General features: G+C 44.5%; 1 long non-coding RNA gene across 2 annotated transcripts; it reads left to right on the top strand.

Annotated features, from left to right (window-relative positions):
* Positions 1-23,737: 23,737 nt before the first annotated feature.
* LOC147416516 (uncharacterized) lies at positions 23,738-67,767 on the top strand. Of its 2 annotated transcripts, none has more exons than XR_015187507.1 (2): positions 23,738-24,732; positions 63,407-67,767. It is a non-coding gene; the product is annotated as an uncharacterized LOC147416516 (long non-coding RNA). The 2 variants fall into 2 exon arrangements; XR_015187506.1 differs by lacking the exon at positions 23,738-24,732 and adding an exon at positions 24,740-24,888.
* The last annotated feature ends 4,322 nt before the right edge of the window (positions 67,768-72,089 follow it).

Here is a 72,089-nt window from a genome sequence, read left to right as displayed (position 1 = left end):
ATAAGGATGTTTAACTTTGTCTCTATTTTCCAAAGTGGCCAACATGTTGAAGTCCATGAATGCTTTGTCAAAGCCCCATCAGCCAACATACCATTGAAAAGATCTTAAAAAGTAGTTTCTAAATCCAAAAGCTCCGACAGATTTGGATTTGATTTTGTAGAAGTTATGGCCTCCCCATTGAAGCTAAGATGTGGGAGAGATTCCATTTATAAGATAGAGTTGTCACATCAAAAAATAAAATCTTCTAGAATATGAAGAATGTAATGGTATGCTATATATCAATGGATATATCTCAATGAGTACATTCCATTACCAAAAGGTCTGACAAGTTTTGATTTCATTTGTAAAATTTTTATGGTGCATCCATTTTAGATGAGAGAAAGTTAAAATCCTTATAGGGCCCCTTTGAGGGTCCAAATTTTCTCTAATGTGCTTTTTGTTGGAGCAAAGCAAATGATCAAACAATGGAAGATTATCAATTATCACAAACAAGCATCCTAAAGACCACCACCACACCCTAATATAATCCAAGTATTGGATTCATGCTCACTAAAGATGATATGCCGGTGAACCCTCAAGATCAACAACTGACTACAATGAATGAGCAGTGCCAGGGTATTCACTAGAAAACTACCCATTTCACAAATGTATGAAGGATATATGGCTAGAGATGCAGGCTCTCTTAACAAAGATAAAAAATGCTAGACCAAAGGTTGATGATTCTTCTAGAGAATAATGTGTCCAACAGAGAGGTCCCAAAACCAGAATGAGTCTCCGAGAACAAGAAATTGAACTGAAGAGTCTATTCCATCTGATTTGCATTCTAAGGAAAATGATACAACAAGAGAACCAGATAGTCATGAACTACATTGTAGTAGTACCTAATTTGTCGGTGCTTATGTATGACCTACCTACTATGAAGAATGATGATCTTCCTAGGTTTTACCAAGCCTTATAGCCCAAATACAATGAATCTGATGATCAACAAAGGTACATCAAAATAGTAGATCAAATAAGAGACTAGTGTGAGGAGACCAAGGCTCTATGGGTAGCCTAGAAAAACATGTTGAGTGAGATAGAACAAAAGACAACATTATCAAAACAAAAATTTGAAGTAAATCAACTTCAAAGGAATGATGATGCAATGATAGAGACAGATCCTCATGCTAATAAAGTATACCAATGAGCTGCTCCAACTTTTAGTAGAAGCATCGAAGGTTCCTGAGAGATTATCAACCAACAAAGTAAGGTATGAACCCCAATTTAAAGAGATGGTTGAGATGCTGTTTGAATCTCGGATCAAGACCAACCAACCAGATCTAGCTGGTCAAATTCACACTGTAATGATATGTCATAAGCTGGCCAGATCTAGACTTACTAGAGAAAAGAAGACACTTTATGATCCTAGTATTCAGAACAAGAGACCATTTATCGACTCATATAGAAGGAGAACACCAACTCCAATTCTCAAGGAGGAGATCAACCTGCAACACTTCAAATTCCCCCTTAAATAATTTAGAAGATGACTCTAAAGAAACCTCTAGATAAGCGAAAGCGCAAATGTTGACATTAGTGTGCTATCTAGAATTTTGGAAATACACCGAAAGGGGAGAAAAAAATAGATGGTGGGAACTAGCCTTATATAAACACCTATACCTATTTGGGTCTAGCTTTTACCGATAGTAATTGTTGTAGTAACTATATCAATGCACGGTCCATCAAAACCCAGTACGAGCACCTATAAATAGAACCTGCTACTCTCATTTTTGTTACCATATACATGTGGTAGTGATCTGTGTGAACACACTAGGACCGTCGGGGCATTTTTTCCCTCTTTAGGAGGTTTTTTCCCTCGAGCATTGTATGCACGCCCATCACTCTAGGGCTATCAATCTTCCCAAACGCACACTAAGTAACACACACTCTATTGTGTGCCTTGATCTTCCTTCGTCTTCTCCAAGCTGTGTGCGTTTCTCTGCAACCCTAATTTCAACAATTGGTATCAGAGCAGGTTACGTCCTCCTAGGCTTAGTCGCCAGCTGCTCCAGCACACGCCTGCTCACTTTCTCCGATTACAGTGAGGTTTGGCGAGCGTTCGCAAGTTGACAAATGTTTTGGGTGAGCTCGTAGAGTACAGTCTGCTCAGATTTCTGATCCGGGCTCATTTCAGCCTCGGTTTCCCCTACAGGCAAGTCTGCACATGCAATTTTGTCATTTTGTGCAAAATTTCTGTCAGTGTCGTTTTCTACATAACAGGTGCCTTACACTCTTCTACAGTTTGTGCTATATACCACGTGTTGTTCCCGCTTTTTTCCTCCTCTTTTTGGGCAGTTTTCACATCAGGTGGAGCATTTACGATGGCTGACAACAACACAGATGTGTTAAAGATGTTTGCTGCTGAGGACAGGTTCGATGGGAACAATTACCCTATGTGGACTTACATGATGCAACATGTTCTTGTGTCAAAGGGCGTCTGGAATATTGTGCAGGGCATTGGTGTACGTCCTGGTTCTAAGGATGCAGGCGATGTTGAGGATGTTGCAGGTCTTGCTGCAAGGATTGCTGCTATTAGAGTTTGTTTGCCTACTACAGAACAATCTTGTTGGGATGTAAAGGATGCACAAGCTCATGCATTGATTGCGTTGTCTGTGAAGCGCACCATTTTTCCTCACATTCGTTCAGCAAAATCTGCAAAACAAGCTTGGGATATTCTAACGGGTCTTTATGCAAGCCGCAATGAGGCTAAAATTGCTTTGCTGCGTAAAGAGCTGGAGTCGAAGATTATGCATGAGGAAGATGATATGGACACTTTTCTTGCTGGAGTCAAGGATATCAATGAGCAACTTATTTCTGCAGATGAAGTCGTTTCTGGCAGTTCCCTTGTGCAGACTGTTCTTGATGCCTTACCAGATTCTTACCAGAATTTTGTTAGTACTTGGAGACTGATGACCCAAGGAAATCCTGAAGTTGTCAAGTTTGATGCATTATGTACATTGCTATTGCAAGAGTCACTTTCCAAAAAAAACAGGACTAGGCAGCGTGCAGTTGAACAAGCTTTTATTGCTTCTCAAAGAAAGGGTGGTAACAGCAATGCAGCCACTTCTTATGGTTCTGCTCCGAGTGGCAAAACTTATGTTCCTAATGCGTCTGCTGGCAACAATTCGTCTGGAAATTCTGGTGATAAGGGCAAAAAGAAGATGCATTGCCATTATTGTAAAGCTAATGATCACTTGATCAAGCAGTGTCCTAAGTTGAAGGCTAAAGAGGCTAAGAAGAAAGAGGGTGGTTCCACTGCAAATGTTGGTTCCACTACAAATGCAGCCATTGTTGAGTCTTCTGTAAAAGGAGACTAATGTTGATGCAGAATGGACTTTTAGCGGAGAGTGCACTTACAATCCTGCTGTCCATGATGCATGCTTGTCAGTTTGCTGCAGATTCACATGTGTGGTATTTTGATAGTGGTGCTACAAAGCACATTACCTCACATCGTGAATTGTTCACCTCTCTCGAGTCTGCCCTCATGGGAATTCAATCACTTGTACCAACAATGCCTCTTATCCGGTTCAGGGATTTGGAAAGATTGTGCTTACTACTGCAAATGGCAGTTCCTTCACACTTGTTGATGCACTTTATGTACTTGGGATCAAGAAGAATCTCTTGTTTGTATCCGCACTTGCTAGAATTTGACTTGTAGTCAAATTTGTGGATGACAGATGTACAGTTCATGATCTCAGTTTTGGTGATGAAATTGTTGCATCTAGCCTTTTGTGCTGTGGGCTGTATAAGCTCACTTTGTATGACAAGTGTGGACAGCATTTTGCAAATGTTGTTGCAGATTCAAGGGCTATTTCAAATGCAAAACTTTGGCATGCACATTTTCGTCATCTAAATTTTGCCAGTTTTCTACATTTGCAAAAATCTAATATGGTTGCTTCTTTGCCGCCTCTTGAAGCACCTGTCAAACATGTTTATGAAGGCTGTATTTTGGGTAAGATGCAGCGTTCTAAGTTTCCAAAGGATGGTTCAGTTTGGGCCACATGCAGGTTGCAGCTTGTGCATAGTGATGTTTGTGGGCCCATGCAAACTCCGTCCTTGGGCAATTACCTTTACTTTGTGACTTGCATTGATGATTTCTCCAGGAATGCATGGGTATTTCCACTTAAAGTGAAGTCCGAAGTTTTTATGTATTTCAAACAATTTCTGGCTATGGCTAAAAATGTCTTGAAATGTACTATGGGTACCCTCCGTTCCGATCGAGGGGGGGAGTATATGTCTCATGAATTCAATGCATTTCTGGCTAGTCGTGGGATAAAACACCAATGTACAGTGCCTTATACACCTCAGCAAAATGGTGTTTGTAAATGTGCAAGAGGACAAGAGGACAAAGTGTGCAAATGTAACAAGTATTTGTATGGGTTGAAGCAATCTCTTCGTGCTTGGTATGAGAAAGCTGACACTCATTTGGTCAAACAAGGCTTTCGTAACAATCCAACAGAAAGCACATTGTATGTAAAGCGTGAGGGTGATGTACTTCTCATTGTGGTTCTTTATGTCGATGATTTGCTGATCATTGGACCAAATGAGAGACATATTGATGAATTTAAGGCTGATTTAAATTCTACTTTCAAGATGAAAGATTTGGGGTTGTTGCATCATTACTTGGGTATACAGTTTAAGCAGGGTGATGGTGGTATTGCCTTGTGTCAGAAAAGTTACATAGAGACATTGCTATGTAAGTTTGGACTTGAGGATTGCAAACCTATTGCCACTCCCATGGAAACAAGTTTGAAGTTGAGTCTACATGATGCTGGCGATCCTGCTGATGTCACTCTTTATCAAACTGCTGTTGGTTGCCTCATTTATGTATGCAACACGAGTCTGGATATTCAGTTTGCAGTCTCACAGGTCAGCAGATTTATGCATAGCCCAGGGTCTAAGCATTGGCAGGCTGTCAAGAGGATTTTTTGCTACCTTAGTGGCACTTTACATCTTGGCTTGTTTTATCCCAAGGGGGGATCATTGCAACCAGACTTACATGCTTTTTCAGACTCAGATTGGGCTGGTTGTTTTGACACGCGAGTGTCCACAAGTGGTTTTTGTTTCATGCTTGGTAGTTCATGTATATCATGGTTGGTAGTTCATGTATATCATGGTTGAGCAAGAAGCAACCTATTGTGGCCACTTCGAGTTGTGAGGCTGAGTACAAGGCAGTCTTCACAGCTACGGTTGAGTGTGTATGGATCAGATGCCTTATGGCTGATTTGGGTGTTGAAGAGGACACTGCCAATAGTATCTACACTAACAGTCACAGCGCATTGGCAGTTGCGAGGAACCTAGTTTTTCATGCTCGCACAAAGCACATTGAGGTGCATTACCACTATGTCAGGGAGAGGCTCTCAGAAGGAGAGATCACCTTGGCTTATGTGCCAACACAGGACAACCTTGCAGATCTTTTCACAAAGGCATTGTCTCATGAGAAGCTTGAAGCTTTCTGCAAAGCTTTGGGCTTACTCCCCTTTGTGGGCTGATCATGTCCTCAGGGCATGGCACTTCCCTTTACTCATGTGCCAGCTCTCGTTCACCGCATCACTCCTGGGGGGGATTTGTTACCATATACATGTGGTAGTGATGTGTGTGAACACACTAGGACCGTCGGGGCATTTTTTCCCTCTTTAGGAGGTTTTTCCCCCCGAGCATTGTATATACGCCCATCACTCTAGGGCTATCAATCTTTCCAAATGCACACTAAGTAACACACACTCTATTGTGTGTCTTGAGCTTCCTTCGTCTTCTCCAAGCTATGTGCGTTTCTCTGCAACCCTAATTTTTCCCCTGAGCATTGTATATACGCCCATCACTCTAGGGCTATCAATCTTTCCAAATACACACTAAGTAACACACACTCTATTGTGTGCCTTGAGCTTCCTTCATCTTCTCCAAGCTGTGTGTGTTTCTTTGCAACCCTAATTCCAACAATTTTGGGGTCATTGATTGTTGCCACTCCATTAGGCTGTTTTGAGTCTTTGTAATTCTCGAGCCATTGCTCCTTTTGTCATCAATATCTATTGTAATCAGTTTGTATCTCTATTTCAAATAAATATATCAGCTCTAGTACTTTTTGTTCGATATTTGACTTTGTCACCTTTTAGTCAAGTTTATGTTTGTTTTCCTATCTTCATTTAAAGTCTGAATCTGTTATCTCTCTCTATTTGAACTGATATTTGGCTTTGAATGTCCAACCTAGAATAGCTCTCAGACGTGACCAGCTCATTACATGCATCTCATCATTATTGCAAATGATATCCTTGACAATCTCAAAGGCGTTGGCTTCCATGCATTGCATATCATGAGTCACTGAACTCCTGCCACCTCCAACAATAGTAGGCAACAAAAGGAGAGAAGTTGTTCATAGGAAGAATACAATCAATAAAAGAGAAATAATATTTGTGTCCTTCAAAACCATAAACTTCACCCGGACACCATAGCCTTGCAATTGAACAAAAAGCCACATGACTTCATCTTTCAAGTGTAATGATCTCATGTGAAGAGATACTCAATTACCTAGTGATTCTTTGCCCTTCCCATGTTGAGGAACATACCATGCAATAAGTCTAGTCCAAGGAAAGATCTCTAGCACTAGAAGCTTGTCAAGAACTTGTTGAAAATATCATGCAATCAATGTACTACAAGAGATAACATTCCAAGTTGGTCAAACAATTCTCTATGCTTTCAACATGTTGAGAAAAATCAACTTGTTTTATCCAAGAAGCCCCAACTAACAATCTTGTTATGAATTTTCTTGGCACTGGCATGTTCTTCAATAATGCCACATGCCTTTCATGCAAAATCATATGTGATTTCATTCATAAAGAAAGCATCACATTGCATTCAATCGAATAGCCCAATCTTGCACTTCATACCCTATCTAGGTGGATATATCTTGAAGACATCATTACAATATCGTGACGACAAAAAATGATAAGAGATAATTGCAATGTCAAGTATAAGGACCATCTAAGGTTGATGATGCTTGGATTGCTATAGATCTCTCTCTCTCTCTCTCTCTCTCTCTCTCTCTCTCTCTCTCTCTCTCTCTCTCTCTCTCTCTCTGGTGTGGTAGATTGTTACCCCAATTCCCTTTTTCAATTCAAGATTGTCAAATACATTTTGAGGCCTCTTAGGATTATCTAGTCTCTATTGTACTAGAAGGCCAAAGGATTACCATTGGAATAGTTTGAGGTTCTATTACGTAAGCCTAGGCCTAAAGTCAAAGAAGAGGGAAGGGATGGAAAGGGTGATCAACCTGAATTTTTGATGTAGAAACAATTGTGTGGCCCACTAGATAGCTTCTAGCAATGGAAGTGGTGATGCAAGGTTTTCTTGCCAGCCGAGGGACCTTCTCTACCTTGCTAGCTGACCAACATCACTCATTGGGCTAAGGTTAAATATTGGCTAGCTTGACTGTGTGTAGGTGGAGTTGATTGGCTAGGCACATTTTTGGGGGCAACGGGTGAAACACAAGCTGCAACACCGTTATGCTAATTGATAAGGCTCATCTCGCTTAAAGTCTATGCTCATTTTACATGACATAATTGGACATGTCTCTTGGGTGTGTGTGTGTGTGTGTGTGTGTGTCTGTGTGTGTGTGTGTGTCTGTGTGTGTGTGTGTGTGCGTGCGCACGCACGTGCGCATGCTAATAAGAAGAGGAGATTGGTATAACCTTTCTATCACCCAAGTGTGGTAGATTGGTTGTGCCATTTCCCTCTTGAATAATAGGTCTTGAGTTCAACTCTCCTCGTCGGATAGTTCTTTAAGGTCTCTTGGGATAGTTTCCTATGACGTTAAAATTCTCTTCTTCTTCTCCTTCTTCTTCTTCATCTTCGTCTCTCTCTCTCTCTCTCTCTCTCTCTCTCTCTCTCTCTCTCTCTCACACACACACACACACACACACACACACACACACACACACACACACACACGGTGAGAGAGAGAGACAAAAAGAGAGAGAGAGAGAGAGAGAGTGCAACATTTTCAATAGCTTGCCATAGCTATTTGTTGGAGTTGGTGTTGGTCCTAGCCTCTGCCACTTGCGTGCTACCATTGTTTATAGTGGTTGTGAGTAGCACTCAGCTCTAATTGATCTCGTTAGTTTGGATAATTGTTTTACCACACTGCCTTGAAACTTGTCTCCTAAGACATGTTCATTGTTCAATTAGCCAACTTTTCCTGTGACCTCGTCTTCATGGGGTGGCCGGCTATAGTTGAAGCTTCGCCACCTACCTCACCCCAATATCCCATAGAAGCTTGTCCATTTCCTTCATCCATCTAACCTACTGTTGCTTGCTCCACAATGGACTTTTCCTAGATGAAAGGAATCTTTCTGACTTCACTGCAAGCTGCACCTTGTACTCTCTCTCATCACTATGAACTTTGATCACTTACCGCCTTTGAAAACAAAGGTTCATTCCTATGAATGATATTTTTAAGATGCTAAAATATTGAATGCTACTTAATTTGGTCCAATTGAAAGTCAAGCATCACTGCCAGAAAGGCAAGAACCTCCAACTCTTATGATATTTATGTGTGTGTGTGTGTGTGTGTGTGTGTGTGTGTGTGTGTGTGTGTGTGAGAGAGAGAGAGAGAGAGAGAGAGAGAGAGAAAGACCCCTTGATTGCAGCTAGCTAGCTCGAAGGTGGAGGAGTAAGCAGTGTATATAGATTGTCAAAGGCAACCTTATAGAGAAGAATTTGGGGATCTTCAAGCCATCGGATGGTTCACCTATACTAAATTGACTATATAGTGTTCATAGGGAACTTCAGAGACCTTGCCGGTCAAGCTAGTGAGATAATAAAATGACCCTCTTTCTTTAAGAAACTTCCAGGATGATTTAACAAACCCCTCTCTCTTATGAATTTTTCTTTAAAATGTACATGTCCAAATAAAACACGTCTTGTTCATGTATACAACAATTCAGTATATGTAGCAGGAGAGTAGAGCCTTCATGGTGCCTTCACCACCTATAAGGGCCTCTTTTTTGAAACCGGTTGCAGATATTGGTGGCGAATGTGTTGCTGGTAAAAACCCCTCTGAGCTAACCACATGGCATGGGTTTTCTTGTTGGAATGTCAACACAAGTATCACCCATTTTGCTTTGCAGTACTATGCAACGCCATGTCAGAGTGCACCTACCAAATGTGCATGGTAAAGATTCCAGAGATTGCCAAGTGCTAGGTGCTTGGAACTGCATACACAGAGTGCACGGGCGAGTTCACCATACTCAGTTTAGTTTCACTTGCCATGAGATTAGTCCGTCACGAGTCTAACGTAATCATTCCTCCATAGAAACCAATGCTTAGAAAAGTTCTCTGCTACCTGCATTTGACAAAAACAATATAGAACTATTTGATGGTTTTCAATTGTTCAAGGACACAACCATGGATGACAGCCCTTCTTGCAAAATATGATGCAACAATAGTGGGTGAGGAAAACCATGGCAAGACTGCTATTGTGGATGACTCTAGCAAGCTTCAAACCACAATTAGGAAGGTGAAAAAGAACAATGTTGTAGCGTTCCATTTTGTTGGGCCAACTTTCTATTGTTTTACCCTAAATCTTGTTGTGATCCTAGAATCGAAAACTGCAGATAGCATGAAGGACCCCGAGGCTAAACCAATAGTGGTTAAGGAGAACCATGGCAAGGCTACCATTGTGGATGACTCCAGCAAGCTCTTTACTTTGGAGCAAATGTGGATGATATTGCATGCCATAATCAGGAAAAGAAGGCTCAATTTAAAACTAGAAAGCTTTTTGGATGGTTACCCAAACTTTGTTGGCACCGTCTTTCTATAGAAAGGGAGTGTAAATACGACGGAATTTCAGCTCATGTACAACGGAGCACCCTTCCAATTTTTGGAAGGTATGTTTTATTTTTCTCCTCTTTAATCTATAGTCTTTCTTCGTTTCCTGCGCTCTCACATGTCCTCTACTTCTCTCTCTCTCTCTCTCTCTCTCTCTCTCTCTCTCTCTCTCTCTCGGAGTGAAAGGCAATGCCATCGTCTATCTCCATATGCCTTGTTCAAATATGAAGTGAGTTGAGGCAAAGGGAGGTATGAAATAGTAAAAATCAATGGTGTAAGCATCTATATTATAATAAATGAAGGAGGGATTTCGGGGCCCCCTTGCCACAAGGTGCAATTTGCTTGCTCCGACCAGTGTGGCCTGCAAACTTGGCAACACAAGTGCTGAGCGAGAGAAAGAGATACACTGTGTACATAGAGAGAGAGAGAGAGAGAGAGAGAGAGAGAGAGAGAGAGAGAGACGGTCGTCAAATTTGTTTCCTCTGAACCCAGCGCTCAGCGAGAGAAAGAACCGCCAGCATGCTGAAAACAGCTTTCCTAGCCAAGATAGCATCCCTCATTTTTCACAAGGCACAGGTGCAACAGAGTTCTGGTTTCAAGAGCCAGCTGATAAACTCATTCTTCCTGTGATTGCAACAGCCAAAACTAACAAGAAGGAGCATACAAGTTGAAGAGGAAGGAGCGAACAAAAGAAGTTTCGGATTTGGAAGCGAGCAATCTTATACAATGCGATCAAAGGGAGGGAAACGTGCTGATCAGAGCAATATGATGGCGAGAGAACGCGGGAGGAACGTGCAGAGAAGTGAACGAAGGACTGGCATAACATGGAAAAGCGAGCTGCCATGGGCGAAGGCTGCGAATGCAGAAGATCAAGAGCTGCGACAATGGAAAGCAAGCAGAAAATGAAAAGTGACCGGAGGAGTGCAGCAAGCTCTCCGCCGGAGCACTCACCTTCAAATTGTTCGCACCTTAGGGGATGCCTTTAAAAATTAAGAAAAGGCGGCACGCCTATGCAAAGAGAGAGAAAGAGAGGTGGCACGTGGCCTATGATCAACGAGAGAAAGAAAAGGCGGCATGCCTACACGAAGAGAGAGAAAGACAGGCAGCATGCGTGCCGCCCTCACCTAACGTAGTGACTGCCGGATGCAGCTCGCTTGCGAGAAGGGAGGCGTGCCCTGCTTTGTTGGGAAAAAAAGAGAAGGGAGCCGTGCGCTTTATGATAAATGGGCATGAAAGTTTTAATTTGGCGTTGGTGACGAATGTAGGGGGAGTCGGCGATGTGTAGGCAGTCTTTGTGAAGGGGTCCCACAAAGGATGGCAGCCAATGAAGCACAACTGGGACTAGAATTGGCAGAGCGATGGCCAGCTCAGTGGACATACGCTCTCCTTCCAGATTTTCACTAGCGTGGCCTAAGCGAAACTGTCAGGCCAAGGGCATCCCGGGGGGGGGGGGGGGTTCACGGACCCGGGCCAAGTGGCCGGCTACCAGTGTGGACTGGGGATTCAGGCCAAGGGCTATATACACGGGAGGTTGGGCGATGAATCCAAGCAGGTAGTTCCTTGGGCTTCATAGTGGTATCAGAGCTAAACTTAGCCAGGCAAGTGGCGTGGTCTTTTTCTTTTTGCATGTACATGCAAGGGCACCATGGAGTTCACCACTTGCCAGGCGGGGACGAAAACGAAGGAGGTCCGTGTGCAGAGCCTCTTGAGGCGAGGGAAGGTGACGAGACGACCGGCTCCAAACCACTCGTGGTAGCGCTTGACGGGAACGCGAGGCAAGGCTCACCCCATACAAGCAATAACAACCTCGGCATATACAATATGGCGAGGTTTTGCATCTTGGCACATCCTTTGACAAGCCACCAGTCGCTGAAGTTGCATAATTTTGCACGGTAATATTTTCGGATTGAACATCAATATTAATTCAAGGAAAGCTCAACAGAGTGCGCTTGTAGTGCAAATCGACCATGGTGATTTCACGACAAGCTTGATCTCCCGGATTTGTGACTTTCGATGACCATACGGTTGTGGGTATCATTAGCCCGACCAACTATCAATATCGGTGGTACATACTACGGCTATGAGGTGGTTTTTGAAATCAAGGTATTCTTCTTTATTTTCCTCCCATTGCACAATCGCCATGGATTCGGAATCAACATGATCTTTGATATCGAGCACAATACGCATCCTCCCAATGATGACTCACGCCCAGATACTCTCATGGAGGGTGTCTGTGATGCTACGGGAGGAGATGACACTGTTGGGTTAAAGGCCCGTGTGCCCGGCTGCCCGTTGTTCAGCCGCCCATGTACAGCCATTCATTTACTCATTCATAATAACTATACTCATAACTACACATTGTAGTGTGAGTACCGCCCCGCCACACACTGTGTCTATCTCCTTCTTCGTGCTGGCTCTCTGTGTGTGTGCTCTCCGATCCCAACAAGTGGTATCAGAGCTTGGTAGTGAGAGCATTGAGAGCTTCATCATCATTGTTGAGTGTGTTGAAACTTGCTGCTGTTTCATTGCCGTTTTTCGATTTCGTGCACGTGCGCATTTCTAAAGAGCAGAAGGTTTTTCTGAGCTTGGCATTGGAAGGTTCAGCACTCCGCGAGTATTTTCAGCAGGCGTCCTGGGGTTTAACCCCCCTTTCGGAGCCATTCGTGCCATCAGAAATCCCATCCGAGCTACAGACTAGGAGCTGCGTTTTTCAGCTCTCTTTGGTAGTTTTCTGCTGCCAGAGCTTCCATAGCCATTACAGGTGCCATTGTTGTAGTGTCTTCCACTTACGTGAGCCCACAGCTCATTTGAGAGTGTGTAGCCTCTTCTTGGAGTGGCCTCATACACACAGATAGAGTGGGAGTTTGGCGACATTGTCTTCTTCGACTACAGGTACAGGTACAGGTGCAGGTACGGGTACAGGTTACAGGTTACAGGTTACAGGGAGCTTTGGATACAGGTTTCTTCTGTGGTTACAAAACATGTATTTTGACTGTGGGACAGCCATGTATATGGTTGTGGTTTGAGTGGGAGCTTCTACTCTTCTAGGCAGTCTGTTTATGTGTGTTCTTGAGCTACAGGTTTACATCATCTATGTATGTTGATGGATGTGGATATGGCAGTTTGACAGACACTCTTTATGCATGATATTGTGGAGATTTGGTTCACTTATACATAGAGCGGGTTTGCTCTTGCTTGCAGTGTTGCGGTTTGAGTACGGACAGGTACTTGGTTGACAGTAGAGATTGGACTTCGTTGAGCTTGTGCATTGGTTATATGCTCACTTGGATCCATTTATGCTCACGGATTTGTGTAAGCTTGGTCAGCTTATGTCTCTATTGTGGTTATTCAGACATGGAGTATGTTTATGCCTCTATGACAGCTCATTGTTGATGCATTTTGTGGCACGGTTTGCCTAGGCCGGTTGAGTTACAGGTGTCATGGGTTTATGCATTTGTTTGTGGATTTCTACGTACGTTTTTTGACCATATTATGGGCTGATTTATACTCTATGCGTTTGCTCTTTGATTGAGCAGCAGGTGTTGTCAGATTTGCAACACTACTTTGTTGTGGCAGTTTGTTGGTTGGTTACAGGTTTCTCATTGTTGCATTCTTGTTGTAATGGGCACTAAAGAGGACACAGTTTTCAATATTGAGAAGTTGGATGGTGCCAACTTCTCATATTGGAAAGATCAGATTTGGGATGTCTTGGTGCAGAAGAAACAGATTCGACCTCTAAAGTTGCAGGGAGTTAAGCCAGAGAACATGGAGAGGGATGATTGGGAGGAGTTGGATGAGATGTGCAGGTCTACCATTAGGCTTTCCCTTTCAAAGTCTGTTTATTACAATGTGAAAGATGCACAGGGTGGAGCTTATGAGCTATGGCAGCGGATTTGCGATATGTATGATAAGCATTCGGCTGCTTCTATGGTGTATTGGATTAAAAAGCTTATTGATTTGCGAATGGAGGAAGGTGCTTCCATGAATGCGCATTTGAATGAGTTCAATACAATTTTCAGCCAACTTGCTACGCAGGAAATTACGTTTGAGGAAAATGTAAAAGCTATGTTTTTACTTGTCACGTTGCCTGAGTCATGGGACACATTTAGGACAGCCATAAGTAACTCGGTTCCTGCGAATGAGTTGACAAGTACTAATGTGGAGTCTAGTCTTCTCACGGAAGAGATTAATCGAAAGAATAATGCAGGTAGTAAGTCTTCTAGTGCAATGGTTGTCAGAGGCAGGACTATGGACAAGTATAAGTCCAACAGGGGTAAATCTAGAAGCAAGTCCCGTGCAGGCACAAGTAAAAAGGATGTGGAATGTTTTCATTGTGGTAGAAAAGGCCATTTCAAAAAGGATTGCTACAAGTGGAAAAGGGAAAATGGAGATGGTAAGAAGAAAGACCATGATGCTAAGGACAAGCCTAAATCCAATGTCAAGATTGAGGAGTTAAATGCAACACAGAGAGAGTGTAGCTCTCAAGATGACCATGTATGTGCTCCGACTAGTGCTACTAGTGAAGAGCTTGGTGATGTGTTGCTTGCATCCTATTTTGATGACGCTTTTCTTCTCACTCATGAGCGTAGTATGCCTATGGATTGGGTCATTGACAGTGGTGCTTCTTTTCACGTTACGCCTCATAGGTCGTGGTTTCATGACTATGATGCTTCGAGCACAGGTACTGTCAGGATTGCCGATGGGCGTTCTATGCAGATTCATGGCATTGGGGATATTCATTTGGCTATGCCAAACTCTACTACGTTTGTCTTGCAGCGTGTGCGTCATGTGCCGGCTCTTGCAAAAAGCTTGATTAGTGTGGGTCAGTTGGATTCACTTGGTTTCAATGTATCTTTTGGTGATGGAGGTTGGAAGATCACTAAGGGCAGCCTTGTTTTGGTTAAAGGTGCTAAGAGGAATACGTTGTATTCCCTTTGTGTAGCTAGTGTGGCTGATCACATTGTGGGGATCACTGAGCAACCTCCTGCTTCTTTATGGCATCAGCGTTTGGGGCATATGTCACTGAAAGGTTTGAAGTTGTTGGCACGTGCGGATTACATTCCCGTTTCAGATTTTGGTGGTTTTGAGTTTTGTGAGCATTGCCTTTATGGTCGACATGCTCGGTCTTCTCATAAGAAAAGTGTTCCACACAGATCTTTGGAAAAGCTAGCTTTGGTGCATAGTGATGTATGTGGGCCGATGCCCAATGCTTCTCTTGGAGGTGCTATGTACTTTGTTACGTTCATTGATGATGCTAGCAGGAAGGTATGGGCATACCCCATTCGTAAGAAGGATATGGTGTTTGATATATTTAAGCAATGGTTGGCTCTTGTTGAGAACCAATCAGGTTGTAAGTTGAAGTGCTTACGTACGGACAATGGGGGTGAATTTATGTCTCATGCTTTCACAACATTATGTGTTGAGAAGGGTATACGGCGCAAGCTTAGTGCTCCCTATACACCTCCTCAAAATGGTGTGGCAGAGCGCATGAACAGGACTATACAGGAAAAAGTCCGTAGTATGCTTTCTATGGCTGGTTTGTCAAATGGATTTTGGGCTGAAGCTGTTGCCACTTCTGTGCATTTGATAAATCGTTCACCTAGTGTTCCTTTGGGCTTCAAAGTGCCTGAAGAGGTATGGACAGGTTTGCCACCTTCGTATGGTCACCTTCGTGTTTTTGGCTGTGAAGCTTATGTACATGTACCTAAGGCAAAACGCAGCAAATTGGATCCAAAGAGCAAGAGATGTATCTTCTTGGGTTATGGTAGCTCTGGTGAGATGGGTTATCGATTGTGGGATCCTATTGACAGAAAGATTGTGCGCAGCCATGATGTTGTTTTTCATGAGGACTCTATGTATAGAGCATCACCGCGAACTGTTGAGGTTCGGCGTGTGATATTTGAGGAGGATGGTCATCGGTATGATGGTCCCATGGCTGCTCGTGGGCAGCCCATTGACCCTCAAGTGGGAGATCAGCCCTTGTTGGGAGATCATGTAGATGTGGGACAGCCAGATGCACCTCCTGCACAGTCTTTGAGGCGTTCAGAGCGGCGTGCAAGACAGCCTCAGCGTTTTGTGCCTTCTATGGATTATGTATTGTTGACTGATTGCGGGGAGCCATCATGTTATGATGAGGCCATGTCTAGTGTTGACAAGCTCAAGTGGGAGCAAGCTATGCAGTCAGAGATGGATTCGTTGATCCAAAATGAAACGTGGGAGCTTACTCCTTTGCCAAAGGGTAAGAAGGCACTACCATGCAAGTGGGTTTACAAGATAAAATTGTGTTCAATGGATGCAAAGCCTAGGTACAAAGCAAGGCTTGTGGCTAAAGGATTCAAGCAACAGAAGGGCATTGATTTTGACGAGATCTTCTCCCCAGTGGTGAAGATGTCTACTTTGCGTATGTTGTTTGCCTTTGTAGCTACAGAAGACATGGAGTTGAAGCAAATGGATGTAAAGACAGCTTTCTTACATCCGGACTTGCACGAGGATTTGTACATGGAGCAACCAAGTGGGTTTGTTATTCATGGTTCAAAGAAGATGGTATGCCGGCTTCTTAAGACCTTGTATGGGCTGAAGCAATCATCTCGTGAATGGTATCGTAAGTTTGATGCATTCATGAGTTCATTGGGTTATGTACGCAGTTATGAGGACCCATGCCTCTATACTCGCAAGGCTGCAGATGGTAGTCTTATTGTTTTGGTTTTGTATGTGGATGACATGTTGATCGCAGGGAAGCGTATTTCTGATGTGGATGCCTTGAAACATAGGCTACATGAGACCTTTTCCATGAAGGATCTTGGGGATGCCAGTCATATTTTGGGTATGCGGATCACTCGTGATCGTTCTCGCAAGATGCTCTTTCTTAGTCAGAAAGAGTACATTGACAGGGTGCTTGAGCGTTTTCATATGGAAGGGGGGAAGGCCATTAGTACCTCGTTGCCTCCATATGTAAAACTCAGCCATGATGACTGCCCTCAGACAGATTTGGAGACTACAGAGATGTCTCATATTCCCTATGCGTTAGCTGTTGGTTCCTTGATGTATGCCATGGTGGCTACGCGTCCAGATCTTGCTCATGCAGTTGGTGTGGTTAGCAGGTACATGTCTAACCCGGGCAAGCATCATTGGGATGCAGTGAGAGGTATTCTCAGATACTTGAGAGGGACTTCAGAGTTGTCCCTATGTTATGGTGAGAAGGATATGTCTGTTTGTGGATATACAGATTCAGACTATGCAGGGTCAGTGGACTCGAGGAAGTCTACTAGCGGCTATGTGTTCACAGTTGCAGGTGGACCGGTTTCGTGGGCATCACGTTTACAGCCATGCGTTGCTTTGAGCACTACAGAGGCTGAATATATGGCTGCCACTGAGGCTGCCAAGGAGGCCGTATGGCTCTCACGACTAGTGGGAGATCTTGGTATGGTTGGTGATGCTCCGATTCTACATTGTGATAGCCAGAGTGCCATAGCATTGGCACGGAATCCTGTCTTCCATGCGAAGACAAAGCACATTGAGGTGAGGTATCACTTCATACGAGAGGTGCTAGAGGACAAGCGCATAGAGCTTGTCAAGGTACACACTGACGATAACCCTGCTGATCTACTCACGAAGTCGTTACCCTCACAGCGGTTTGCACACTGTAAATCGCTGATGGGTATGGCTTGACTTCTTTTGCTGTACTTTGGCCACTTTAAAGGCACACTGCCTTTAAGTGGGAGATTGTTGGGTTAAAGGCCCGTGTGCCCGGCTGCCCGTTGTTCAGCCGCCCATGTACAGCCATTCATTTACTCATTCATAATAACTATACTCATAACTACACATTGTAGTGTGAGTACCGCCCCGCCACACACTGTGTCTATCTCCTTCTTCGTGCTGGCTCTCTGTGTGTGTGCTCTCCGATCCCAATAGACACTTATGAATTGCTCATATCCAAGAATTTTGAGCACTTCAAGCACGCATCTCAGTAATGGAAACGAATTTTGCATCCCTAAATGAAAATGTCAGTAAATTATCCACTTTAGTGATATAATTTATGCAACAGAAGGTCAAGGGTCCTGTTGACACACATATGCATGAGCACGTTGCCGATCAGGGGCAAGGCCCTTCTGGTCATGGACAAGGTCCATCTTCAGATTCTCGGCACTCTCTCAATACAAAGGAGGTGGATGATTTGTTGAAAAATACAAAAGCCACCAACTTTTAAGAGAGAGGACCGAGACCTCAATAAGGATGCAATGAATATCTTTCTCAGTAAGTGGGATGGAATTCACGCCTTATGGTGTACTCTAAATGCAGTCAAAGCACTACAGACAAGTCTAACTCTGGAAGGCAATGCCTATAAATGGTGGATGTCTCTCAAGGAGAAGAATATCATACCACAGAGGCTATGTTTTGAAAAGAGTTTTTGCCCACAAATGAGGCAGATAGAAATTGGACGACTTGGGACACATGTTCCATGTGCCAACACCCATCATTGCTTGAATATATCTCTCACTATCGGGATGTTATCCTCAAGTTGGACAGGTTAGAAACCTTTCAACAAGTACATGGGTTTATCCGTGGTCTGACACCAGAGTTTAAGAAGCACGTCAAGACTCAGGACCCTAATACCCTTGAGGAGGCCATACTAAAAGCCCACATTCATGATGATCCAGATGAAAAGAAATCACATAATAATCATGTGCCTGCTAATACACATGGTAATACATGCACACAACATGGGCACCATAAAAGGAAATTTCTAGTAGCCAATTTTGAAGCAGCTAAAAAACCCAAGGGGTCTCGCGGCCCTGTCTCTTCAGAGGAATTTGAGAAGGATAAAAAAGAGAAGTTATGCTTTCAATGCTTGGGAAGAGGCCATGGCAAAAAGGATTGTCCCAAGGGAAAATCTGTTGCTCACGACAAAGAGAAAGCAGTGCACACGGTGTAGCTGTTGTCTGTTGAGTCTTCCTCACGTTTCTCCAAGGTGGAGGTAACACCACCGATGTGGTGTATGAATGTTGTATCACAGCTTCCATGTGGCAACAGACTTTTGGTCCACATGAGTTAGTGCATATGCACGGATCTCTTCAAGGGCACAAGGTGCGTATCTTGGCAGATGACAGTGCTACTCACAATTTCATTAATAATGGATTAGTGAAAAAACTCAAATTGCCTCAAACTCTGAGTTCCCACCACTACAAGGTAGCAATGATGAACAATTATGATGTTGAAGTATGGGATACTCAAGTCAGAGCTCTACCGTTGGAAATACAAGGCTATTCAACATCCTTGGATTTCCAAGTTATGAATATGGAGTAGGCAAATGTGGTACTTGGTAGAGAATGGTTGCATAGACCAAGACACATCACTGAAGCGTAGCTACGAGCACAATAGTCTAATGTTTGAATCCCATGGCGCACATGTGTTGTTGTTAGGAGAGAAGGATGTGCCTTCCTCACCACTGATATGTACAGTAGAGCTTATGAAGCTCGTTTCTAATAATGAAATAGAATAAGTTTTATTGTGTTACTCATTGCGTCATTTTCTTTCCAATGTTGAATCTATTGAACATTCCTCAACACCGCATGCTTCTCTCTCATCGCTTCCAACAATGGCTACTTCTTAACAAGCAAACGTTGCTAGTCAGCAAAAACATTTATTAATGGAATTTCATGATGTTTTTCCTAATGATTTGCCATCAAGATTACCGCCGACACGATCTGTGCAACATGGCATTGACGTGGTTGCAGGCAATAAACCAGTGAGTAAACCTCCCTACATAATGAGTTATTCTCAAGCTGCTGAGGTGGAACATCAGCTTGTTGACTATCTTAGCAAAGGGTTTATTCAACCAAGTTCTTCACCATGGGCTTCTCCTATCCTATTAGTGAAGAAAAAGTACCCGTTACGATGGGGTTGGCAACCGAAAAACTCCAGCAGGTTAAGGATTTTCTCCAAGACCATATGGTGTAAAGAATGAGGATGCAAGAGAGCTACACAAGACAAGCACAAAGCACACAGAGATGGAAAGCTTCTTCTTCTTCTTCGCTTAGAAAAGAGAGTACAAAATGACTAAGTGCTAAAGCTGAAAAGTAGCACATATGTACATGCGGTCACTAAGTGTGAACTCGCTAGAAACGTACTAGGCTAGCACTATAAGTGTAGTCCAGCTGTAGAATCAATGGCAGAGATCCTCCGTGTCGGTCACCTAACGCGCCAGTGAGTAAATGACGTAAGCGGCCAAGACCCGTAGTGAATGCCAGCTCAAGATGTAGAGCTCGACATCTCAACATATGGATATGCTGAAACTCGCTCGTCAGAATGTCCGACAAGCGCAGGATCCGTATAAGAAGTACGGTGATGAGAAACGTCGGCAAGTTACCTTTGAGGAAGGGGAAGAAGTGTTTTTGTGTGTGCCAGAACATTCGAAAAAGTCTGAAGACTGGGCCAACACCTAAATTATCTCCAAGATATTGTGGGCCTTTCAAGATACTCAAGCGAGTTAGTGACCGTGCCTAGAAACTCTCATTACCGACACACTCTCGTGTCCATCCGGTATTTCATGTAAGCCATTTACATAAACAATTACATGCGGACGACAATGTCATTGACCAATAGATTCTGGTCGATTTCGTTGAATCTCCTACCCCACCGCATGATCCTGAGCGAATTCTTGACTATCATGATTTACGTACACGTCAGCATGTATGTTGTCAAGCTTTAATCAAGTGGAAAGATCGACCTGAAGAAGGCGCCACTTGGGAAAACATCAGTCTTCTTAAGAAGAAGTTTCCCACTTTTGTTTTCGAGGATGAAAACACTCAAGGGGGGAGTAATGTCAGGCCAAGGGCATCCAAGGGGGGTCACGAACCCGGGCCAAGCGGCCGGCTACCAGTGTGGACTGGGGATTCAGGCCAAGGGCTATATATACGAGAGGTTGGGCGGTGAATCCAAGGAGGTAGTTTCCTAGGCTTCATAGAAACGGCCTGAGCGAAACAGGGAGACACTGTCTATACATGTGAGAGAGAGAGAGAGAGAGAGAGAGAGAGAGAGAGAGAAAGAGAGAGAGAGAGGAGAGCACGAGCGGGATTATCATCACATCATCAATAGGTAGCCTCTCGCTCTCTCTTTCGGAACACCGTCGAAGGAAAATTTAAAAAATTAGGTTTATTTTCAAGGTTTCACACTATTTTTCTCTTTTTCGGGGCGGGGTTTCTCCTTTTTTCCCTTGCCCTCAACTGGTATTTTTGAAATTGAAAACGACACGATATTAAGTTGAGACACATTTTTCCTAACAGTGCCCAACACCTAAATTATCTCCAAGATATTGTGGGCCTTTCAAGATACTCAAGCGAGTTAGTGATCGTGCCTACAAACTCTCGTTACCGACACACTCTCGTGTCCATCCGGTATTTCATGTAAGCCGTTTACGTAAACAATTACATGGGGACGACAATGTCATTGATCAACAGATTTTGGTCGATTTCGTTGAACCTCCTACCCCACCGCATGAACTTGAGCGAATTCTTGACTATCATGATTTACATACACGTCATCATGTACATCGTCAAGCTTTAATAAGTGGAAAGATCGACCTGAAAAAGGTGCCACTTGGGAAAACATTAGCGTTCTTAAGAAGAAGTTTTCCACTTTTGTTTTCGAGGACGAAAACACTTCTCCAAGGAGGGAGTAATGTAATGCCAAGGGCCTCTCAGGGGTGGTCACGAACCCGGCCAAGCGGCCGGCTACCAATGTGGACTGGGGATTCAGGCCAAGGGCTATATATACGGGAGGTTGGGCGGTGAATCCAAGGAGGTAGTTCCCTGGGCTTCATAAAAACGGATTGAGCGAAATGGGGAGAGAAAGACTGCCAATACATGAGAGAGAGAGAGAGAGAGAGAGAGAGAGAGAGAGAGAGAGAGAGAGAGGGAGAGAGAGAGAGGGAGAGCAAGACAGAGAGCTAGAGCTAGAGAGAGAGAGAGAGAGAGAGAGAGAGAGAGAGAGAGAGAGAGAGCAAGACAGAGAGCTATATAGAGAGATAGAGAGAGCAAGACGGAGAGAGAGAGAGAGAGAGAGAAGAGAGAGAGAGAGAGAGAAGAAGAAGAAGAAGAAGAGAGTTTTAACGTCGTAGGAAACTATCCCAAGAGACCTTAAAGATCTAGCCGATGAGGAGTTGTGAGAGAGAGAGAGAGAGAGAGAGAGAGAGAGAGAGAGAGAGAGCTGCAGACAGAAACGACACAATATTAAGTCGAGACACATTTTTCCCGAACACTGCTCTCAACTTAGATTTTGAAGTTGATTGACGTGGTAGAGAGAGAGAGAGAGAGAGAGAGAGAGAGAGAGAGAGAGAGAGAGAGAGCTGCAGACAGAAAACGACACAATATTAAGTCGAGACACATTTTTCCCGAACACTGCTCTCAACTAAGATTTTGAAGTTGATTGACGTGGTAGAGAGAGAGAGAGAGAGAGAGAGAGAGAGAGAGAGAGAGAGAGAGAGAGAGAGAGCATGAGCTGGATTATCATCAACATCATCAATACGTGGCCTCTCACTCTCTCTTTTGGAACACTGTCGGAGGACATTTTAAAAAGTTAGGTTTATTTTTCGGGGTTTCACACTATTTTTCTCTTTTTCGGGGCGGGGTTTCTCCTTTTTCCCTTGCCCTCAACGAGCATTTTTCAAATTGAAAACGGCACGATATTAAGTTGAGACACATTTTTTCGAACACTGCTCTCAGCTACAGTGAGCTACCTGAAGTTGTTGAACAATGATGGTGCACACTTTGAATGCAGGCACACATGCTTGCATGCACACATACACAGGCAATAACGAAGCTGACAACTACCTGTCAGCTTCATCTATTTTGTTCTCACTAAGCACCGAGTGGCGACAAATCCACTCACAAATCTAGGGAAGACGCACGTGAGATTGCTTCAGATTTTGAAGTTGATTGACATGGTAGAGAGAGAGAGAGAGAGAGAGAGAGAGAGAGAGAGAGAGAGAGAGAGAGAGAGAGAGAGACATTGGGGAGATAGAGAAAGAGAGAGGAAGAGGGAGAGCGAGACAGAGAGCTATAGGTTGGGTTCAGACCAGTGCGGTGGAACTCAAGCCAGCTTTAGGTTTGCCGTCGCCTAGTCTGAACGACGCTGGAGGAGGAAGAGTGGAAAAGAGGGAGAGCTTGAGAGAGGCGTGCAGGTGTTCCGAGGGGGGGGGGGGGTCGGAAGAAGTGGCGGGTCCGACGGAAGAGAAACCACAGCTGTGACTAACCAGTGTGAGACACAAAATTTTGATGCCCCTGCGTGAAGAAATTTACCGCCTCATCGTCTGAACGCAGCCAGAGAGAGAGAGAGAGAGAGAGAGAGAGAGAGAGAGAGAGAGAGAGAGAGAGAGAGAGAGAGAGAGAGAGAGAGAGAGAGAGGCCATGCCACCGCTGAAGGCGACGGCGTTTTACTAGTATCATTTAAAGTTGCAATAACTATATAGAAGATTTTGGATTGAACCTGGGAGGCCTTGTTAGAGCTACGGTTTCGCCCTCAGCTTTAAGTGCCACGGGGTCCCAACCATGGGATCAATGGCTCTTGTGCAAAATCAAGGGCGCTCGCATATCTCGACCGTTGATGCGTAAAAACTAAACTCGGGATCTCGAGTTTAATTTTTATGTCGAAATCTATTGTTTTTAATTTAAGTTTATGAAAAAATACATCTATTTTAAGAAAATGCACGCGGACGTGATGGTTAAGGTTAGAAACTCTCAAGCTAGTAGTGAGGGTTTAAATCTCAACTAGGGAAGCGCGAGCATCTCGAGATTAGGTCCCCCTTGGTCGATAAAAACTAAATTCGAAATTTTGAGTTGAATAATCTAAACTCGAGATCCCGAGTTTAGTTTTAAGAGATCGATGGTCCAAATTGATTCCATGGTTGGGAGGAGGCTTGCTGGGCTTGTCAACAACACGTTGTGCGGGGCCGTTCATTAGATGCCGTGTTGGGTGAGACGCGGGGTCCGTTCGTGTCTGCTTCTTTGTCGTCCTGTCTTCTCTACCTCCCCTTGATTGTTGCCTTTGGGAGAGTTCTTCCTCCCAACCCTCAGAGGGGATTTCGAAGACCGCTTCGAGGCTGTGGCGATGCAGGTCAACAGCTGGGTGACTGTGGCAAAGCTGCTCTGGTTGGTGGCATCGACTTTCAGTGACGATGGGGCTTGGACCCCTTTTTCTGGCCTGTGTCGTTCTTGGTTTGGCTAAGCTTGTGGGGGTTTGGTACTGATTCTGCCTTGCTTGGCGGTTACTGTTGATTGTTCTCCGTTTGTGTGTTGGGCATCCTTGGGCGGAGTGGCAGTCCCTCTCAGGTACACACAGTTCTCTCGTGCATTTCTCGGCATAATAGTCTCTTGCTGGCTCGTCTGTGGCTGGCTCGTCTTCAGCTGGTGGAGTACTTGTCGGGGCAATGAGTGTTCCAATGGCAACATCACCTCGTTGGTGGCACCTTGAGAGATCTCTTGGTGATGGGGACTGCGGGTCCTACCCAATCAGCTATATGAGGTTTGGATTTCAGTCTTTGTTTGTCGGGGATGGCCTCCCCTGTTCGGCCTCCTTTGGTTTGGATATGGTGTCTGGGGATGTTTAGGTGATCTTGGAGCCATGGCTCGGTCTAAGCATGGTTGTATCTGTAAATTTTTTGCTTTTAATTCATATCTCTCACTTACAGTTTGTGAGTTTTGCAAAGCTTTGATATTAGAAGAAAGGTAAAGCACTCCGTAGGAAGGATTTCTCTCATGTGCACGCACGGACACACACACACACACGCACAGAGCTTTCTCTCACAAAAAAACAGGTTAATCACAATGCTAGCTTGCCCACTGCAGGCCACATTCGTGCCAAGCCTACATCACGGTAAAGGTACCTTCTCTCTCTCTCACACACACACACAAGCGTGCTTCAGGTTTAACCTTTTTGTCTCTCATGTTTGTAGTAGCAGAACTGCATGCTGCTTTTTATGCAACTACTTAAAAGGGTGAAGCAAGACACTCAGAGGAAAGTACAGAGCAACAACAAGTTTTGTTTCTCTCTTTTTTCTCTCGTGCCTTCTCTTTTTACAGTTTGATCAGAAGAAGTTGGAGAAGTCAAATGGCCTTTTTTGTGTGGAGAGAGAGAGAGAGAGAGAGAGAGAGAGAGAGAGAGAGAGGGAGGGCCCTTGTTGTTTGTCTACTGAGGTTGGCCATGCGACAAAGGCAGGATCACCATAAGACGCACCTTCTTGGCCACTTTGCTTGGGTGGAGATTTGTTTTCACGAACATAAACATGGATGCTATTGCAACTATGTTAGGTTGGGTTCGGTCATTTCAACTATGGGAGCCAAAAGGTGAGTATATTGTGGCTAGAGAGGGATAAGCATGAGAGGTCGAGGGTAGAGGGGTACGGTATGGCTAAATCCTCTCACCTGCAGATCATGTCCTTGCAACCCTAGGAAATATTCTGGTGAAAGAAAAGCAAAGCAAACTCTAGACAGTATTTCGATCGCTTATGATGGTTGGTCGGACTCCTTATCCAGATTACGAGTTGAAAAAAGCGGGTGCCAATTTACAAAGGAAGGGTGCTAGGGTGGGCACTTGGTCCAAGGGCACGTGTAGCCATTGGCCGGGGATGGTAGCGACGCAACACTCTGAATACGATGCAATAGAGGCCAGGCCTACAACCTGCCTCACATAATTCTAGGAATTAGAAATATACATTTTTGAAGAAAAAATTTGAAGTCGCATGACACGAGGTGTTGCTGTTGTTGTTAATTCTTCTCTCTCTCTCTCTCTCTCTCTCTCTTATGCGCTCCTCCAATGGGTTGTAGCTTGTAGGCTGTAGTAAACACCCTGTTGAAGTTTGTTCTATAAAGCGAGTGCCCAATTTCTTCACTCGCCTTGGACGATATGTATGCTAAATGTGGTGCACTTCATAAAGCACAAAAAGTGCTTGAGGAGCTTCCTGTTTGGGATGTTGTCTCTTGGAATGCATTGATTGTGGGAATCGGGACACCCTTAACTAAGCCAAGATGCCTTGGACTATTTTCGGCGGATGCAAAGAGAGGGTGTCCCTCTAGATGCAATCAGCAGAGCAGTGCCAAGAAAGAAGCAATAACCGCTACACAAGAAAACATGGAGGGGAAGAGCGCACTGCCTTGGTCAATAAAGCACAAAAAGTGCTTGAGGAGCTTCCTGTCAGGGATGTCGTCTTTTGGGATGCACTGATTGTGGGATACGCTTAACTTGGTCAAGATGCTTTGGGTTGTTTTTGGCGGATGCAAAGAGAGGGTGTCCCTCTAGATGCAATTAGCATAGAAGCGCCAAGAAATAAGCAATATCCCCTACACTAGCAAACATGGACGGGGAGAGCGCACTGCCTTGGTCCACATGTATGCGAAATGTGGTGCACTTCACAAAGCACAAAAAGTGCTTGAGGAGGCTTCCGGTTCGGGTTGTCGTCTCTTGGAATGCATTGATTGTGGGATACACCTGACTTGGCAAAGAAGTTCTAGGTTATTTTTGGCAGATGCCAATCGAGGGGCGTCTCACTGTCTCTAGATATAATCAACAGAGCATTGCCAAGAAAGCAACATATCTGCTATACAAGCAAACATGGAGGGAAGAGCGCACTGCCTTGGTCAACATGTATACCAAATGTGGTGCACTTCATAAAGCATAAAGAGTGCTTGAGGAGCTTCTTGTCCTGGATGTTCTCTCTTGGAATGCACTCATAGTGCGATACCCCAACTTGGCCAAGAAATTTTGGGTTGTTTTCCACTGATGATGCCGAGCGAGGGTCTCTCTCTCTAGAGATGCAATTAGCAAGGCAATGCCAAGAAAGCGCAATATCCGCTCCACAAGAAAACATTGAGGGGAAGAGCGCATTGCCTTGGTCTTGACATGTATGCCATACGGGCTGATCATCTATGCTTGGCTTTGGAGGTATGTGGCAACATGTAAGGCATTGCTAAAAGCCATTATGTTTGGCATTGTTTTCAACAGTTATGTGTGGTCTTTGAAATTGGACTTATAGCAATGTATGTTCCAACCTGGGCAGATCAAGAAGCTTTTTGGTTGATTTTTTATCACATGTGGAAATGTGGAAAATGCTAGCACCTATACTTGTAATTTGGAGGTTGTGCATCACGCTCAACATTCACGCGAGGTGAGGGCATCCCTACACATGCAATCATTGTCACAACTCGGTGACGTGTCTGTCCATACACAACCTTTGGCAAGAAAGGGTGACGTGGCTAGCTGGCTGCAGAAAACCGAAAACTACGCGAAATGCCGATGTGGCAATTCCGTATAGTTGATGACGTGGCAGCCTGCAAATCGAGGTGGATTTTATGGTAGCCAACGTTGTGCTTTTGGCTACGCAAATTAGAGAGAGCTTTTGGGCCTTGCTTTTTTCTACGCAAGAGAGCTTGAGAGAGAGAGAGAACCTTTTTGCTTTATTTGATGCAAGAGGTTCAGAGAGAGAGAGAAGCCTCTTTTGCTTTTCAAGCTTTTGATTTCAGTTTTTGGAACAGCTTTTGAAGCTTTGGGGCTCTGCTTTTGGCATCCCTTGTAGACATTTATTTAGATAGTTTGGCTCTCACTTCTCAGAGCATCCAGGCGCAGAGTCTGAGAGTGAGTCCCGGCTACCCACTTGTACTTTGCAACATACAAAAAGAAATACCGAAAGGGGCGCCAGTCTTTGGGGCCAATATCTCTAGGCACAAAACTCTGCCTGGCCAGTGTCGAATCAACTGTGAACTGTGAACTGTTTTGAAGTGATCTTTTGTGGTGTTGTGGTAGATTCTCGTCTTAGAGTGTCCAAGTCTGTTACAGTGGTATCAGAGCGCGGCCAATTTCTCTCCTACGAGAAATCCGATCCTTTTTACGCGGCACCTATGGTTTCAGGCAAAGATCAGTCGACTCCCTTTGCATCCGGAGATGCGGGAAGGGATCACAACGAAGATTCACGCGAGGAGTACGGCCGGCCTCGGCCTACTCCGGTCGAGCGTCAAGAGATGGAGTGTCGACAATTGATCGGCGATGCAACAAAGATGATGCTTAATTTTGCGAAGGACCCGAAATTTGCAAAATTCATGAGCCAGACTTCTTTTGATGAGGTGCACACGCAGTGGCAGAAGACCACAAAACCACCCCGCAAACCCGCTCTTAAGAAACCTCCTACTCCCAGGAAGTATACAGAGCAAGAATTAGAAGAGGTAGTTGATGCACGAATTGCTCAGCTTTTTGACGCACCGAACAAAGCTAAAAAGCACGACAAAAAGCAGAAGAAAGGCGCTTACTTCCCGGGTTATTTGGGTCATCAGTCTACTTTTGAAAAGGCAAGAAAGCAAAAGAAGCGTGTTCGATTTGAAGGAGTACCTAGTTCTTCTTCTTCTTCTTTTGAAAGTTCTTCTAGCTCATCTGACTCGAGCGAAGAAGACAGACAAGGCAAAAAGCGAAGCAAAAAGCTACGCTTCGGAAAGGGCAAGAAAAAGGCAAAGAAGTCTAAATCTCGCCCCGTGGTTGACAGTTCTACAGAGGACTCGTCTACAGAGAGTTTGGACTCTGAAGACAGCGGCTTTTACGCAATATTTATTAAGCCAACCAGTATGACTTTCTGGAAGACAAAAGCAAGAAAGTTAGAGAGTTTAAGGAAGATGGACAGTTAATTAAATTTGACACGTTTTTTGGTTATAGAGATGCTTTGAAGGCTTTTTCTTTTGTACAGCAATTTGACATTGCTTTCGTGGGAGGGCGTTACTTAGAGCACTCTAAGATTCGGAGAGCTGCGTCTTACTTTAAGGGGAATGCTCAAACTTGGTGGTCCACGCTTCTATTAAACAAGACAGCGCCAGTTAAATGGCTGAAATTTAAGAGGCTTTTTATTTCTTCATGGCTGACTCGAGAGTATGAACGCGATATACGAATTGCTTGGAACCATCTTCGGATGACCAAGAAGGATACAGTGGACGCTTGTTGCAAGAGAATTTGGAGCTCTTTCTACCCGCCTCTTCATTTAAGAAGATCTTGTTCAAGGAACAGATTGAGCGGTTTACCTTGGGTCTTCCTACAAAGATCTGAGATCACTGCTTAGAACAAAAGTCATTTTCCATTCAAGAGTTGATGAGTCATGCGAAACGGGGTTTTGCCATTCACTCTTGCAGTTTGACCTACCCCACAGATGAGATCATGACGCAAAGAGCCGAACAGACTTTGACAAATAAAAGTAGAAAGAGGAAGAGCAACCCAGAAAAGAAAGATGCACAACCCAAACTCACTCCTAAGGAGAGAGCTCGCTACATCAAGGAAGGGAAGTGCTTTGGATGCGGGGAAACTGGGCATATCTCTCCGAAGTGCCCTAAAAAGGCACAGAAAGGACAGAACAAGGGCGATGATAGGCCTGAGAGTTTGAGAGCAGCTGAGGAACGTGGAAGAAAAGGCAAGATGAAAACATGACTGGTTCCAGATTGCGTGGGTACCGATCCCAACACGATGGACGAGAGTACAAAACTTTACCAATCTTGGGGCAAAGTGAAAGATCAAGAAGCCCTTATCTTCTTTGATGGAGGAGCCAAGGCCAAGTTCATTTCACCGGAATTGTCGGTGCGGCTCGAGATCACTCCCGATCGGATGGGACCACTTGCTGAGGCAGTTCTAGTGGCACCCGGCAAAGACGTAGCCATTACACCTGTCATTGGTAAACTTCGGTTGCATTGTCAGGGGTATTTGGGGCATGAGGACTTTTACATAATGCCTTTGAAAGGTTGTGATGTTCTCTTGAGAATTCCTTGGTACCACAAGAACAACGTCGTGGTCGAGTATCGGGCTTTGAAAGTGTCACCAGGAGGTGTATTTTTCCTGTTGCCTTCCATAAATAAGTACTAGATATTTTTATTTATTTTTACTTGTTTTTCTCGGAACCCTTGAAAAGGTGCAAGTGGACATTGCATGGCCAGTGTGAAACGGCTGTGGCCGAATAGGTTTCTCACAGCGGGAGTCTGGGTCGGTCAGTCTGGGACTGGTCGGGCCAGTTAGCACTGAATTTTGATGAGTATGGAAGCCTGTGTGCGCCAAATGAAGTCTGGGCCACTCGAAAAGTCACTTATAACTTTATAAGTCGGTGGGAACTAGAAAATTAACTCAAAAGGGGCAAACTAGACACATGGCGGCTTTTGGAGAGTTTGCCACTTCCAGCTGAAGAGGGGGCGCCCAATTTGAGAGAGGAGGCTGATTTTTGATCATAAGTGAGCTACAGTGTGTGTGTGAGTAGTGGGTGCAGGTCTACAGCTTTAATGGAAAGCTTGCCTTCTCCTTTGTCTCATGTAGCGCGATGATTTGCTCTCGTGCATCTCTCTCTTCCCTTTGGCACGTATGGTAATGCCCCACTAGTTGGGCTACTCAGATGAACATGTACAGTTCTGGGGGTTTATGCGCGTTTGCCAAGGCAAGAGCCTTCTGAACAGGAACCGGATTAGCTAATTGCTAAACCCCACAGGTACGCACAGTTCCATCGCGAAAGATAGCGAGTTCGGAGAGTTTTCTCGTGTGAAAAACTCGTCCAATTCACAGGGGAACTGTCCCATTGCGTGCGGGAGCCCTTGGGACACGCGTAGGCGTGTTCGCTCCGCTAGAAACGATCCGAAACAGCGAATTACAGCCAGCTGTGTTTTTCTGCAGGTTTAGGGTTTCGCACCTAAACTGCAAGGGAACAACGGGGGAGCCTCGTGAGAGCCTTGGGATGCGTGTACAGGCCTTTGGGCACCCGGCAGTGAAAAACAGGGAATTACAGCCCGCTGAATTTCTGTGACAGCTCACCAGAAAGCTTCCAGATAGCGAGGGAATCCGTCCTAGACAAGTGTTTTTGATCCACAGGGTTTTTTGCGCCGTTATGTTGCCAAAATCAAGTCGAAAACCTGTGTTTTCAGCCCTCGCCAGGTTTGGACAGCTTTGTGAAAGCTTGTGCGAAGTGATCGGATCGTCTACTTTAATTTGAATAAAGAAATACCGAAAGGGGCGCCAGTCTTTGGGGCCTATAGGGTGTCGGTCTCGTATGCGCAGTGACATTCTAGTCGCTGGACGCAACTGTGTTCTCTTCCCTTCTCAGTGCTCTGTGTAAAGTTAACAGGTAATTGAAATAGTACTGCCCTCTACGTTGTACAGGCCGGTTATATGGTTCCATCGACGGGATAGTCACTTTTTCTTCAAAAAGTGCAGCGTGGATTGTTGTGGGTGAAAGCAACACAGAGCTTGTCGATATGGCAGAGAAGAGACACCAAGCACCTGAAGAGGGATCTTCCTCACATGGCACAGAGCAGATTCCTTCAACTCTTCAAGAAGAGGACAGGTTGTTTAGAACCCAACTGCATTGTTGCATGGACATGTTTCAACAGTTGGCTAACAACCCAAGGATGCAGGAGTTCTTACAGGCTCTGACACAGGGTTTTCAGCCTCCTACACAGGGCATGACTGAGCCGTTGTAGAAAAAGGAGATTTCCAATGCGCAGAGGACTCATGATGCTTGAGGGAAAGCCCATGTGGTTGAGCAACTAGCGGTGTCCAATGATCCAAAGCAGCTTGCTTTAGCTGGACAGGAACCGTTTGTGAATGGTCAAGGGAGTAATGAACACGCTATGCGTCAGACCCTTCTATTACCTAATACTTATCCTGGTTATTTTGGAAGTGGTTCAGTGTTTCAAGCTATGGCTGGACCTTCCACAGGTTATATGCTAGGGAATGTGTTCGGGACAATGCAAACAGGCATGGGTAACCCTATGTACGCGAACAAGGGTGTTCAACCAGGTTTTCAGGGTGCCTACGGCTAGTTTCGAGTGCGTGGAACACAATTTGGTATGGCTGGTTTTTCGCAGCCATACGTACAAAATGCAGATATGACAGGTAAAACAATTGATGCGAGTGCTTGAATGAACAATCATGGAGCACCACTGTTACAGGCACCTGTTTATGATAATGTGGCTCCTTTGAGTCAGTTGAAGGAGGTGGGCAGGGAGTGAAGTTTGAAACTTTTAGAGGAACTGAGGATCAATTGAAGGCTTGACCTTCATACATCAGTTCGATGCAGCTTATGCTGGAGGAAACTTCACGGAATCTTCAAAGATACGCAAGGCTGCCACTTTCTTGAAAGGGAATGCGCTTCAATGGTGGACCGCATTGTTGAACCAGGGTCAAGCCCCAACAACGTGGGTCCAATTCAAACAGCTTTTTGCGCCTGCATGGTTGACAAACACTTTTGAAGTGGATGTGATGACAGAATGGCACGAGTTGAATGCTAAATAGTGTGCGAATTTGGAAGAGTACAATAAACAGTTTTGGGCCGCACTGTTGCCAGTCACCTCTTATAGGTTTGTGCCATTGTCAGAACAGATTGAGAAGTACTGTTGCGGATTGCCCAAGAAAATCAGGGATTATTGCACAAAGACTACTGTCATGAATATGTTTTAGTTGATAGAGAATGCAAGAGTGGCCAGCAATCTGTCGAAGGGAGATTCTGATGGATTTAATAGCCACAAGAAAGGTTCCCAGTCCAAACAGTTTTCAGCCAACGGCAATGTTGCAGCAAAGCCTTCTGAGCCTCCCACAAAGAAGCCCTCCACTGAAGAAGGTGATACGTCCAAGAAGCAGTCTAAGTCTTCTTCGGGACGAGGACAAGGACAAAAAGGCATTTTTCCGGCAAAACTTTTGAAGAAAGGAAAGCTCTTAGGGAGGCCAAGAAATGCGACATTTGTGAACAAGAAGGACATTTTGCAAATGAATGCCCACAGAAGAAGTCATAGGATAAGGATGACGAGTCAGACCATAAAGGGAAGAAGCCAAAGCCAAGTGCAGGACTTGTTCCAGATTTGGTTGGAGACCAGCCAAACACAGATGCCACGGAGCTGTGCAGAACTTGGGGCAAAGTTAGAGACCAGACAGTGCTGGTTTTCTTTGATCCAGGAGCCCGTGCAAATTTCATATCACCAGAATTAGTATCAAAGTTGGGCATTGGTGCAGAGGAGATGGGTATGACAGGGGAAGCAAGTTTGGCATGCCCAGGTCATTCAGAGCCTGTTACTCCCATTAGAGCTATGTGGATGCGGAAGAATTTCATATTATGCCACTTGAGGGCTGTGATGTGTTACTGGGTATCCCATGGTGTTACAGGTTGCATGCTATGGTGGATACTTACAACAAAAAGATTACCCTTGTACATAGAGGAAAGACTCATGTCCTTGATGTAAAGCTTAAAGGCGAGTCTGTTCCAGTTGTTTCTGCTTCTGCTATTTCATCTGTAATAAAGAATCATCTTTCTGCGTACTTGATCTTTGCAAAAGAAGTACCTCAAGTTGTATCTAATTTGTCTACCTTAGATAAAGACAGGTCAACTTTTTTGAGTGGTTTTAGTGATTGTTTTTCGGACTCTTTGCTAGGGGAGTTACCTCCTGAGAGACCTGAGGATCATACTATAGATCTTGTGCCAGGTCTAGTCCACCGAATAGACCACCATATAGGGTTAGTGCAGCCCAGCAGAAAGAGATTATGGGTCAGGTCAACGAGCTTTTAGAGAAGGGGCTGATTCAGCCCAGTTCATCCCCTTTTTGTTCGCCTGTACTCTTAGTGCAGAAGAAGGATGGTTCATGGCGCATGTGCATTGACTATCGCGCCTTGAATAAGAATACCATCAAGAACAGGTTCCCCATACCGAGGATAGATGACATTCTTGATCGGCTTGAGGGAGCGTCATTGTCTACAAGGATAGACCTAAAGAGTGGCTACCATCAGATACGCATTAGGCCAGAAGATGTCCATAAGATTGCGTTCATGACAACATTTGGTCTCTATGAGTTTCTTGTCATGCCATTTGGTCTCACAAATGCTCCTGCCACGTTTAATAGAATGATGGACAGAATTTTTAGACCACATAGAAACTTCGTGGGTACCTTCTTTGATGACATGATTGTCTATTCGAAGTTTGAAGAGGAGCATATGGATCACTTGATTGCAGTTTTCAATGAGTTACGTAAGAACAGACTACTCATTAATGCAAAGAAGAGTGAATTCTTTTTGCAAGAGATTCACTTCCTTGGGCACATTGTTTCAAAGGATGGAGTACGCATGGATCCCGCTAAAGTGGAAGCAATTAGATCATGGCCAGACTTGAAGTCCGTACATGACATTCGAAGCTTTCTAGGCTTATGTTCCTACTACAGGAGGTTCATTCGAAACTTTATTGAGATTGCTTCTCCACTCCATCTACAAGGAAAAGGAGTTACTTTCAAGTGGACAGCCAAGGAAATTTTAGCGTTCAAACACTTGAAAGAGAAGTTGACTTCAGATCCGGTAATCATTTTGCCAGATCTTTCGAAACCTTTTGTGGTTCAGTGTGATGCGTGTAGCCATAGTCTTGGTGCAGTTTTAATGCAGAATGGCCGAGTGGTCGCATATGAGAGCAGAATTCTTTTGAAGACTGAAAGGAACTTGCAAGTCTATGAGAAAGAATTGCTGGCAATAATTCATGCTCTCACTAGTTGGAAACACTATCTGCTAGGGGGTGATTTTGTTGTCCAAACGGATCATCAAACCTTGTGATATTTTCTCACACAGACGAAGTTGTCTGAGAAGCACATGCGATGGGCAAACATCTTGTCAATGTTCCATTTTCAGATTGTGCATGTGCAAGGGAAAAAGAACGTGGTGGCTGATGCGTTGTCACGAAAGCCCCAAATTTCAGCAGTGTCAATTCCGTACCATTGTGAACTAGACGAAATGACCCACAATATGCTGAAGATTCAGATTTTGCAAGGATCTATGACCACCTTGTTGATGGGCAACATCATGAGCACTATATGCTTAAGAATGACTTTCTCATGATGCATGGAAAGTTATGCGTTACTAAACAGTTACGACCAAAGGTTTTGATGGAAAGTCACGCTCCACCTTATGCTGGACATCGTGGAATTGATGCGACAGTGAAAGGGGTTGAGGCATTCTTCTATTGGCCAGCTTTGCGTCAAGATGTTGACACATTTGTAAGATCATGCTTAGTATGCCAAAAAGTCAATTTTGATAGACAAAAGCAACCCGGATTGTTGCAGCCATTGCCGATCCCAGATAGGCCATGGGAAAGCATAGCAATGGACTTTATCTTTGATCTTTCAAGGACGCAAACAGGCAATGATGGGATTTGGACTATCATTTGTAGGTTCAGTAAGCAGGCCCATTTCATTCCTGTGAGGAAGAAGATAAAGCTAGAACACATGGTCAAGAAATTCATGAGCAATATCTTTAAATATCACGGGATGCCTCAGTCAATTGTCAGTGACAGGGATCCACCTATGACGAGTCTTTTCTGGAAGGCATTGTTTGAGAACATGGGCACTACGCAAAAGTTCTCTTCTTCGTTTTATCCGCAAACTGATGGACAGTCAGAAGAGGCAAATTCTATTGTTCTGGACCTGCTCAAATGTTATGTGTCAGAGCACAAGGCAACTTGGGAACACCATCTTCCATTGGTTGAATATGCTTACAATAACATTGTGCATATGTCAACAGGTAAGGCACCATTTGAGATAGTGGAAGGAGGGAAGAAAGTCTCGCCCATTTTGCAGACTAAGGACAAGATTTTTGAGGCAGACAAGTATGTGCAAGATATGGATGAAACATACAGGAAGATAAAGATTGCTCTTGAGAAGACTCAGGCTAAGCAAAAGAAAGCTGCTGATCATCACCGTCGTGAACTTGTATTTTCACTTGGTGATTGGGTGCTTTTGCGCTTTGAAAAGGCAAGGTTAAGGAAAAGAAAAGGCAAGGAATGCTTGTTTCCTAAGCTCAATATGCGATATTATGGTCCTTTTCAGATTTCAGAAAAGATCAGCGATGTAGCTTACAGGTTAAAGCTATCAGAAGGATGGAAAATACATAATGCTTTTCATGTCAGCCTTCTAAGACCCTTTGTTGGTAATGTGCCAGAGAATATGCTTGATGAGGAACAACCCGAAGTGGAAGAATTGGATGAAATCCTTGTTCCTGAACAGATATTGGCACATAAAGAAAGAAAGGTTAGAGGAAAGGTTGCAAGACGCTATTTGGTGAAGTTCAAGAACTATCCATCATTGGATGCCAAATGGATGGAAGAGTCTGAATTGGTTGATTCACCTCAGCTATTGCAATTGTATCTTGAAGCCTTTCAGATGGAACCCACAGTGACTTGATGTACCCTTTTCTGGAGCAAGGCAAGAGCATGGTTCATGATGCTCAAGAGAGTAGTTAAGCAATTGTATCTACTCTTTCCATACAGAATTTAGCTAGAGAAGTTTGTGCTTGAGAGTACACTAGAAGACTTCTATGCTTGATATATGTGTCGTAGCCAGGTTGGTGGGATTGTTTAATCGTCCAACGCTACATTTCCGGAAGCATGTATATCTTGGATTCCCATCATAGAATATATCTGATATCAGGAGATACCGCATGGATTATTGGCATGCAAGCGAGGTCGCTTGCAGTATTTCAAGGGTGGGGTGTGTCACCAGGAGGTGTATTTTTCCTGTTGCCTTCCATAAATAAGTACTAGATATTTTTATTTATTTTTACTTGTTTTTCCCGGACCCCTTGAAAAGGTGCAAGTGGACATTGCATGGCCAGTGTGAAACGGCTGTGGCCGAATAGGTTTCTCACAACGGGAGTCTGGTCGGTCATTCTGGGACTGGTCGGGCCAGTTAGCACTGAATTCTGATGAGTATGGAAGCTTGTGTGGGCCAAATGAAATCTGGGCCACTCAGAAAGTCACTTATAACTTTATAAGTCAGTGGGAACTAGAAAATTAACTCAAAAGGGGCAAACTGGACACATGGCGTCTTTTGGAGAGTTTGCCACTTCCAGCTGAAGAGGGGGCGCCCAATTTGAGAGAGGAGGCTGATTTTTGATCATAAGTGAGCTACAGTGTGTGTGTGAGTAGTGGGTGCAGGTCTATAGCTTTAATGGAAAGCTTGCCTTCTCCTTTGTCTCATGTAGCGCGATGATTTGCTCTCGTGCATCTCTCTCTTCCCTTTGGCACGTATGGTAATGCCCCACTAGTTGGGCTACTCAGATGAACATGTACAAATCTGGGGGTTTATGCGCGTTTGCCAAGGCAAGAGCCTTTTGAACAGGAACCGGATTAGCTAATTGCTAAACCCCACAGGTACGCACAGTTCCATCGCGAAAGATAGCGAGTTCGGAGAGTTTTCTCGTGTGAAAAACTCGTCCAATTCACAGGGGAACTGTCCCATTGCGTGCGGGAGCCCTTGGGACACGCGTAGGCGTGTTCGCTCCGCTAATAACGATCCGAAACAGCGAATTACAGCCTGCTGTGTTTTTCTGCAGGTTTAGGGTTTCGCACCTAAACTGCAAGGGAACACTGGGGGAGTCTCGTGAGAGCCTTGGGATGCGTTTACAGGCTTTTGGGCACCTGGCAGTGAAAAACAGGGAATTACAGCCCGCTGAATTTCTGTGACAGCTCAATAGAAAGCTTCCAGATAGCGAGGGAATCCGTCCTAGACAGGTGTTTTTGATCTATAGGGGTTTTTGCGTTGTTATGCTGCCAAAATCAGGTCGAAAACCTGCGTTTTCAGCCCTCGCCAGGTTTGGACAGCTTTGTGAAAGCTTGTGCGAAGTGATGGGATCGTCTACTTTAATTTGAATAAAGAAATACCGAAAGGGGCACCAGTCTTTGGGGCCTACAGGGTGTCGGTCTCGTGTGCGCAGTGACATTCTAGTCGCTGGACGCAACTGTGTTCTCTTCCCTTCTCAGTGCTCTGTGTAAAGTTAACAGGTAATTGAAATAGTACCGCCCTCTACGTTGTATAGGCCGGTTATAGAAAGCAATGTCGACCACGGAGAAGGGCAGAACCATTGTACTCGATGTAAAGCTTAAGGGTCTGTCCCTATTGTATCGGCTTCGACCATTTCAAAATTAATGAAATCCAATCTGTTTGTTTACTCGATCTTTATGAAAGAGTTGAGTGATGAGGATCGGACAAATATGTTTGAACTTGATAAGAAACGCCAACATTTTCTCCACTCTCATGCCGATTGCTTCTCAGAGGGCCTGCCAAGCGAGTTACCACTCTCGTCGTGAAGATCATACCATTGATCTGATACCTGGAAGCACACCACCAAACCGGCCACCTTACCGTGTGAGCCGAGCCCAGAACGAAGAAATTATGAACCAAGTGAAAGACCTCTTAGAAAAGGGTCTTGTCCAGCCTAGTACTTCACTGTATTGCTCTCCAATGTTGCTGGTTTTGAAGAAAGACGGATCTTGGAGAATGTGCATCGATTATAGAGCTCTCAATAAAATCACCATCAAGAACAGATTTCCAATTCTTAGAATCGATGATATACTTGACCGACTTCAGGGATCCTCGTGCTTTAGCAAGATTGACTTGAAAAGTGGATATCATCAGATCCGAAACGCGCCTGGAGATGTCTACAAACAACCTTTCGGACAACTTTTGGGTTATTTGAGTTTTTGGTGATGTCTTTACGCCTAACCAATGCTCTTGTGACATTTAACCGGATGATGGACAAGATTTTTCGAGAGTACAGGCTATTTGTTGGCACTTTCTTTGACGATATCATTGTTTCCTCCAAGGATGAGGCAGAACATAGAGATTAGCAGCTTAAGCCTTTCAGGCATTACGAGATCACAAGTTGGTGATTAATGCAAAGAAAAGTGAAATTTTCCTACCAGAGATGCACTTTTTGTCATACATTGTCTCAGCAGCAGCAGCAGCAGGAGTGCGGATGGAAGCGGCTAAGATAGAGACTATCCGTGATTGGCCCGATTTGAAGAATGTCCATGAAGTTAGAAGCTTCTTGGGATTGTGTTCGTACTACAGGCGGTTCATTCGAAAGTTTGCAGAGGTTGCTTCCCCTTTGCATATCTTGACACACAAAGGAGTCCCTTTCTCGTGGGGACCCACAGAGGTGACTACCTTTCAGACATTGAAAGAGAAATTGACTACGAGACCAGTTTTGGCTTCGCCGGACTTGTAGAAGTCATTTGAAGTATATTGTTATACTTGTGGTCGTAGTCTGGGTGCGGTCTTAATGCAAGAAGGCCATGTCATTGCTTACGAGAGCCGATTGTTCTCAAGGCCGGAATTGACAACACAAATTTATGAGAAAGAGCTTTTGGGGGTTATCCATGCTCTTACTCAGTGGCGGCATTACCTACTCGGAGCGGATTTTATTGTCTTTACAGACCATAAGAGTCTACGCTACTTCTTGTCACACAAGCATCTATCGAAAAAGCAGATGCGGTGGGCGAACATCTTGTCATAGTTTCACTTCTAGATTGTCCATCATGGACATAAGAATTTGGTGGCAGATGCTTTGTCTCGAAAGCCGTTCGTTCTGACGATTTTCGCGATACACCACAGGAGCTTTGAGGTTATGGTCGACTAGTATGCCACGGATACGGATTTTGCAGACGTTTTCACACGGATACGGAATGGGGAGACAATAGCGGGATTTTCCATTGGGGATGGCTACTTGATGAGGAAAATCATGTTGTGCGTTACACAGCCGTTGAGGGAAAAGGTTATGACCGAATGCCACTATCCACCTTTTACGGGTCACCGCGGCATTGCTACCACCTTGAAAGGGGTAGAGAGATACTTCTTTTGGCCGAAACTCAAGAAGGATGTGGATGATTTTGTATGCAGTTGCTTGGTATGCCAGAAGCTCAAGTTTGACAGGCATAAAGCACAGGGATTGTTACAGTCTTTGCCCCCACCCACCCGCTCGCCCCTCGGAAAGTATTCCGATGGATTTCATTTTTGATCTCCCGTGAACACAGAGTGGTCATGATGGTATCTGGATTGTTATTGATTGATTTAGCAAGCAGGCTCATTTCATTCCAATGAAAAAAACAGTCAAGCCGGATCACTTAGCGAGACTATTTATGGCCCAGATTTTCAGATTACATGGCATGCCCAAGATGATTGTCTTCGACAAGGACCCCATATTTACGAGTTTGTTTTGGAAGGCAATTTGGGAGAACATTGGCACGCGGTTGCAGTTCTCGTCATCTTATCACCCGCAGACTGGCGGGCAATCTGAGATTGCCAATTCATTGGTTTTAGATTTATTGAAGTCTTACATCTTGGATCAGAAGACTCAATGGGAAAAGTATCTAGAATTTGCCTACAACAACACGATACACTCTTCGACGGGGAAGGCGCCATTTGAGATTATTGAAGGTGCTGCGAATGTTCCACCCTTCCTAAGCACGAAAGATAAGATTTTCGAAGTCGATGAGTACTCGCGCGACTTGGACACGGCTTTTGCCAAAGTCCGCGAGGCTTTGCAGAAGTCTCAGTAAAGAGAGAAAAAGGCAGCGGATTGCCATCGTCGCGATTTGAAATTGAAGGAGGATAATTGGGTGCTCTTATGTTTTGAGAAGGCATGTCTGAGAAAGAAGAAGGGAAAGGAGAGGCTTTTTCCAAAGCTTAGTATGCGATACTACGGACCTTTCCAGATCTCCGAAAAGATCAATGATGTTTCCTTCCGATTGAAACTGCCTGACACTTGGAGCATTCACAATGCATTTCATGTGAGTCTCTTGAAACCTTTTAAAGGTGATGTGCCCGAAGATGGGGAGCCGGATGAGCAACCCGAAGTGGAAGAAAACGAGGAGATCCTTGTTCTTGAACAGATTTTGGCACATAAGGACAACAAGAATAAGGGTAAAGTAAGAAGGCGGTTCTTGGTTAAATTCAAGAACTATTGAAACCGGCCCGTGGGGCGGTAGGCTTTGGCTTTCACCCGAAATTCTTTACTTTAGATACACACAGAGAGAACGTGCAAAGGAAACCTGTGACAGGAATTAGCACTCAAGTACACACATGGCTCGGAAGCTAGAATGCTCCGAGCAGATGCCGACAATCTGTAGGCCCCAAAATTGGCGCCCCTTTCGGTATTTCTTTATTCTTTGAGAGGATAAATTACAAAGTAGAGTCGTGGGAATCCTTTACCTGTATCCCGCGAGATACTACTTGATTTGGCCAAATTTCGGCAGCATAACAGCCCCAAAACTTGCGTGAAACCAATTTCCCTGCTAGAATTCACTTCTACTGGCGTATACCCTTTGATTCCTGTCCAAAAACAGTAAATACAGCATGCTGTATTTACTGGTTTTTGCTCTGTTTTCAGCCCCAAACAGTCCCCTAATTGTCCTCTGCCAGTGGGGCACGATTTCCAATGGTTCTGGCGTCCGTATGGCTGAAAAACAGTCAATTTACAGTGCATACACAGTGCTGATTTCGCACCCGTCCGGTGAGGTTATGACCCTCACCGGTGCTTGCTTTAGAGTAGCAGTCAGCTACCCCTGTTCCTGCTCAAGGAGGCTCTTGCCTCAGCACAAAAGCATGAACCCACACAGCTGTACATCAGTCAAATGAAGAGCCCTCTTGTGGGGCATCACATAACTGCACGTAGGGGGGAGAGAGAGCAGTGTGTAGCGTGCAGGGCATCACTCCTAGCACCACACTGTACATGAGAGGGAAAGAAAGCACTCCATAGCTATTAACCTGTGTGACAAAAACCAAATGAGGCCTCTTCCCAGCTTAAAATTTAGCGCCTAATTTTTTGAATGAGGCAAGTGCATGAAAATTTGCCACTTGGCGCGATTAGAGGCTTTTGCCCGTTTCGGGGTTGCTGCCTAAAAATCTCCCGACTGGTTGCCCAGTTGACTTCGCGGCAGAGTTGTTAAACGTTCCGCTGGTCATACCGAAGGTAATGACGCGAACACATTTCATGGCCCAAAATAGCAGTTCCCTAAATTTTAGGAAATGATTCCGTTGGGCTCCCACTGGTCATCTTACCATCTATCCTCATTGGGACCGTATCCAAAAGTGTAATGTGGCCCAACTGTCGGATACTTTCACCTTGACTTTATGCCTTTATTGAGTTCACTTCCTAGTATCCCACCAACTTGCTAAGTGCGACGGTGGACCTACATGATCTTGCTCTGAGCCTAGACATCCTCTTACTATACGAATTCCAGTGCCGACCACCTCCCGTCTGCGGGTGAAACTATCGTTCACATCGGCCATACAATGTCCGACCGTTTGCTACTTCAAAAAGAGGGTCTCAAAAATAAAACAAAAATCATTGGAAAGAAACCAACAACTAAGGTTAGCAGTTGCCACGTCCTCGTGACATAGTTAACAGCTGCCACGTCCTTGTGACATACCCCCCTCATCGCAAACTTCCTCGATTGCATACCATAAATACACGCCACTGATGATCTTGTGCTATCAACACTCTTTTATCTCATCGATGTATCCGCAAGAAAGGTCGTACACATAGATACAAATGACTTTATGAGACCTTCATACTTTTGTCATTTCCATCTATTACACTGAATTCATATGTACATTTGTTGTGCTAGCTCTATCATTACCCCCCCTTTGCACACGTTGGGTTGGGGCATAAGTAGGTTGTAACCCAAAGGCTTCAAGGTAAAGCTGCAATACATTTGGTGACTCTAATAGTTCATGCTCTTCCATCCACTTTGCATCCATAGGCGGATAGTTCTTGAACTTCACCAAATAACGTCTTGCAACTTGTCCTTTAACTTTTTTGTCCTTGTGTGCCAAAACTTGCTCAAGTACTAGGATCTCATCAAGTTCCTCAACTTTTGGCTGATCCTCATCTAGCACATCACCCATGAAGGGTTTTAGAAGACTCACGTGAAACGCATTGCGAATCTTCCATGCATCAGGCAATTTCAGCCTGTAAGCCATATCACTGATCTTGTCAAGCACTTGAAAAGGCCCATAGTAATGCATACTGAGCTTAGGAAACAGTTGTTCCTTGCCCTTCATCTTCTTTAACCTTGCCTTTTTGAACCTTAACAATACCCAGTCACCAGGTGATAACAGCAATTCACGACGGTGACGATCAGCAGCCTTTTTCTGCTTTGCCCGAGTCTTCTCGAAGGCAACTTGAATTTTCTTATACATTTCATTCATGTTCTCAACATATCGATCTGCCTCAAAGATCTTGTCCTTTGTATGTAAAATGACAGGAACTTTTTTGCCGCCTTCAAAACAATCTCAAAAGGTGCTTTGCTAGTTGACGAATGCACCGTATTATTGTACGTATACTCAAGCATAGGCAAATACTGTTCCCACTTGCCTTTATTATCTGACACATAGCATTTCAGCAGATCTAAGACAGTAGAATTAGCCTCTTCTGTCTGTCCATTAGTTTGTGGATGAAACGAAGACGAGAACTTGAGCGTAGTGCCCATGTTCTCAAACAATCCTCTCCAGAACAAACTGGTCATGCGAGGATCACGATCACTGACAATTGATTGTGGCATACCATGGTACTTAAACACATTGTACATGAACAAGCGTGCCATCTGATCAGATTTTATCTTCTTCCTGACAACGATAAAATGGGCCTGCTTGCTGAACCTACAGATAATGGTCGATCTGATGAGATTTTATCTTCTTCCTGACAGCGATAAAATGGGCCTGCTTGCTGAACCTGCAGATAATGGTCCATATAAGCGTGCCATCTGATCAGATTTTATCTTCTTCCTGACAGCGATAAAATGGGCTTGCTTGCTGAACCTGCAGATAATGGTCCATATACCATCATTCCCTGTTGGCGCTCTTGGAAGATAAAAGATAAAGTCCATAGCAATGCTTTCCCATGGCTTATCTGGAATCGGCAGTGGTTGTAACAACCCTGGTGCCTTTTGCCTGTCAAACTTGACCTTTTGGCAAATTATACATGCTCGCACAAAGGCATCCGCATCTCTCCTCAAGGTAGGCCAATAGAAGAATGTCTCTACCGCTTTAACTGTTTCATCAATACCACGATGCCCTGCATGCGGTGGGACATGACTCTTCCATGACCTTATGTCGCAATGGCCTAGTGACAAAGTCTGCCATGCATCATCATAAAACCATCTCTGAGGAGGTAGTGCTCATGATGTTGCCCTTGCAACTGTTCAAAGATCCTTGCAAAATCTTCATCAGTAGCATACTGTTCCTTCATGTCATCTACTCATGATGATAAGGAATTGACACAACTGAAATTTGTGGCTTTCTTGTTAACGCATCAGCCACAACATTCTTCTTGCCTTCCACATTCATAATCTGGAAGTGGAACATAGTAAGAATGTTTGCCCATCGCATATGCTTTTTGGATAACTTTGACTGTGTCAAGAAGTATCGCAAGGTCTGATGATCTGTTTGAACAACAAAATCAGCATCTAAGAGGTAGTGCTTCCAGCTAGAAAGCGCATGAATCACGACCAAGAGCTCTTTCTCATAGACTTGCATAGTCCTCTCTGGCCCTTGCAAAATTCGGCTTTCATAAACTACTACCCGTCCATCTTGCATTAGCACTGCTCTGATGCTACTGCCACACGCGTCACACTCGACCACAAATGACTTCCTGAGGTCTGGCAAAACAATTACTGGATCTGAAGTCAACTGTTCCTTTAAGAGACTAAAAGCTGAAATCTCTTTTTGGGTCCATCTGAAAGTGACCTCTTTCTTTTGCAATGCGTGAAGAGGCGATGCTATCTCTGCAAAATTGTTGATAAACCTTCTATAGTAGGAGCACAATCCCAAGAAGCTTCTGACATCGTGCACAGTCTTCAAGTCTGGCCATGTCTTAATAGCTTCGACCTTTGTGGGATCCATTCTGACACCATCCTTTGAGACTATGTGGCCCAAGAAGAATTCACTTTTCTTAGGATTGACAAGTAGCCTGTGTTGACTGCGCAGCTCTTTGAACACAATGGTCAAGTGACGCCTATGCTCCTCTTCATTCTTCGAATAGACTATCATGTCATCGAAGAACGTTCCAACAAACTGTTGATGCGAGTGGAAAATCTGGTCCATCATTTGTTGAACGTGGCAGGAGCATTTGTTAGACCAAACGGCATCACTAAGAACTCATAAAGACCAAATGTCGTTCTGAACGCAGTCTTGTGCACATCCTCTGGCCTTATACGAATCTGATGGTACCCACTCTTAAGGTCTATCCTGCTGAAAATTGCAGCACCCTCTAAACGATCAAGAATATCATCAATTCGAGGAATAGGAAACCTATTCTTGATTGTATTCTTATTCAATGCACGGTAATTAATACACATGCGCCATGAGCCATCCTCCTTCTGCACTAGGAGCACTAGGGAGCAAAAGGGTGAAGAACTAGGCTGAATCAGCCCCTTCTCTAATAACTCCTCAACCTGGCCCATAATCTCTTTCTGTTGCGCCGCACTAACCCTGTAGGAAGGTCTATTTGGTGGGCTACACCCTAGCACCAAATCTATCCGATGGTCCTCAGGTTTTTCTGGCGGTAATTGCGACGGTAATGAATCAGAAAATGCAAAAATGCTGACCTTTCTTTATCTAACACAGATAAATTGGATTGATCACTATCTGAGACAGCACGTGCAAAAATCAAGTACACAGAATGATGATTCTTTATTATAGAAGTGATAGCAGAAGCAGATACAATAGGGACAGACTCCCCTTTGAGCTTTACATCCAAAACATGAGTTTTGCCCCTATACTGAAGGGTGATCGTCTTGCCAGGGAACATCCAGGGAATCCCAAGTAGCGCATCGCTCCAATGGCATGATATAAAACTCTTCCGTATCCACATATGACTGAATATGCAGACACAACTTTCCAATAATGGGAGTAACACACTCTGAGTCGCCAGGACATGCCAACCCTGCATGTGCTGTGTACCCCATCTCTTCAGCTTTGATGCCCAGCTTCATAGCTAACATTGGTGAGATAAAGTTGGCTTTGGCACCTGGATCAAAGAAGATGAGTGCTGTTTGATCCCTAACTTTACCCCATGCCCTGCATAACTCATTGGCATCTGTATTGGGCCTGGCACCAAACCTGCCGTGGGTTTAGGCTTCTTGCCTTTCTGGTCGTCTTTATCCTCTGAGTTAGCTGCTCTTTTCCTTTGTGGACAATTGGTAGCAAAGTGACCAGGCTGCTCACATAAAAAGCATTTATTTTCAGCCATTAGGACCTTCTTTTCCTCCAGCGAGCTTTTCTGTTTCTTTGCCTGCGCTCCAGAAGTCCCGGCTGAATCCTTGTCTTTGGTGGCCTTTTCCGACCCTTGTGACGCTTCTCTACAACAAAGCTTTTAGGCAGCCCACAACAATGCTTCTCTATCTGCTCTATCAACGACACAAATCTATAGGAGGTCATTGAGAGTAACGCTTTACAAAACCTCCGATTGTACTCCAACAAGCTCTTGCATGTAGCCGAAGTAAGTTGGTGTCAATCTGTCATGACGTCGGCTTTAAATTCATTTGACAGCCAAGCAGATGCAAACATTTGCTTGAAGTAAACGCAAGTGGCGGGTATCTGTCCTTGCATTAACAATGTCGTCCACCATGTAAGCGCATTGTCCTTTAAGAAAGTGGCAGCTTTCTTGACCTTAGAGGCCTCTGTAAAATTCCCTCCTGCATAAGCTTTATCAAACTGCTGGAGGAAAGTGAGGGCCTTTGCTTTATCCTCAAAGCCACTGAAAGTAGTGAACTTTACAATTGCACCACCTTCTTTGTAAGCTTTCGGCTTCTCCAGTGCCCCCAAGTTGTCATAAGGAATGGTCTGCAACATGGGCACTGTAGTAGGCATGATCAGCATCTTGGCATTCACATTTTGCGTCAGAGGTGCGATATCTGGCTGCTGACCTTGTGGCACCCCAAACTGGCCCTGGTTGCACTGAAATCCTTGTTGCATGCCGATACTACCATACATGGGGTTTGGCATCATGCCTTGCATACCCCCAAACACTGTTCCTGTCATCTATGACTAACTTCCAAGCGCATAACCAACAATATTTTGGAATATTGATCCACCCCCGAAATACCCAGGATGTACCGTGGGTGGTGGAAAAATTGGGTGCATTGCTTGGTAACCAGTTTCCTGTCCATTCAAGACAACATGCGGGCTCTGAAGGTGGCGGGCTGAACTGGCATAACTCGTGGAACAACCATCTGTTCAAGCACGGGAGGAACCTATTTTGGAGCCCTTGACTCCGCAACATGCGAGTGTTCCCTATCCTGCTGAGTCGCATTAAGTACTTGGGCTTGAGCCTCAACAAGCTCCGTACGTGGTGTAGGTTGCCTATTTTGCTGTTGCACTGGTGGTGATTGCAAGAACTCCATAAACTTTGGATTCTGCACCAGTTTTGCGAAAAGACATTCACCGCGGCAACTAACCGAGTCTTGAACGCATCATCCTCAAGTTGCCCAGTCATAAAGCCTTGTACTACTGGAGGGACATTCACATCGATAGGAGGTACACACTAGCTCTCGCCAATCTCGAAAACCATAGGGATTTCCTGTCTGTCCTTTGAAGAGGAACCCTCTTCCATGATGCCCTTCCCTTTGTCGGCCATAGTGTAATCCCGCGTTCTTGTACTCTGTGTCTTTACCCAAAACAACCGAGGCTCACTCTTTGAGGAAAAAGTGATTGATGTCCCGGCAACGGAACCTTGAAACCGGCCCGTGGGGCGGTAGGCTTTGGCTTTCACCCGAAATTCTTTACTTTAGATACACACAGAGAGAACGTGCAAAGGAAACCTGTGACGGGAATTAGCACGTAAGTACACACACGGCTCGGAAGCTAGAATGCTCCAAGCAGACGCCGACAACCTGTAGGCCCCAAAATTGGCGCCCCTTTCGGTATTTCTTTATTCTTTGAGAGGATAAATTACAAAGTAGAGTCGTGGGAATCCTTTACCTGTATCCCGCGAGATACTACTTGATTTGGCCAAATTTCGGCAGCATAACAGCCCCAAAACTTGCGTGAAACCAATTTCCCTGCTAGAATTCACTTCTACTGGCGTATACCCTTTGATTCCTGTCCAAAAACAGTAAATACAGCATGCTGTATTTACTGGTTTTTGCTCTGTTTTCAGCCCCAAACAGTCCCCTAATTGTCCTCTGCCAGTGGGGCACGATTTCCAATGGTTCTGGCGTCCGTATGGCTGAAAAACAGTCAATTTACAGTGCATACACAGTGCTGATTTCGCACCCGTCCGGTGAGGTTATGACCCTCACCGGTGCTTGCTTTAGAGTAGCAGTCAGCTACCCCTGTTCCTGCTCAAGGAGGCTCTTGCCTCAGCACAAAAGCATGAACCCACACAGCTGTACATCAGTCAAATGAAGAGCCCTCTTGTGGGGCATCACATAACTGCACGTAGGGGGGAGAGAGAGCAGTGTGTAGCGTGCAGGGCATCACTCCTAGCACCACACTGTACATGAGAGGGAAAGAAAGCACTCCATAGCTATTAACCTGTGTGACAAAAACCAAATGAGGCCTCTTCCCAGCTTAAAATTTAGCGCCTAATTTTTTGAATGAGGCAAGTGCATGAAAATTTGCCACTTGGCGCGATTAGAGGCTTTTGCCCGTTTCGGGGTTGCTGCCTAAAAATCTCCCGACTGGTTGCCCAGTTGACTTCGCGGCAGAGTTGTTAAACGTTCCGCTGGTCATACCGAAGGTAATGACGCGAACACATTTCATGGCCCAAAATAGCAGTTCCCTAAATTTTAGGAAATGATTCCGTTGGGCTCCCACTGGTCATCTTACCATCTATCCTCATTGGGACCGCATCCAAAAGTGTAATGTGGCCCAACTGTCGGTTATTTTCTGTTGGTAGTCCCACCTTGACTTTATGCCTTTATTGAGTTCACTTCCTAGTATCCACCAACTTGCTAAGTGAGACGGGGGGACCTACATGATCTTGCTTTGAGCCTAGACATCCTCTTACTGTACGAATTCCAATGCCAACAACTTCCCGTCTGCGGGTGAAACTACCGTTCACATTGGCCATACAATGTTCGACCGTTTGCTACTTCAAAAGGAGGGTCTCAAAAATAAAACAAAAATCATTGGAAAGAAACTAACAACTAAGGTTAACAGTTGCCACGTCCTCGTGACATAGTTAACAACTGCCACGTCCTCGTGACAACTATCCTGCATTGGATGCGAAGTGGATGGAGGAGGAGGACCTAGGAGATACTCCTCAGATTGTGAACCTTTACCTTGAAGCTTTTGGTTTAGCATAGTCTACTCCAAATGGAACCCCGGATTTAGCTTGGCCGGAGATCTGGTGCAGTGGGTTGCACAAGAGGGAAGTTACTCTGCTCCTTTGTCAACAGATGCCTTGATTTTAGAATACTAGAGTCAGTGATGTCTCTTTGAGCTTCAGGGATACTGAGAGCTGACAATATTCTACTATATGACTTTATGAAATGGAATCCCGGAAAAAATATGAAAATGATTTGTTCTTGACTTGTTTTTAAGTGCAGGAATTGATAGACGAAATGACTGCAGCATTTTGGTCTGAATGATCTCGAATAGACATGGTTGCAATAGAGGTTAGTCAATCGAGCATCTATGAGGTCCTGAGTGGATCTAGATGCCATTGCTAACTACAATGCCGATAAATCATGGTCTAAGATCCGAATGAATGTTGAATGTGATTTCTCATGTGATATCAAGTGATGTCCTGTGATGTCGTGTGATGTGATTGTCGATTGGTACATGTGCTAGATGTCTGTTCCTAGTGCGTCGGTACTAACAGTCAGTGTTTGTTAAGACAGTTCATGGCTTCTGTCTGTTGTGTAGGCGTAATCGAGGGCGATTACAATGCTTTCAAGAGGGCCCTATGTCACAACTTGGTGACGTGGCTGTCCATACACACACCCTCTGGCAAGAAATGGTGATGTGGCTGGTTGGTTGCAGAAAACCGAAAACGACGCGAAATGTTGACGTGGCAACTCCGTACGGTTGATGACGTGGCAGCCCGCAAATCGTGGCGGATTTTACGTCAGTCAGTGTTCTGCTTTTGGCTACGCAAATAAGAGAGAGCTTTTGGGCCTTGCTTTTTCTATGCAAGAGAGCTTGAGAGAGAGAGAGAACCTTTTTGCTTTATTTGATGCAAGAGGTTCAGAGAGAGAGAAGCCTCTTTAGCTTTATTTTTCAAGCTTTTGATTTTCAGCTTTTGGGACAGATTTTAAAGCTTTTGGGGCTCTGCTTTTGGCATCCCTTGTAAACCTTTATATAGGTAGTTGGGCTCTCACTTCTCAGAGCATCTGGACGCAGAGTTTGAGAGTGAGTCTCGGCTACCCACTTGTACTTTGCAATAGATTAATACAAAAAGAAATACCGAAAGGAGCGCTAGTCTTTGGGGCCAATATCTCGGAACTCCGCCGGGCGAGTGTCGAATCAATTGTGAACTATGAACTGTTTTGAAGTGATCTTTTGTGGTGTCGCGGTAGATTCTCGACTTGGAGTGTCCAAGTCTGTTACAATCACCTACACTTGAGGATCGCCCTATCCAAAATGTTGTCCTTTGGAGCATATCAATTATTGCATAGGCTCAAGAGGGGCACGGGCAAGAAGTTATGGGCTGTTTGTGGCGGATGCGAACCTCTCTTGATGCTATCACATACGCTTGCATTGTGAAGGAAAGGGTCAGCCAACTCCGGGCTGTTTTCAGCGAATGCAAAAAGAAGGCATCTCTGCAAATGCAATCATGTACACGTGCACCTTGAATGTAAGGTGCAACGGAAGTGAAAGTTGAACTTTGCTCAAGATGAGTGCTCAAGGGTTCCTTTTACTTACGGAAGGGAGAGCCTTCCGTTCCTTTAGTGAGAGAGTGCAAATGATCACAAACAAGTGGATAAACACAGTGAATGAAGGTGCTGAGGCTGAGAGATAGAGAGAGAAGAATACGAAACCAGAATTGTCAAACCCTGCTCCGAAGGCCTCACTCTCTATGGCGAGAGCGGTCTACTATTGATTGCACAAATCTCTACAATGCTATGGACTTGCCGACGATGTCGACGACAATGAGGACGACGACGAGACGGGCTGAAATCTGAAAACGCTAATGGCTGAAATCTGCAAATCTGGTATTGGCTGAATTTTGACTCTATGTCGGTGACGATGGTGATGACGACGATGCGACGATGACGCGTTGAAAACGCAGATGCTGAAATCTGCGTTGTCCCGATTGAATCTGCAAACTTTGGCTGATCTAACCGTGCGGCGAGGATTTGCTGCGAGAAGGTGAGATCTGCAAAGTTCGGGGCTATTCTGCGGTTTCTTGATGCTAAAAATGTAAAACGCTAATGCATGTGCTGGGTGTGTCGCGGTGAATGTGCAAAACGCTAAGGGTTCTGCTGTCCAAAAACGCTAGGCTGATTTCTGACCTGTTGCAAAAACGCTAGGGGATCTGCTGAGTTTGCTGTCGCCAGGTTGGTCTGCAAATGCAAAATGCTGGGGCTGATCTGCAATGGATGAAAAACGCTGGTTGATTCTTGTTGATGACTAAAAACGCGGGGGGGGGGGGGGGGGGAGGGGGGGTTCCTTGTTGAGAAGGTGCACTGTTGGACACAGGTCCTTGTTGCCTCTTTTGCCAGATAATGCTATCGCTAGGTTTCTTATATACTTGCTTGTCAAATTGCCCTACCCAGTTTCCTAACAAAAAGACTTCAAAATAATAAGTAAAAAATGGCTAAAACAGGAAAAATAGGTTTTCTGCACTGTAAAATGCTCCTGATGGAATCTGATGGTAATGCTGATGATCATGTTGTATGCAACCAGAGGATATGCATCTACTCCAAGTGCCTGGACATGCACGGTCTGTGAACAGACTCACAAAAGTGCCAGAACACTTCCTAAGCTAACTGAACTGAAGTGAACCCTAGTCATGAAGTAGCTTGTCCACGTACACATAGGGTTAGATCTGGACGCGAAATCCCCTAAATTTCAAACTGAGGTACTGGTACCGAACTGTATGGCGTCGTGGGAGATCGCCAACAGTGCGTGGAATCCTGGGAAGGACTCTTCGCCGGCCAACTCTGATGCGTGGGTCATGTGATACTTGAACTTCATAAAGGTCTGCAACGCTTGCTTCTCTGGGCCGCTCTGAAAGCGACAGTCATTTGTGGCTCCTTCGATGCTTCAACTTCGTCTATAGTCATGCGTCTACCTTCTTCAAGAATTCCCGAGGATGAAAACTCTCAAAACCACTTCCAACACAAAAACACGACCCATTCCATGTAAAGTGGCTGGAAAAATTATAGAGTTCTTTAAAGACTGTGCATGCAATGTAGATGAACAAAGAGAGTGAGTGCCAAACCGTTCATCAAACACGCACACAATGGGGTCGAATCTTGACTTTTCGATCTAAATCAATCAACTGTGGCAAATCACTATGGAAATGTCGATGCTTGATGCTCAATCCTTCTTGTGCTCTTTTGGATAGTGTGTCATACCAAGGAAGAAACATGGAATGCGAATTCCTTAAATGCAAACATTTCATCTTTTCATGAGTAATCTGCATACATCTGTGCTCAATCATGAGTGAATTGTGTTCATCGTACAATATTTCATCCCTATGAAAAGGGATCACATAAAAACGGTGACTAAAATACAGGAAACTATCACGAATGAAACACTCAAACAATGCTTGTTGACTAATCATGCTCGCACATAATACTTGCTGTGGGGTTCGTGGGACCTCGACTCGAGAGCTAAGATCGGTTCTTTATGATTGATCGAATCTGCAATGAGGTTAGCTTGACTAAACAAAGTATCAACTAAACCATCATCCTTGTGAACAATGACGTCTTTGTCATGCACATCATTATGCTCGTGAATAATCACATCCTTGTGAACAATGACGTCTTTATTATGCAAATCATCATGCTTATCATTATCATGCAAATCATGTGTGTCATGCTTTGGAGAAGAAAAGACTAAGAGAGTCTCCTTCTTTTGATTCTTTGCAATCTGCGCCTTTACATTAGAAAAAAGTAGGACCAACTCTTGCATGTGTTGGGCTCTCTGTGCTTCACGCTCTAACTGTCTTTCTTCGCATTTGCAATCGAATTCGGTTATTCTTTCTTTGTGTTCACGATCCAATTCGGCAATTCTTTTGTCGGCCGGCAAGCGCGCTTGCTTGGGCTCACGCTCAAAGTCGGCCTTTCTGCTTTTCTTGCTTCGCGTTCTAACTTCCTGTCCATCATCATCTTGTTGAAAGCCTCCATAGGAGTTAGTGAAATCCTTGGCGTAGATGGGGAAGGGGGAGGGTCGGAAAAACCTCCTGGTGGGGACAATTCTTCTTCGCCACTTCCATGCTCACCACCTCCATGCGAAGTATCCATTCCGCTTCGAGTAATGGCCATATACTGAAGTCGTGGGTGCTTAAGTTCACGAGGAACTTGGGTTCTTGTGGGTCTTGGTTCTTGAGGTTCTTGAGTCTTGAGGTTCTTCTCTAGCTTGCAATCTGTGTTAGAGAAGAATCTTCTCTTACCTGAGCTCTTCTCTTTCCCGCGGGTGCACCCCTTGGCGGCCTTGTGCTCACACCAAGGTTGCTTTTTCCCACCTTACGTCGATTGGCCGGCCGCTAAGTGCACGGTCCACTCTCAATGAGTGAAAAGAGAAACAAGGGGAGGCTGGACAAGTCCTTCTTTCTTGGGTTTCCTGTCACTCTCCAAAAACACGATTAGGAATCAACACGCCCAAGTGGACTTGGGTTATGTGCGACGACAACAAGCAATTTTTTTTTTTGTGGTTCTTTCCTTGAGTGATACATAACACTGCCAAAGCTCTGATATCAATGTAAGGTGCAGCGGAAGTGAAAGTTGAACTTTGCTCAAGATGAGTGCTCCGAACTGTACTCAAGGGTTCCTTTTACTTACTGAAGGGAGAGCCTTCCATTCCTTTAGTGAGAGAGTGCAAATGATCACAAACAAGTGGATAAACACTGTGAATGAAGGTGTTGAGACTAAGAGAGAGAGAGAGAGAATACAACACCAGAATGTTGTCAAACCCTCCTCCGAAGGCCCCACTCTCTACGGCGAGAGCGGTCTATCATTGATTGCACAAATCTCTACAATGCTATGGACTTGCCGACGATGAGAACGACGACGAGATGGGCTGAAAGCTTAAAACTCTAATGGCAGAAATCTGCAGATCTGGTATCTGTTGAATTCTGACTCTATGTCAGTGACGATGGCGATGACGACGATGCGACGACGACGCGCTGAAAACGCAGATGCTGAAATCTGCGTTTTCCGAGCTGAATTTGCAAACTTTGGCTGATCTAACGGTGCGGCGAGGATCTGTTGTGGAAAGGTGAGATCTGCAAAGTTCGGGGCTGTTCTGCGGTGTCTTGATGCTGAAAATGCAAAACGCTAATGCATGTGTTGGTTCTGTCGCGGTGAATCTGCAAAATGCTAAGGGTTTTGCTGTCCAAAAACGCTAGGCTGATTTCTGACTTGCTGTAAAAACGCTAGGGGATCTGCTGAGTCTGCTATCGCCAGGTTGGTCTGCAAATGCAAAATGATGGGGCTGATCTGCAATTGATGAAAAACGTTGGTTGATTCTTGTTGATGGCTGAAAACGCTAGGTTGACTGTCCGAGGGGGGTCTTGCTGAGAAGGTGCACTATTGGACACAGGTCCCTGCTGCCTCTTCTGCTAGATAATGCTAGCGCTAGGTTTCTTATATACTTGCTTGTCAAATTGCCCTACCCAGTTTCCCAACAAAAGTCACTTAAAAATAATAAGTGAAAAATGGCTAAAATAGAGAAAATAGGTTTTTAGCATTGTAAAATGCTCCTGATGGAATATGACGGTAATGTTGATGATCATGCTGTGTGTAACCAGAGGATATGCATCTACTCTAAGTGCTTGCGAACAGACTCACAAAAGTGCCAGAACACTTCCTAAGCTAACTGAACTGAACTTAACTGAACCCTAGTCATGAAGTAGCTTGGCCACGTATACATAGGGTTAGATGTGCACGTGACATTGAAGACATGTTGCATTACACAAGATGCGGATATGGGCAAAAGAATTTGTCACAAATTGGTGACGTGGCTGCCTTGTACACACATGGCTGCCCTGTACATGCACACACCCGTCCCTGTTGGAAAGGCTGACGCGGCAGCTCTTCGGAACCCACACTGTTTTGTTGACGTGGTAGGCCTGTACGGCAGTGCCAGAAAAAGCGGATGATGTGGCTGGCAGTATGGAAAAGCACACGCTGATGTCTGGCTGTTTTTCTACGCAAATTTAAGTTGGAAAAGTTTACGCAAATGTTGCTTTAGTTTCCACTCAAAGTTTGAAAGAGAGAGAGAGGGCTTTATTTTTTAAAAGCTGCTTTATTTTTAATGGGCAGCTTTTGGGGCTCTGCGTGTGGCATCCCTTGTAACTTTTTATAAGTGTGGCTTGGCCTCTCACTTCTCAAAGCATCTGGACGTAGAGTCTGAGAGTGAGACCCAGCCACTCAATGTACATTGTGCAACAAATTAATACAGAAAGAAATACCGAAAGGGGCTCGAGTTTTTGGGGCCAACATCTCTTCGCCAGCCAGTGTCGATTCAATTGTGAATTGTGAACTGTTTTGAAGTGAATCTGTGCTGTTTCGCGGTAGAATCTCGACTTGGAGTGTCTAAGTCTGTTATAGGGGTATCAGAGCGCGGCCGATTTCTCTTCTACAGGGAAATCCGATCCTTCTTACGTGGCACTTATGGATTTTGACAGAGATCAATCGATTCCTTCTGCATCTGGAGATGCGGGAAGAGATCATGAAGAAGATTCACGTGAGTACGGCCCACCTCGGCCTACTCCGGCGGAGCTTGAAGAGATGGGTACTCAAGAAACCTCCTACTCCAAGGATGTTTACTGAGCAAGAATTAGAAGAGGTGGTTGATGCACGGATTTCTTAGCTTGTTGACGTGCAGAACAAAACTAAAAAGCATGACAAAAAGCAGAAGAAAGAAACCGACTTCTCGGGTTATTTGGGTCGTCAATCTACTTTTGCAAAATTTATGACCCAGACCTCCTTCGACGAGGTGTATGCACAGTGGAAGCAAACTACGGAACCAACCCCCAAACTGATACTCAAGAAACCTCCTACTCCAAGGATGTTTACTGAGCAAGAATTAGAAGAGGTGGTTGATGCACGGATTTCTTAGCTTGTTGACGTGCAGAACAAAACTAAAAAGCATGACAAAAAGCAGAAGAAAGGAATTGACTTCTCGGGTTATTTGGGTCGTCAATCTACTTTTGCCTCGGCAAGAAAGCAGAAGAAGCGTGTGCGGTTTGAAGGATTACCTTCTTCTTCTTCTTCTTCTTCGTGTCACGAGGACGTGGCAGCTGCTAACCTTAGTTGTTGGTTTCTTTCTAATGATTTTTGTTTTATTTTTGAGATCCTCTTTTTGAAGTTGCAAATGGTCGGACATTGTATGGCCAATGTGAACGGTAGTTTCACCCGCAGACGGGAAGTTGGACGGCATTGGAATTTGTTTCGTACAGTAAGAGGATGTCTAGGCTCAGTGCAAGGTCATGTAGGTCCCACCGTCGCACTTAGCAAGTTGGTGGATATTAGGAAGTGAACTCAATAAAAGGCATAAAGTCAAGGTGGAATCACCAACAGAAAGTATCCAATAGTTGGGCCACATTGCACTTTTGGATGCGGTCCCAATGAGGATAGATGGTTAGATGACCATTGGGAGCCCAACGGAAGCATCTCCTAAAATTTAGGAAACTGCTATTTTGGGCCGTGAAATGTGTTCGCGTCATTACCTTTGGAATGACACTGGGAACATTTTACAACTCTGTCGCGAAGTCAATTGGGCAACTGGTCGGGAGATTTTTAGGCGGCAACCCTGAAACAAGAAAATGCGTGTAATTGTGCCAAGTGGCACATTTCTGTGCACTTTCCTCATGCAAGAGAAGGTAGCGCTGAATTTATAGCTGGGAGGCTCATTTTGGAGTTCTCTGTCACAGGTTAAGAGCTATGAAGTGCTTCCTTTCCCCTCTATGTACAGTGTGGTGCTAGGAGTGATCCTGTGCACACGATACACTGCTCTCTCTCTCTCTCTCTCTCTCTCTCTCTCTCTCTCTCTCTCTCGCCTACGTGCAGTTATGTGATGCCCCACAAGAGGGCTTTTCATTTAATTGATGTATAGTTGTGTGGGTTCATGCACGATTGCCGAGGCAAGAGCCTCTTGCATAGGTACTGGATTAGCTAGTGGCTAATCCCCTGCAGGTACATGTGAATTCGGCGTATGCGTCGTGAAAGTCATCTATTGCGTGGGGATATTGTCTGTGAAGCGTCCTAGTATAGTTATGTTGCCAAAATCGGCCCAGAACAGGTGGATTTCAGCCCGGATTATGCGGGACAGCTCGTAGGAAATCACTGGTTTTATTCCCTCTGTTGAAGTAAAAAGAAATACCGAAAGGGAAGCCAATATTGGGGCCTACAGGTTGTCGGCGTCTGCTCGGAGCATTCTAGCTTCCTAGCCTTGTGTGTGCTTAAGTGTTAATTCCCATCAGAGGTTTCCTTTGCACGTTCTCTCTGTGTGTGTCTAAAGTAAAGAATTTCGGGTGAAAGCCAAAGCCTATCGCCCCACGGGCCGGTTTCACTTGGAGTTCTTCTAGCTCTTTCGATTTGAGCGAAGAAGATAGAAAAGGCAAAAAGCGAAGTAAAAAGCAACTCTTCGGAGAGGGCAAGAAAAAGGCAAAGAAGTCTAAATCTCGCCCAGTTTCGAACAATTCTACGGAGGACTCGTCTTTGGATAGTTCGGACTCCGATGACCGCAGATTCTATGCAAGGAAGAAGAATTTTTACAAAGCCTACCAGTATGACTTTCTCGAAGATAAAAGCAAGAAAGTCCGAGAGTTCAAGAAGGTGACAGTCAATTAAATTTGACACATTTTCTGGATTTCGAGATGCTTTGAAGGCTTGTGGGTGACTACCATGGGTCTATACCTTGCACTTTCCTTCAAGGGTAAATCTGGGCTTATCCTGGATTCATCTAGGTATATTTTTAGTTGTATTGCAAACATGCAGACTTCACATTGTGAAGTTTTTGTCCGAGTTACGACGAGTTGATATTGTGCTAATTCTTTCTATCTTTTGTGGTGCGTATGCCCTATCAACTACCTCATTTTTGTGATAATTTTTCCGATTTAATGCTTCTTTTAGTGCTAGGCTTCATTATGGCTGAGTCTGCCCTTGATCTCCCTAGTCATGACAGAAACTCAGCACGCTGAACTTTGTGTTGATGTATGCTCATGTGCGTGCGTGCGTGTGGTGTGTGTTGTGTTGGGGAGCATATGTTAGTACCTAGTTCTACACCCACTATTGGGCACTGACGACGTTTGTGGGGATGTCGTGGTATTTAGTCAATACTATGCATGATGGAGCTGATGGTTATATTGTCTTGTGGGTGACTACCATGGGTCTATACCTTGCACTTTCCTTCAAGGGTGAATCTGGGCTTATCCTGGATTCATCTAGGTATATTTTTTAGTCGTATTGCGGACATGCAGACTTCACATTGTGAAGTTTTCGTCCGAGTTACGACCAGTTGATATTGTGCTAATTCTTTCTATCTTTTGTGGTGCGTATGCCCTATCAACTACCTCATTTTTGTTCTAATTTTTTCGATTTAATGCTTCTTTTAGTGCTAGGCTTCATTATGGCTGAGTCTGCCCTTGATCTCCCGAGTCATGACATAAATTTAGCACGCTAAACTTTGTGTTGATGTATGCTCATGTGTGTGTGTGCGTGTGGTGTGTGCTGTGTTGGGGAGCATATGTTAGTACCTAGTTCTACACCCACTATTGGGCACTGACGACGTTAGTGGGGATGTCGTGGTATTTAGTCAATACTATGCATGATGGAGCTGATGGTTATATTGTCTTGTGGGTGACTACCATGGGTCTATACCTTGCACTTTCCTTCAAGGGTGAATCTGGGCTTATCCTGGATTCATCTAGGTATATGCTTTGAAGGCTTTCATACAACAATTTGACATAGCTTTCTCTGGAGGGTGTTACTCAGAGCACTCCAAGATTCGGAGGACTACCTCTTATTGCAGGGGAAATGCTCAAACTTGGTGGTCCACGCTTCTATTGAACAAGAAAGCGCCAATTAAATGGCTGAGGCTTTTTATTTCTTTCTGGTTGACTCGGGAGTACGAACGTGACATACGAACTAGTTGGAACCATCTTCGGATGACCAAGAGAGATTCATTGGACGCTTATTGCGAGAGATTCTGGAGCTCTTTTCTACCAGTCTCTTCACTTAAGAAGATCTCGTTCAAAGAACAGATTGAGCGGTTTACCTTGGGACTTTCTACAGAGATCCGAGATCACTGCTTAGAGCAAAAGTCAGATTCCATTTAGGAATTCATGCGAAACGGGGTTTTACCATTCACTAAGGCAGTTTGATGTACCCACAGATGAAATCATGATGCAAAGGACCGAACAAACTTCGAACAATGAAAGTAGAAAGAAGAAGAGCAACCTAGAAAAGAAAGAAAAGGATGCACCACCCAAGCTTACTCTTCGAGAGAGAGCTCTCTACATCAAAGAGAGAAAGCGCTTTGGATGCAGGGAAATTGAGCATATCTCCGCGAAGTGCCCTAAAAAGGCACAGAAAGAACAGAACAACAAGGATGAAGATAGTTCTGAGAGTTCGAAAGCAGCTGAGGAACGTGGACAAAAAGGCAAGATGAAAGCAGGGCTGGCTCTAGATTGCATGGGTACTGACCCAAGCACGATTGATGAGAGTACAGAACTTTGCCGAGCTTGGGGCAGAGTGAAAGACCAGGAAGCCCTGATTTTCTTTGATGGAGGAGCCAAGGCAAACTTCATTTTACCTGAATTGCCGGCGCGGCTCGAGATCACACCCAATCGGATGGGAGCACTAGCAGAGGCAGTCTAGTGGCACATGGCAGGGACGTAGCCATTACACGTGTCATTGGCAAATTTCGGTTGCATTGTCATGTGTATTTGGGACACGAGGACTTCTACATAATGCCCTTGGAAGGTTGTGATGTCCTCTTGGGAATTCCCTGGTACCATATGAACAACGCCGTGGTCGTCTATCGGGCGAGAAAAGCGACTTTGACTACAGAGAAGGGCCGAACCATTGTACTTGATGTGAAACTTAAGGGCGAGTCTGTCCCTATTGTATCGGCTTCGGCCGTTTCAAAATTAATAAAATCCAGTCTGTTTGTTTACTCTTATCTTTTTGAGAGAGTTGAGTGATGAGAATAGGACAAATATGTCAGAATGTGATAAAGAATGCCAAGATTTTCTCCACACTCAAGCCGATTGCTTTTAGAGGGCCTGCCAGGCGAGTTACCACCCGCTCGTCTTGAGGATCATATCATTGATCTGATACCTGGAAGCACACCACCGAATCGGCCACCTTACCATGTAAGCCAAGCCCAGAATGAAGAGAATATGAACTAAGTGAAAGACCTCTTGGAAAAGGGTCTTGTCCAGCCTAGTACTTCACCGCATTGCTCTTCAGTGTTGTTGGTTTTGAAGAAAGACTGATCTTGGAGAATGTGCATCGATTATAGAGCTCTCAACAAAATCACCATGAAGAACAGATTTCCGATTTCTATGATCAATGATATTCTACAGGGATCCTCGTGCTTTAGCAGGATCGATGTGAAGAGCGGATATCATCAGATCCGAATCGCGCCAAGAGATGTCTACAAGACAGCTGGGAGATGTCTACAAGACAGCTTTTCGGACGACTTTTGGGTTATTTGAGTTTTTGGTGATGCCCTTTGGGCTAACCAATGCTCCTGCGACATATAACCGGATGATGGACATGATTTTCGAGAGTATAGACTATTTGTTTGCACTTTCTTTGGCGACATCATTGTTTTCTCCCAACGATGAGACAGAACATAGAGAACATGTGCTACAAGTCTTTCAGGCATTACAAGATCACAAGTTGGTGATTAATGCGAAGAAAAGTGAATTTTTCCTACTAGAGATACACTTTTTGGGACACATTGTGTCAGCAACAGGAGTGCAGATAGACCCAGCCAAGATAGAGACTATCCGTGATTGGCCCGATTTGAAGAATGTCCATGAAGGCAGAAGCTTCTTGGGCTTGTGTTCGTACTATAGGCGGTTCATTAGAAAGTTTGCAGAGCTTGCTTCCCCTTTGCATATTTTGACACAGAAAGGAGTCCCTTTCTCGTGGGGACCCACAGAGGTGACTGCCTTTCAAACACTGAAAGAGAAATTGACTACAGGACCAATTTTGACTTTGCCGGACTTGTAGAAGTCATTTGAAGTATATTGTGATGCTCGTGGTCGTAGTCTGGGTGCGGTCTTAATGCAAGAAGGTTATGTCATTGCCTATGAGAGCCGATTGTTGTCAAGGCCTGAATTACAACACAGACTTATGAGAAAGAGCTTTTGGCGGTTATCCATGCTCTTACTCAGTGGTGACATTACTTACTCGGAGCGGATTTTACTGTCTTCACAGAGCATCAGAGTTTACGCTACTTCTTGTCACAAAAGCAGCTATTAGAAAAGCAGATGCAGTGGGCGAACATCTTGTCATAGTTTCACTTCCAGATTGTCCATGTGCAGGGACAAAAGAATTTGGTGGCAGATGCTTTGCCCTGGAAGCCGTTGGTTCTGGCTATTTCTGCGATTCATCATAGGAACTTCGAGGATACGGTCGATCAGTATGCCACAGATACAGATTTTGCAGATATTTTCACTCGGATACGGAATAGGGAGATAGTAGCGGGATATTCCATTCGAGATGGCTACTTGATGAGGAAAACCATGTTCTTCGTTACACAGCCGTTGATGGAAAAGGTTACGACCGAATGCCACTGTCCACCTTTTACGGGTCACTGCGGCATTGCTACCACCTTGAAAGGGCTAGAGAGATACTTCTTTTGGCCGAGACTCAAGAAGGATGTGGACGATTTTGTACATAGTTGCTTGGTATGCCAGAAGGTCAAGTTTGACATGCATAAAGCATAGGGATTGTTACAGTCTTTGCCCCTACCCACCCGCCCCTGGGAAAGTATTGCGATGGATTTCATTTTTGATTTCCCACGAACACAGAGTGGTCATGATGGTATCTGGATTGTTATTGATAGATTTAGCAAGCAGGCTCATTTCATTGCAGTGAAGAAAACAGTCAAGCCGGATCACTTAGCGAGACTGTTTGTGGCCCAGATCTTCAGATTACATGGTATGCCCGAGACGATTGTCTCAGACAGGGACCCCAGATTCACGAGTTTGTTTTGGAAGGCTATTTCGGAGAACATTGGCACGTGGTTGTAGTTCTCGTAATCTTTCCACCCACAAACTGACGAGCAATCTGAGATTGCCAATTCAGTGGTACTAGATTTATTGAAGTCTTACATTTCGAATTAGAAGACTCAATGGGAAAAGTATTTACCTTTGGTGGAATTTGCCTACAATAACACGATACACTCTTCGACGGGGAAGGCGCCATTTAGATTATTGAACGTGCTATGAAGGTTCCACCCTTCCTAAGCACGAAAGATAAGATTTTTGAAGCCAATGAGTACACGCGTGACTTGGACACAACTTTTGTCAAGGTCCGCGAGGCTTTGCAGAAATCTCAAGAAAGATAGAAAAAGGTAGCAAATCTCCATTGTCGCGATTTGAAATTGAAGGAGAACGATTGGGTGCTCTTATGTTTTGAGAAGGCATGCCTGAGAAAGAAAAAGAGAAAGGAGAGGCTTTTTCCAAAGTTTAGTATGTGATACTAAACTTTGGATACTACGGACCTTTCCAGATCTCCGAAAAGATAAATGATGTCTTCTTTAGATTGAAGCTGCCCGACACTTGGAGGATTCACAATGCTTTTCATGTGAGTCTCTTGAAGCCTTTTAAAGACGATGTACCCGAAGATGGGAAGCCTAATGAGCAACCCAAAGTGGAAGAAAACGAGGAGATTCTTGTTTCCGAACAGATATGGGCACATAAAGACAGAAAGATTAAGGGTAAAGCGATAAGGCAGTTCTTGGTTGAATTCAAGAACTATCTTGCATTTGATGCGAAGTGGATAGAGGAGGAGGACCTAGCATATACACCTTTGATTGTGAATCTTTACCTTGAAGCATTTGGATTAGCATAGTCTATTCTAAATGGAACCCAGAATTCAGCTTGGGCGGAATCTAATGTAGCGGGTATGCACAAGAGGGGAGTTGCTCCGCTCCTTCGTCAACATATTGCCTCTGTTTTTGATATTAAAGTCACTGATGTGTCTTTGAGTTTCAGGGATACTGTGAGTTGACAGTATTCTGCTGTAATGACTTTATGAGCTGGAATTCCAGTTAATATGATACTGATTTGTTCTTGACTTGTTTAAGTGCAGGAATTGATAGACGAAATGACTGCAACATTTTGGTCTAAATGATCTCGATAGACATGGTTGCAATAGGGATTAGTAAATCGGGCATCTGTGAGGTCCTGAGTGGATCTAGATGTGATTGCTATGTTGCCGATAAATCATGGTCTAAGATCCGAATGAATTTGTGAATGTGATTTGTCATGTGATGTCAAGAGATGTCTTGTGATGTGACTGTCGATTGGTACATGTGCTAGATGTGTTTTTCCTAGTGCGTCGGTACTAACAGTCAATGTCTGCTAAGACAGTTTATGGCTTCTGTCTGTTTTGCAGGCGTAATCGAGGGTGATTACAATGCTTTCAAGAGGGAGGTATGTCACAAATTGGTGACGTGGCTGCCCTGTACACACATGGCTGCCTTGTACACGCACACACCCGCCCCTGGTGGAAAGTCTGACGTGGCAGCTCTCTGGAACCCACGCTGTTATGCTGACGTGGCGTGTACGGCATCGTAGGGGATGATGTGGCTGGCAGTACGGAAAAGCACACGCTGATGTCTGGCTGTTTTTCTACGCAAATTTAAGTTGGAAAAGTTTACGCAAATGTTGCTTTAGTTTCCACGCAAAGTTTGAGAGTAGGAATTTATTTTTTAAAAGTTGCTTTATTTTCAATGGGCAGCTTTTGGGGCTCTGCTTTTGGCATCCCTTGTAACTCTTTATAAGTGTGGCTTGGCCTCTCACTTCTCAGAGCATCTGGACGCAGAGTCTGAGAATGAGACCCAGCCACTCCGTGTACTTTGTGCAACAGATTAATACAAAAAGAAATACCGAAAGGGGCGCGAGTCTTTGGGGCCAACATCTCCAGGCACGGAACTCCGCAGGGCCAGTGTCGAATCAATTGTGAACTGTGAACTGTTTTGAAGTGAATCTCTGTTGTGTCGTGGTAGAATCTCGACTTGGAGTGTCCAAGTCTGCTCACAGAATTCACGATGATATTGTCAACCGGGGTTTGTTTAAAGAAAATGACGTGCTTGGCACAGCCTTGGTCGACATGTATGCCAAATGTGGTGCACTTCATAAAGCACAAAAAGTGCTTGAGGAGCTTCCTGTCCGGGATGTCATTGTCTATTGGAATTCTCTGATTTGCGGGGTTTGCCCAACTTGGGCACGCCCAAAAAGTTATGGGCTGTTTTTAGCTGATGCAAAGCAAGGGTGTCTCTCTAGACGCAATTCTTCAGCGGTTTTATATTCAACGCACGTGAGACCAAGCAAAACGGTGATACTCCCCTGGTCGACATGTATGCCAAATGTGGTGCTCTGCATAAAGCACACAAAGTGCTTGAGGATCTTCCTGTCTGGGATGCCGTCATCTCTTGGAATGCAATGATTTGCAGGATCTACCAAACTTGGGTAGGGCCAAGAAGCTCTGAGCTGTTTTTGGTGGATGCAAAGTGAGGGTGTGTCTCGAGATGCAATCACACGCGCCTGCATCTTGGAGGCAAGGGTCAGCTCCGGGCTGTTTTCAGCAGATGCATAGAGAGGGGGTCTCTCCAAATGCAAACAAGTACACTTGCACCTTAAAGGCATGTGCCATTACACAAGATGCTGATATGGGCAAAAGAATTCACGATAATAGTGTCAGCCGGGTTTGTTGAAAGAAAACAACATGCTTGGTAGTGCCTTGGTCAACATGTATGCCAAATGTGGTGCACTTCATAAAGCACAAAAAGTGCTTGAGGAGCCTCCTGTCCGTAATGTCGTCATCTCTTGAGATGCACTGATTTGCGGGATATGCCTAACTTGGAAAGGGCCAAGAAGCTCTGGGCTGTTTTCGGTGGAGGGTGTCTTCCAGATGCAATCACATATGCTTGCATCATGAAGGCAAGGGTCAGCCAGCTCCAGGCTGTTTTCAGCGATTGCAGAGAGAAGGCATCTCTGCAAATGCAATCATGTACACTTGAAGGCATGTGGCATTACACAAGATGCAGATATGGGCAAACAAATTTGCTATGATATTGTCAAACAAATTCGCTGTTGAACTCTCGGCATTGCCCTGGTCGACATACATGCCAGATGTGGTGCACTTTATAAACCACAGAAAGTGCTTGAGGAGCTTCCTGTCCGAGATGTCGTCGTCTCTTGGAAAGCATTGATTTGTGGGATCTACCCAACTTGGGCACGACCAAGAAGCTTTGGGCTGTTTTCGGCGGATGCGAAGTGAGGGTGTCTTTCAAGATGCAATCACATGCGCTTGGATCTTGAAGGCAAGGGTCAGCTCCGGGCGGGCATCTCTCCCAATGCAACCACGTATACTTGCGCCTTGACGGCATGTGGCATTACACAAGATGCTTTTATGGGCAAAAGAATTCGCGATGATATTGTCCACCGGGGTTTGTTGAAAGAAAACGTTGTGCTTGGCACTCCCTTGGTCAACATGGATGCAAAATGTGGTACACTTCATAAAGCACACAAAGTGCTTGAGGATCTTCCTGTCCGGGATGTCATCGTCTCTTGGAATGCAATGATTTGCGGGATCTTTCGAACTTGGGCAGGGCCAAGAAGCTTTGGGCTGTTCTTGGCGGATGCGAAGCGAGGGTGTTTCTCTAGATGGAGATTTGTTTTATTCTCTGATTTGCGGGATTTGCCCAACTTGGGCATGGCCAAGAAGTTATAGGCTGTTTTCAGCTGATGCAAAGCAAGGGTGTCTCTCTAGAAGCACTTCATCAGCGGTTCCATATTCAACGCACATGAGACCAAGCAAGATGGTGATACTGCCTTGGTGGACATGTATGCCAAATGTGGTGCACTGCATAAAGCACACAATGCGCTTGAGGATCTTCCTGTCTGGGATGTCGTCGTCTCTTGGAATGCAATGATTTGCAGGATCTACCAAACTTAGGTAGGGCCAAGAAGCTCTGAGCTGTTTTTGGTGGATGGGAAGCGAGGGTGTGTCTCAAGATGCAATCACATGCGCGTGCAACCTGGAGGCAAGGGTCAGCTCCGGGCTGTTTTCAGCAGATGCAGAGAGAGGGCGTCTCTCCAAATGCAAACAAGTACACTTGCACCTTCAAGGCATGTGGCATTACACAAGATGCTGATATGGGCAAAAGAATTTGCGATAATAGTGTCAGTCGGGTTTGTTGAAAGAAAACAACATGCTTGGCAGTGCCTTGGTTGACATGTATGCCAAATGTGGTGCACTTCATAGAGCACACGAAGTGCTTGAGGAGCCTCCTGTCCGGAATGTCGTCGTTATGTCTTGAGATGCACTGATTTGCGGGATATGCCCAACTTGGAAAGAGCCAAGAAGCTCTGGGCTGTTTTCGGCGGAGGGTCTCCCTCCAGATGCACTTACATACGCTTGCAATATGAGTGCAAGGGTCAGCAAGCTCCGGGCTGTTTTCAGCGAATGTAGAGAGGAGGCATCTCTGCAAATGCAATAATGAACACTTGAAGGCATGTGGCATTACACAAGATGCAGATATGGGCAAACAAATTCGCTATGATATTGTCAGTCGATGGTTGTTAAAAAAAAAACATCGTGCTTGGCATTGCCTTGGTCAACATGCATGCCAAATGTGGTGCACTTCATAAAGTGCTTGAGGAGCTTCCTGTCCGAGATGTCGTCGTCTCTTGGAAAGCATTGATTTGCGGGATCTACCCAACTTGGGCACGACCAAGAAGCTCTGGGCTGTTTTTGGCGGATGCGAAGCGAGGGTGTATTTCGAGATGCAATCATATGCGCGCTTGGATCTTGAAGGCAAGGGTCAGCTTCGGGCGAGCATCTCTCCCGATGCAACCATGTATACTTGTGCCTTGACGTCATGTGGCATTACACAAGATGCTTTTATGGGCAAAAGAATTCACGATGATATTGTCAGCCGGGGTTTGTTGAAAGAAAATGTCGTGCTTGGCACTCCCTTGTCAACATGTATGCCAAATATGGTACACTTCATAAAGCGCACAAAGTGCTTGAGGGTCTTCCTGTCTGGGATGTCATCATCTTTTGGAATGTAATGATTTGCGGGATCTTTCGAACTTGGGCAGGGCCAAGAAGCTTTTGGGCTGTTCTTGGCGGATGTGAAGCGAGGGTGTTTCTCTAGATGGAGTCACATGCGCTTGCATCTCTAAAGCACGAGGCAGCTGTTTTCAGCTTCTCATCTCACACTTGGATGACGCTTAGTCGAACGTCTCTCTCTCTCTCTCTCTCTCTCTCTCCAATGTGTTGGGAGCCTACACCACTCCTTCCACATGAAATTATGTGATAGGAATTTTTTGTGAGCTCCTTACATCCAAGTCTCATAAATATTATGTGTCACGGTAAAGAGCGAGCGGGATCCGCTTTTGAAACTTTTGCGTATCACAAGAAAAGGTGTCTTTCCAGGAGATCTGGGTACAATGCTTCATTTTGGTAATCGGCTATTGAATACTTGGAAGCTAGAAAGCAAGAGCAGCTAACAATTTGAGCAGAATAGTCAGGTTTCCAAGGTTGAAGTTATGTCATGGGTCACACTTAATGTAGAGTATGCCAATATGATTAGGGTCTAAATTTTTTTTGGGAGTATTTAGCCTTCTTTTTGGAAAGTTGTGATGATTGTGTCAAATTATTTTCGAAAATTCAAACATGCCTTTGCATAGAGATGAAACAAAATGAAACAAAATGTTATATCCATGCCTCCAAAAGGCCATTATGATCTATGAGACCAAAAGTAGAGAGAGAGAGAGAGAGAGAGAGAGAGAGAATATACTTTTTTTGATTTGCTTTATGAAATTTGCGAGGAGGAAGGGGCTTGAGGGTAAGAGGGGCCATGTTGCCGCCGAAGGCGGCACTGTTTTACTAGTGTTACTTAATGTTACTTAGTGTAGAGCTGATCAAATGTTCATTGTTAATACTTTCTTCAGCTAGGTTCTCTCTTTGAAACTTAAGGAATTAACATGATAAAAGAATTCACTTACAAATCCCAAGCCTCCGAATGTAATGACATCGCTAACTTTGACATATGAGCCACATTTCGAGTTGAGAAAATTGTCGATGTAGGGTGACTCATCAAGGATGGCAGCTGCTTGTTCATTTTGGAAAGTTTGTTCATATTCTCTCTTACTGTCCAATGGTATCAGCTTGGAGGGATCTACATGGTATACTGTTTGCAAGATTGTTCTTGTATAAGAACTTCGACTTTGATATCCAAGTGGTAGGCGACTTTTTAGTAGCTCTGAAAAGCTTTTAACCCTAGGAGTCAATTGGTTGGTTGTCAGCATAGAAGCCAGGCTTGCAGTATAGCTTGTTGGAATCACTAGAACCACTATCAACCAAAAAATTGTCACGAGTCGACCTAGTTTTGTGGTAGCCTCAACTCCTGCTTGTACCAGTCATATCCGAAACAAAAAATAAAAAATAAAGAAAATTGATCAAATATATCATGAACATGAAATTATTGTAATACAAAGCATAGAAATAATTGACAAAGCACCTAGGAAAAAATTGTCATCACAAGGTTTATTTATATTATTAAACATCACTCTATGGCAACCACAGATTGAAAAGCCTTCACCAATAAAGCTGTTATCCAAAAAGCACAAGGATTGAATTTCTAAGAAGGTGAAAATTCACTATGGCCTACTTAAGGCTATTGAGAAGGATTTCATAGTAAGAGGTTTCTTTGTGTGAGAAACATGGGAAATGACTAGTATGTCCCTACGATTTTCAAGAAAGAAGGTAGGTGGTGAATCTTGAATAGATTCTGATGACCAAGTTGAAATAAAAAAAAAGGCGATGATCTTGAGGGGTGATGATGGCCTTCATAATTGAAGGGGATGTCAACGCAAGGACGTGAGAATCAAGGCAACATCAGGTGGCAACCATAGGTGGATCACATGCTCGGAGGAGGTTGCAACAGCTTTTTTTGAGATTAAAGGCACAAGATGGCAATTGCAAAAGCAGACGACTGAGGTGGTTAGCGCGAGAACTTCTGGCACTATTGATCTTAGGTTCAAATCTGAATTCACTGCTGCAGGAGTTTTGCTTGCCTTGTGCGCTATTGCTAGACAGCAAATGAACGGATCTAGCAAGATTCGCATGTAATAAAATAAAATAATGACTAGTATTTTGAAACATGTGGTCTCATAATAAAATATTAAGTTTTTTTTGATATTATCCTTAATGATGAACTAATTAAATTACAATATATATCAAAAGCATAAAAAATAATGTTTATAATACTCATGCCCCTCTTAAAAAAAAGAGGTAAAAAAATGTCAACACTCTAATAACAATGTGAAGATTTCACGATGGTCTCAATAAGGCAACATTTTTTTCTATAATAAATTTAGTGATTATTAGAACACATTTGACATGTTAATGGAGTAGTGTTCATGAAAAATGTGTCTCAGCTTAATATCGTGCCATTTTCAATTTCAAAAATGCTAGTTAAGGGCAAGGGAAAAAGGAGAAATAGAGAAAAACTAGCATAAAGCACCACCTCGGCGGTGGCACCGTCGGAGAGAGAGAGAGAGAGAGAGAGAGAGAGAGAGAGAGAGAGAGAGCCCTACATTTCTCTGGGGTGCTTGGCAGAGAGAGAGAGCCCTACATTTCTTGCATAGTCTCCTATGCAAGACTCCAAAGTAGCCCGAGAGAGAGAGAGAGAGAGAGAGAGAGAGAGAGAGAGAGAGAGAGAGAGAGAGAGAGAGAGAATGAATGCCGAGGTTGGGCGAGGGGGTGAAGCTAGTTGCATTTCTGCTCTGGCGGACGTCACAACTAGCCAATGGATTTTGGCCATCTCACTTGCACACACGTTCGGGTGGACGTGTGTGAAAAGGCCTTAATTGACTTGCAAAGGAGATGGTAGCTTAAGTTACAAAAGCAACAATACAAGGTACAAAAGCTTAATGCACAAATGGTGGGGAGGTGCAAGGGCTTAGATTGTTGATGGGGGGTAGCTGTTGATGCAGTGAGGTGTTGATTGTATAGAGATGTTGATGCGTTGAGGTGTCTCATTGTGGTCTCACACACACACACACACACACACACACACACACACACCCCGCAACTCAAGGAGAGAGAGAGAGAGAGAGAGAGAGAGCATGTCAAGGAGCTAGCAGAGGAACAACAGTGGCAAGACCTGCATATTGAGGAGCACTATTGGCAGGTTTGTTGTGGAGCGCTGCTACGTGGCCTTTGTCTAGCGTGGAGTGTTGTTGGTGTGGTTGCTGGCATTCCAGGGGAAGGGGGATGAGAGGCGAGAGGAAGGGAAATGCTACCACGTGGATGAGTACTTCAACCTTTTTAAGATAGATATATATAAGATAAAAGGTTCAAAAGATCTTAAGTTGCCTTGGGGACGCAACATGTTCCAAAGATCCAAAAATTTATTGATTCAAATAGATTAGTTGAAAATGATAGTTTTGTCCAAAACACACACACACACACACACACACACACACACACACACACACACATTCTAAAGTTCGATATTAAAGGGAGGTCCTAGAGCTTGCCCTTGTAATCATACAATGATGGTATAGTTGCAAGTGACCTTTCTTAGTGACAACACCTTTTTGTGCTTCCACTAAGCATTGCTCAATCAATTGATCTCAATGTCCCTTATAGCATACTCAAGACTCTCTTCAAGGAAAGCTGGTAAGGAACAACAACCATTCAATTTAGTGAAAATTTCACAAAGATAAAAGATGGATAATAATGCAACCTTCAATGAATGGCAAAAGGTGTAGTTGTGGAGGATGATAGTGTAATGGCAAGGCATTTAGTTCATGAGGTTTGGCACCTTAGAGGAGTGCAGTTTGACTACAAAGTATTGGCATGAGCATTGTGGTGGAGTACAGAGTAAGACAAAGCAAATGTGGGAGTTGTTGGCACTCTTACACATTGGAGATATCGACATCACAACATGCTTGCCTATACACAGGGACATTAAAAAATTACACGACAATCCCTTGATCAACGACCTTGTCAATGGGTAATCATGTCCTTGTGCAAAAAGCCTATGTGATAACAGAGCCAAGTCAAATACCTCAAATCACCCTCCATTGTGCAAACGACATCATCCAACTTTCTCTCATCTAATGACCGATCACACCCTGCAATCAAAAGAGCTGACGATTGACACAGAGTGGCTAGTCTCCATCATCACTGTGACCAGCTCCTTTTGACATTGAATCACTAAGCTTGCTGTCTCCTACTCAATTCAACTCCATCTGTGACACTCTGCACGTACCATGAATTGTCAACCCTGTAGACTTACAATATCAGCCCATTCAGACTTGTGCTCATTATGATAGTTCACGTTTCACATGCACTACTCTAGAGTCACCATCCCATGCTCATGTAGGTAAAAGAGCAAAAAGTAGCCATGGCGGGCTGGTTGCCGAGGGGTTGAATGCAATGACATGCTATCCCGCCAAGAAGGAGCTGTTTCCTTTACAATTGTCCGTTTGTGGCCCCCTCGTATGTCGGACCCTTCTCAACTCGAACTTGTCTTAACCCTACTCCCCTTCCTTTTTGTTGCTCGTGCACTTCTCCTACTTGTAACTTTGCTTTTGCAAACTCCGCCTCTGTCCTCTCTGATCTTAACCTTGCTCAAATCCTAACCCTCCAACCCTACCCGTCCCCCCCTTCCCCCTCCTCTTGTGCTTCTATTGCGACGCCTTTGTAGCCCCTACCTATGTCCCCTCTGTAGCACCCTTGATTAGCTGGGTAATAGCTGCCAGTGCCGCTCTACTCTAGTTGTACCCTTGCCGCCTGTTGCGTTTGCTTCCTACCTTCCTTCACTCCCACTCACAGGCACACTGCACACCCGCACAGATTCATGAGAGAGAGAGAGAGAGAGAGAGAGAGAGAGAGAGAGAGAGAGAGAGAGAGAGAGAGAGAGAGAGAGAGAGAGAGAGAGAGAGAGGCCTAAGTATTAAGTAGGTTGCATCAAAGAGGGACCAAAGTCGCTGCCTGTACGGCTACCTCTTGGCTATCCCCAATACCAAATGACACGGGCGACACAACTTCTCTC

Source organism: Adiantum capillus-veneris, unplaced genomic scaffold (assembly GCF_014529385.1).
Source record: "Adiantum capillus-veneris isolate H3 unplaced genomic scaffold, ASM1452938v2 Hic_scaffold_865, whole genome shotgun sequence".
Classification (NCBI taxonomy): Eukaryota; Viridiplantae; Streptophyta; class Polypodiopsida; order Polypodiales; family Pteridaceae; genus Adiantum; species Adiantum capillus-veneris.
The sequence above is the reverse complement of the archived record's forward strand: the minus strand, read 5'-3'. Positions and strand labels throughout refer to the sequence as shown.